A 70,856-nucleotide genomic window follows, 5' to 3' on the forward strand; every position below is an offset into this window, starting at 1 on the left:
GCCATATAATGTGAATCAATATTCAAGGGGATGTTCAAAACTGAACGAAATCAATAACTGAAAAAAAATGTATTTTTATTTGAAATTTTGAATTCAGTTTAATATTTTATTTCTAGTATCAAAATCAAACCACAACTTTAATCTAATAAAATTACTTCTTTGCTATCCCTGCATAAAATCTATTTTTTCCCTAACAATTGAATCAAGCCACCGACTTTGGCTACGTACGTGAGAGAATAATTCAACTGTACATAATTTTATATATATCATTAACATCACATGTAATTTTTTGTTGTCCAATTACTTATGATTAATTAAATGTAATTTTTAAGGACTAACTAGAACTTAACTGGTTGTTAGATTTTTTATTATATCAATTTGTTTTATAATTTATTGGTTATCAAATTAAAAATAAATTCAAGTCATAAGAAAAATAAAAATAATCAATCCAAAGTTCAATCTAATTTAATTACATTCAAGTCAAATTAAATTGAACTACATATTACTTTCATTAGAAATGGTAAGAATTTTTTTATTTTTTTTTGTGTAAGAACCGAATCAAAACTAACCCCTGACACCTCTAATACCTAAATGGATATGATACAAATATGTCTCTAATTTTGAAGTATCCGTGTATCATATTGTATAGGAACTCAGATCGGAGTAGTCTTGTCAAGCACACAAACCCCACTTGGTGAAACACATTTAAGAAACTCAGGCAGGTTATAGTCATGATGAAAAGTATCGTGTAAGAAATTCTGTACATATATTTTACAGAAATTGAGAGGCAATGCTGAAAAAAACAATTAGACTCCTTATAATTCCTATTTCTATATCCTCGATTGTATTCCAGAGTCCTACCTTTTGCTGCTATGGTTAGGAAACAAAAATGCTGAACCTCCTTACTCCAATGCACAAAAGGTCTCTGATAAATTCTTTTAACTTTTCTTCATAATTTAATTTAATGTACCTAGTAAAATAACCAAACAATTATTATTGTCTCAGTTGTCTGTACAATCAACAACAACATAGGCAAGTGTTGCATAAGCTCTAACGGAATGTACAAAAGGCAATATGAGAAAGACATCTCACACCTGTTTGGAATTTAGTTATCAAGCATGATCCAAGAAGGATGTATTAGATGAAAATTGACGGTGTACATCACTTGTCGTGACAGCTAAGAAATTCAATTATACATGGATACACCTGCTCCACCGCCTGTGCTCAAAATAATCATAGAAAAGAGATCACAAAGAAAGCAGCAGTAGCAGTAGGGTAAAAAAAATATAGACTAATTATTTATGTCAAAACAAATTCTTGACACGAAAGAAACAAGCAATGCTTAAATAAGACAATTAAAAATGGAAAAAAATTAAGAACGAAGCAAAAGGGAGAAAAAACATGGTAAGGGTATATTAATTGGAGAAGAAACTAGAAAGGTCAGAATAGAACAGAAAGCTCTGAGAAAATTCGTGTGGGACAACCAACATGGCCATAACCAATTAATTACAATATAAAATTGAGCATGTTATTCTTTCCTTCTTGACAATTTCCTAATCTAAAATAACATGAACATCAACAACCAAAGGAATAAGTTCATACCAGCCTTCCTCCAACCAAATCATAATGAGCATAATGTGAGCCTCCAGGTTCTCCAAAAACTTTATAGGTAACCAGGTGCTCAGGAATTAGCTTAACGGTTTCTGTTCACAAAATACCTTTAAGAATATTCACTTCTTGAAATAGCAAAACAGGGAAATAAAACATCTATGCCTACGATCAAAAAATACCTTCCACAGCTTCAGGTGGGCAAATCAGATCCTGGTCTCCAGCAATAGCTAAGATAGGGGTATTGCTTTTGTGTAGATGATCCTTGTAAAAAAAGGTCCCATTCCTGTTACATAAACCACGCTCTCGAAATGCTGTTGTGAGCTGCAAGACAAGTTTTGCGGGTATGGTGCCTACCAGTTGTAATTGTATCATATGAAGGTCGGGTGTTAATAATATTGATTAGTCAATATATAATTTGCTTAACTAAAGAATAAAAATATGTGCACTGCACTTCCTGTAACAGTGTTATTCCAGACTATATAAGTTTTAACTACAAATATCCTACTTGTTAAGATTCTGTAAAATAATAATGTATAACACACAATTCTTAATATCTCTAAAATGGAGCCACCAGGATAGTTTATAAATACTGAAACAACTAAATAAGCATTAGAAAGAAGGCATGTCGAACAGCGGTTCTGTAAGAATCCAAAACATGAGAAACCAAACTGTTAAGTCCACAAAGAATGTATTCCACAAATTTGACACTTAAAATACACATTAGAAGAATGGATTGCTCTTTCACACTTTCTTAAGAGAATATGAAAGGCCAGGAATTATTCAATTTTTGCCTGATAGTATTAATCCAACAATGAAGCTGTTGACTCCACCATTATTTAAAATATCAACTGCACTTTGGAAATGAATTGAATTTCGCAATTACGGAAGATAAGAATCAATAGTTTGCAATTTAACAACAGAGTTGTGACATGACAACCCAGATATTGACTTATCACTACTGGTTCCAAAATGAAGTTTACTATCTGAAGGGCACTACCCAGCAGTTCAAAGAAACTATATCCCATGCTATGTCACAAATAATCCTAAGCACTAGCTCATTTCTCTTTGTACCAAAATTCAAAAGAATGGGGAAAAGAATCAAACTCCTTACCACTTGCTCAAAGCAGCTCTGATACCATGTTCACAACCAATCCTCCTAAAACCTTAAACTATTAGGTGTAGGCTCATGAATAATTTTAGATTTGTAATGGATAAAAATACTTACAAAAGTTATTCAAAACAAGTCTTTTTAATAAATCTGGATCCATCATGTCCTCAGCAGAAATCAAAGTATTTAACCATGAGAATACATATGGTGGACGAGAAGAAAGAGGATAAGCTGCTGCTAACATTGCCCCTAAAGGAACAACAGGAACATTCAGAGCCTGTGCAGGATCTGCCTGTTCAACAAGTGACTAAATTTAGTACCTTAACAGATATTAGGGCAAGTTAATCATTAAATCTACTTAGGAAGTAACCAGAAACAACTAAACAATTCACTTACTAGCGGTAAGAGTAACTTCAGAGTTGATTTGGATGATGTGTAGTCCAGAGATGAAGCCAGTGTAACTACTGCAGCCAAGTTGGATTCTTTTCCTTCAAAACCTTACATGAAATTAAAACAAATATTAAGTAAATAACTTACATATTTATTTTATACATGTCTAAGCAGATGAAAATACAGATGTGTCAGTATATGTAAAGAGGTGATGCCCTGCTTGTCCTAGATTTACACTTCTATGCTTACTAGTAACATGTGTTACTGTGTATTAGTTTTTTTAAGTAGCTACCAAAGTTGCAACACAAAAAATGTGTTATGGCAAAATAGAAGGGTAGAAGTGATTTTGGGAGTAAGATCATTCTATGTAAGAATCCATCAGCCAGCAGATATAATACAGATTGAATCCTACTTTCATTTATAAAAAAAAACATAAATTCATTTGTTTGACTTTTTTGTCACCTCTTATTCAGAAGACTAATCATGTATAAAGACTTTAATATGTAATCTATCTTTAATAGGATTATACTTGATCATATATTCAATCAATATAACGATGAAATTTCATAAAGTTCTAAGTTTGATCTTATTGTGATTTGTCAAGATTTATAGTTGATTCTGTTTCAAGTAAGTTAATAGCGAATGAGGAATATTCAAGTTGGGCTAAGAAATTGATATGGATTATTGTCAGTGACTCAATCAAAATTGAAAAAATAGATAGTAGGCTAATGATTTTCATAGACAAGTTGTTGCATAGAATTTTCCTCCCAAAGTAAAAACATTGACTGAAGATTGATTCAAAGTCTTGATATCTAATGATTAACCTAATATTTGGCCAATTCAACAGCAGAATAGAAGAAAGCTACCTTCCATAGATGAACATCATGATAATATAATATCAGGCTACAACAGGAATTTCCAAATCCAAATATTATACCTCCCCCCACCCCATTAAACAATGATTGGACATTGTAGTTTAGGCAATGACAAATGTCAAACAGACAAGAATAAGAATATAATAACAAATAAAGGCAAAATGGCTAATGATCAATCGATACTACCAAAAGCATAAAACTTACCAAACCGTGACAGCATGGAGTAAAGCAGGATACCACCCATGGAGTGTCCAATTGCAAGCAATTTTCCATCTTTAGGCATGCTTTGTTTCATTATGTATTCTATCTGTACAGGTAAAACAAAAAAAGTCTTATAAGGGATATGCAGCCAGAGAGTTTCCTGTAAATAACAAGTAAAAAAAAGGTATTGCGGATGATATGATTGTTAATTACTGTTAATAATATTAATAAGTGATTGATACAATAAGATGTCACCTCACCGCTGCAGGAACATCTTCTTCCAAGTAATGATCGAAGTCCCAATCATACTTCACCATCAAGTCAAGTTGCTTCTGAAAATCTTCGATTGTAGAAGTAAAGCGAGCTTGTAGATCAAATAATGGAGGAGAAACAGATAGCTGACCTTCCTCGATAATATTTACTAGTTTTTGACTCAGATCAGTTATTTGACTAGTAATACCAGTGTTTTGCTTTGTTTCGAACAAAGTTGAAAGCTTTCCCCTTACCTCATTGAATTGTTCATATAATGGAGAATCCACCAAAAGTTTTGAAATCTGATCTAGAAATTTGGTAAACATCACCCTTGATTGACTTTCACTCAGAAACCCAGAGACTCTTTCTGACAAAAACATTAAAGTCTCGGTCAATCTTGCCACCAACTTTGATTCATCCCAAACAGTACCTAACCTAGTTAGATCACCTTGGATTGCCACATTTTCAGTTTCTACTCCATTAGGGGCAGAAATCTCAGGTTCAGATACCGCACAAAAAGAGACGTTATTCAATTCTTTGTTTGAAGCCACTGCTCCATTGGTAGCAATAGCACTTTCTGAAGCAGCTTTCATCTTCTCAGACATTGCATTGGCAGACTGTTCAATATCCTTGGAATTTGAACCCTGAATACTCAACCCAGCTCCTCGTACTTCAAGAATCCAAGTTTCAAATCCCTGACCAGACATGTAACGTGCAAATGATGACTGCAGTACATACCATGTGTTAGTGGGAAGCCTGATACATAAAATCAGAAAAGAAAATACTACCGACAAACTATAATTAGGCAAACAAAATCATTAATTACTCAAACACAGGTTGATCACAAAGAATAATACAGAGGAAAAATGAAACTTAAACCAGAACAATATGGAGGAAATAATAATAATAATAATAATAATAATAATAATAATAATAATATAGAATCAAAAGAAGTAGCTTTGGTGCATTCTTTAAGGGAAGAGGCATTCAGAATTTTGCAATCAAACTGCAATTTACAAGAGTACATTAGTGTCAAAACTCAAAAGATTTTGTTTCACATATCCATATTCAATACATATCTAAAATTGATACTTTTGGATACTTCACTATTGTTATTTGTGAAGCATCAAAGCATTTTTAGGCAAAATAAGTTATGGAAATCTTATACAGCCAGATACAAGACATACATGCATGTATAAGAAATAAGCTTAGAAGCATTTTTGCTTGGTGAACTAGACATGAAGGCTATCGTCTTTATTGATGATTCTCAGGGAGGGAATGAGAATGGAATAGGTACTATTCTTGTTTGTAGACAATGGACTATGATTTATGATGTCAATGATTTATAATTTCTGTTTTGATTTTAGCATCGTCCAAGAAGTATCGCCTTAATTTAGATTAGTCTTATCACAGTGATATACTATGGATTTCAGTACCTTGAGGAATTAGTCACTACTACATCCAAATATGAATGCATAACCACGAAACTTCCTTGTGTAGAATCATCCAATTGCCCCACTAAATTTCATAACAAGTTTACTAGCACAAGTAAACCATATTCCGTCGATGATAAATATACAAGCATCGACAAAAAATTCCAAGAAGCGAAAATGAAAACCAAAGAAAACAAACAGAGCACACAACAAGTAGACTTAAAAGGCAAACTAAACAGAGAATAGAAACACACACAATTTGACAATTACGATGGAGGGATCTAAAATAAACTTGGGATACAAATAAAATCAAAAGAAAAATTATAAATTAAAAAAGGTAGAATACCTCAGGAGAAAGGTCATATCCAACGGCGTTAGTTCCCACTCCCGACAATAGCAACAGAGGATGATTCCTCGGAGGTGCCTACGAAACAAACATAGTATCCTAAGAAAATGTAACAAAATTATAAAGAGAGAACAGAAATAGGTGCGATTCGAATGAAGAAACAAAAACTAACGAGAGGCGAAGGGTGGTAGCGCCAGAGAGCGAGTTTCCAATCGGAATTGGAGAGGGAGACATAGTGGAGTTCGTCGGCGGTGCAGACGGAGGGCTTGTCGGCGAAGGCGGTGGAGAAAGCCCTGAGGCGGAAGGGAGCGGTGGCGCGTGGGAGGGAGCAGAAGGTGGAAGAGCCTTTGCACAGAGTAGAGAGCATGTCAGATTGGAAGGACAAGGACATGGACATAGACATAGACATGGTTGACATTTTGGGTAACATGACGCTTCGCTTCGCTTCTGTGATCTATCTATCTCATTACTTATTCTTTATGCGCTAATCCGTACCTAGTTTCTCGTTTCTGTCACTGGCGTTTTCAATCGGTGGGTTGTCTCAGTCAAATTGTTATGGGGGTTGACGCTTTATGCAAAATTATGATTTTTTTCTTTCTGCAAATTGGACAGCATGCTCGTCAGAGTCGCAGGACAGACCTATTCATCAACAAAATTCTCGTGTCGATACCGAAAATTGAACTCAAATTCTTGGAGATTTTATCAATCTTTATTGGCTCCAAACTTATGGCTTCTACGTTGAAAATTTGGAATTGTATCCACCACAAATATAAATTCATTTCAAGAACTAAACTAGTTCTTAGCTTTTACAATTTTGAAATTTCACATCAAAGAGGTGACTTTTTTCCTGGAAAATTGTGTATCCAATGTGCCAATTGAATTTAATAGTTTTCATGATTACTTAGTAAGAAAATTATTAATTTTTCTTTCTACGTGATTATTTTTTTATTTGGAATTGAAAAAATGTTAGAATGATTTAAGGATACTACTCTTTAAAAGAATATAAACTAACATATATACTTCTGTTATGTACTGTGCATTTTTTTAAACCAACCCCTTTATTTGTTTTAGTGTAAATAGCAACAAAGAAAATGAGAGAAATATGAACTTTTCACTATTATAGATATTAAGTTTTTCTTGTCCTACATATGAAAAAAATCTTTAAAGTGAGTGTGTTATATTATTATTTTTACATTTTATAATTAAAAATAATGAATAATTTTATATTAAAAATAATATATTAACATATTTAATTTGTTTAGTTGAATTTAATATTTTTAATTAGGATAAAAACTTCTGTATGTTTTATTTAACTGGCCTTCATTTTTTCTCTAAAAAAAATTTATAAGAGATCGCAAAAACGGTGTTATTATTGATCTCTATCATTCCTAAAAATTCTAAGATTATTCCTTCCAGAAAAACATTATAGCATCGTATTTCCGCTGCATACAAGGGAGCGGGAATGGAAAAAATACACAACAAAATCATAATCTCATTTTACAAGGGATTAAAACATGACAATGTTATGGAAGTGTGATTCCGTTGTACAACGTGCACAACGAAATCACACTTCCGTTTCGTATTTTTTTTTTGGAGAAAAAAACTAAACAGAAGTGTGATTCTGTTGTGCACAATGTATAATCGAATTGTGATCCTGATGTACAACGTGCACAATGGAATCACAATTTCGTTTAATATTTTTCCAGAATTTTTAAAAGTCTATGAAAATGACATGTATTGCATACAATTTCATATAAATGTCAACTACATATAGAGGTTCACATCCATAAAAATAATGGAATACACATCAAACATTTGCCACGAACAAAATGTCTACTACATATTTAAAGAAAGGTCTATTGCATATTTCAATCCTTAGAAAGGTTTACTACATATTGAGATCTTTTAACTTATTGCAATTGTATTGTGTTGAAATCTTGTATGCTTTGATTGTAAGGCCTATGCCATGAGTGGGCTTCTACAGTGCAGTAGTTTCTCCATTGTGGTACAACAGGAGGCAAGGGATAACGATCCTTTAAAAAAAGCTTCATTATCATACATACACAAGACAAAGTTAGTGAAAAAATCAATATTAGCTTATAAAGGTAAATCGTATGTTTAGTAGATATTATATACTGCACAAAGTAATTTTCATTGACAAGTCCAATGGAAATGAGACTGGGCTTTGTTGGCATGAGACGCCTAAGTAAAAAGAAGGTCTAACTCTGTAGTCTAGATAAGTGGACCAATACAATATTATACTGACTAGCAATGACATAACCTATGTCGGGAATGGTCATCCACTTCTCATAAGGCACTGAACCATGTTCGATATACAAAAATGTTATTAATTCCAACAGTCTCTCTTTTAAGCCAAATAATTGAACATAGACAAAGTGTCATGTTTTAAGTTTCTGAATCAAATCTTGGCAAACAAGAGATGAAGACTTTTGACCCTAGCCTAGCACAACTACAATTGTCAGGTAACCACAATTTCCATTCGCTTGGACATCAACAATGTTTTCAAAATGCATTCTTGCAATTCATCGGGAAATTCATCCATATAATTGTCCATTTTTTCTTCTTGTTGTCACGTTAACCCTTACGAGCGACAGTTGGAGTTCTTGAACTACCAATCATTGTGTTCATTTCATTGACATGCTCCCACATTGAAGGTTTACGCTTGATAGATTTCACAAACTTTGGGGTACCATTTGTTTTTATTTTTGTTGTAGGGGGACAGATCGAAGTGGTATTCCAAAAATTAGAACTACAGTGTTAACCCATTGCAACTCATGGAAAATCAAGTCTTGTGCTTCTCTTGATACAAAGTCGTGCAACTTATACACTGGGGTATTAAACTTGTGCTCGACCACATTTATGTTTTTCCGAAACGAAGCCTTAATTGTTGTATGCTGCAAGACAACCATGTTGTTCATTGCATCCCAACAATTATTCAAATCTCTCGTGCTATCACGAAGCAACCTCTTCAATCTACCATGTGCACCTTCAACCCTGTGAATAATTATCTTAATTTAATAAAATAAAACTTAAGCCAAAAAAATTAATGTCAAAAAATTTATATACCTATTTGTTGTTGTGTTTTCAAGATGCATGATCCGATCAACCCATGCTTATACAAATTTCTCCTTAAAAGGCATCAATTATGTTTGCTGGACATAGTCAACAAATGTTTTATAATGTGTGCACTGGGTTGTAAAGTTCTTAAAGTGTGCAATATATGATACTTCATCCAGAGACTGCAACAATAGTTTCCAAGCATCCATATATGTTGTCACTCTTCACCCTTATTCCTTTTGTATTGACATTCTTATTAATGTGAAACATACATAATAAGTTGGTTGAAGAAAGAAACATTGTCTCCAATGTATTCATGAAAGCAAGATTCCTATCACTGGCAATAACATGAGACAACACATTATTTTTCATAAACAATACTTTCACCTTGCGTAAAGCCCATTTGAAATTATTTGTTTTCTCAAAACTTAAATAAGCAAAGGCAACATCGAAAGTCATGCTTGTTTAAGTGATACCAATAATTTCCAACAGCAAAAGACAATACTTGTTTGTCTTGTAAGTTGTATCACAAATCAACAAGATTGGAGATGAATTCAAGAGTTTGATGAAATTTGGGTGTGCTCACATTATATCTTTGACGACATCTTCATTTTCTAGCCGCCTAAACCAATAAACATACTGGTCGCATTCCATCAACTTTATCAGATGTTGTATTTATGTCCTTGAACCCCTTTCTTGGAGACGATGTCTCCAATGTTCATTGTATATAGTTTTGATGGCACTGAAATTTGTTTGATCTTGAACCTTGAATGTCAACAAATTTTGATTAGACTTCACCATGTTTTTTATCAATTGGTTAATCTTGGTTTTTTCTTTACTTATTAAACGACCAACATGTAAATGATCAAACAATATTCCCATCACTTTATGGTTATGGAAACCACATTCAACATTAAATATCCATCTAGAGTTCTCACAAATCTCCTCTTTTTCTTTTTTTATTCATTCTTTCAGTGTGGGACAAGAGCAATTTCATTGGGCTTAATAGTAACAACCTTGCAAATACACACTCGAAGTCCACTAGGTGGCCCAATGCTCTTTCTTCATTCCAACGATCGCGGCGCGTCGCCATTCTCGCCTGAGAATCGAAAATCCAAAGCTTTCGGCGCCTTTAAAGTTTTTCTCCCTCCGTGCACAGTGCGTGAGAATGCGTGAAGTCGAAGTGAAAAGGGTGTTTATTGGAGCGGGATGCAACAGAATAGTGAACAACGTTTCATGGGGTGCTTCTGGTTTGCTCTCTTTTGGAGCTCACAACGCCGTTGCTATTTTCTGCCCCAAGGTTCCCTTTTCACTTTTTTCTACTTTTACACTCTCCTTTTATCTTTGATTTTCTCATCTTTTTATTCTTTTTTTTGGGGTGTTCGCAGAGTGCTCAAATTTTGACTACTCTCCCGGGTCACAAGGCAGTTGTGAATTGCACTCACTGGCTCCCATCTAGCAGGTTTCTATTTAAAGGTACTATCTTTCTCCATCTCTTATCAACTTGAACTCTGCAAGTTCATTTTTTTTACTACCATAAAGTTTTACTGGGATATGGATCAAGGTTCAAAAAATATTATGAACTGTTAATATGCCTTTTCCCTTTGATGTGCAGCAAAACAATTGGAGCAGCACTATTTGCTATCTGGAGATGCAGATGGTGCTATTATTTTGTGGGAACTGTCCCTTGCTGATGGGAAGGTACAATTTCTTCCTTTTTTCTTCAATTTTTGTACAAATAAATTATGAGAGATACTTGTCAGTTGGGAACCTAGATGGAATTATAAATTATTGTTCCTTGCATTTTTTGTCTTCTGAATTGTTTGTAGTGGAGGCAAGTGTTACAGCTGCCACAATCACACAAGAAAGGTGTTACATGCATTAGTGGAATTATGGTTTCTCAAACTGAGGCAATGTTTGCATCTACTTCTTCAGATGGCACTGCTTGTGTATGGGAACTTGCATTTCCAATGACAGGAAGCGGTAAGCCATATTTCCCAATCCGTTTAGTACCATGTTAGTAATTTTATAATCTACATCGATTGAGACTTGCTTCATCATTTTAGGTGACTGTAAATTATCGTGCCTGGATTCTTTCTCTGTTGGTTCTAAATCTATGGTAACCCTATCGTTAGCTGAATTGCCTGGAGATAGTGGGCAAATTGTCCTTGCAATGGGAGGATTAGATAACAAGATTCACCTCTATTGTGGTGGAAGGTCAGGAAAGGTATCTTTATCCGCTAAGTTGTATATTATTAACTTGAACTTTTGGTTTCTTATAGTTTTATCTGGCGGCTTGTGTTTGAAGTTATTTTACTTTTCTTTTACATATGAACCCAGTTTGTACATGCATGTGAGCTAAAAGGGCATACAGATTGGATCCGGAGTTTGGACTTCTCATTACCTATAAGCATCAATGGGGAAGTAAACAATATTTTTCTGGTTAGTTCATCTCAGGATAAAGGCATACGAATTTGGAAGATGGCATTACGTAGCTCTATGTCCAATGGACACGGCATAGACAGGAAAGGAGAAATAAGCTTATCATCCTATATAGAAGGTCCCGTGCTTGTGGCTGGTTCATCTTCTTTTCAGGTATCCTTAGAATCTCTTTTAATTGGACATGAGGATTGGGTATATTCAGTAATGTGGCAACCCCCTTTGGTTGCACCCATGGAAGAGGATGCCTATTATCAACCCCAAAGTATCTTATCTGCATCTATGGACAAGACTATGATGATCTGGCAACCTGAAAAGACTTCTGGTGTCTGGATGAATGTGGTCACTGTTGGGGAACTAAGCCACTGTGCTCTGGGGTTCTATGGTGGCCATTGGAGCCCAAATGGAGATTCAATTTTAGCACATGGATATGGTGGATCTTTCCATCTTTGGAAAAATGTTGGTAATGATAATTGGCTGCCACAAAAGGTCCCCTCTGGTCATTTTGCATCAGTGACTGATATTGCATGGGCTAGATCTGGTGATTATATCATGTCCGTCAGTCATGACCAGGTATTTATTTAAAACACATTCTGTTCACAAAGGCTATATACTATTGATCAATCATGTCTATTATTTTATCTATTATGATTTCATATGGACTTGAATTTCAAAAATAGCTTGCACTCCGTTGTCTACTTTATTAATTAGTATATGAGCACTGGCTATGTGAATTTTGTGTTTTTGAAGAGTAGAATAATGAAATTCTAGCTGCTTGTGTAATTGTTTCAGTTTCTGCTATTGGTATTTCAAATAATAACTCCGAATATTTTTCTTGAATTTGTATTGGCTCTGAAAATTGTTGTTGCTATGCGAAACTTTGCAGACAACTAGAATTTATGCTCCGTGGAAAGTTGAGGCTTCTCTCCAAGATGGAGAATTTTGGCATGAAATAGCTCGCCCTCAAGTTCATGGACATGATATAAATTGTATGGCAGTTATTCATAGTAAGGGGAATCATCGTTTTCTCTGTGGAGCTGAAGAAAAAGTTGCCAGAGTGTTTGAAGCCCCGTTATCATTTTTGAAGACATTAAATAATGCCACTTTGCAGAAGTCCTGTTCTTCCGATGATATCATGGGAGATGTTCAGATTTTGGGTGCAAATATGTCAGCTCTTGGACTATCACAGAAACCTATTTATGCTCAAGGTTAGTCATTTCATTGAAAGTTGAAATTGATAATGTGATGCGTAACAAACAGATTCAGAGATGATAATCATATTGTCAAATTTTGGTGCTCTTTCAGCCTTTCTCATCACTATCTACTGTTGTTAACTTTTATAGCGACGACATCTGGTTCTAATTGCTTAAACAGATAGAGTCAATGGTGGAAGCTAAACAAAAGGATGCAATTAGTTAAGGAAAAAAATTATAAACAGGTGGTTTATTAGTCTTGATACATGATAGTCAGGTAAAATTGCACCCAAACTAAGCTAATTCATACTTCAATGTAATTTACATGTTAACTTTTTTAATCTTTAAAGATTAACTTAGATGTAGCTACTAAAATCCAAATATTTTGTGTTTTATGTCTCTTAAACCCATACCATATTAGCTACACATTTGCTCGTCCATCTCTCATTGAGGATATGGGTCCAACCCAAGAGTTGACTGATATCATAGAATGGGAAACTAGTATACTAAAAGTCTAAAACCCCTTGTTTCATTTTCCTATGCGAAACTTAATTTTTGAAACAGTTATAAATGTTATTTGGCATGCTTGTCTTTCAAAAATTAATAATTTTGATGGCAATTCTACATTGCAGCTGTGCATGAGGCCCCTAAAAGAAGTGGGATCGATGGTCTTGACACCATTGAAACTATTCCTGATGCAGTTCCAACTGTGTTCACTGAACCACCTATTGAAGATCAACTGGCTTGGCATACACTTTGGCCTGAATCACACAAACTCTATGGTCATGGAAACGAACTATTTTCTTTATGTTGTGATCATAAGGGTGAGCTTGTTGCTTCTTCATGTAAGGTGAGTGGTGTTAGTCTTAGCTGTGCACACCTGTATTATTGTTGTTAGACAGAAGATTTAGTTCCTACTTGTATGGAAATCCTTGTTGCTTGCATATCTCATAACTTGATGGATAGACACTGTTTATTGTGTTGATCTTCATTCAACCAAGCTGCTTTAGATTGTTGTTAGTTAGTCTCTAGTTCTCTACCTTGTTCACTTTTCTGCTTTATCACTGATATTGCTATTGCACATACGTTTTATGCATTGCAGGCTCAATCTGCAGCAGTTGCAGAGGTATGGCTTTGGCAGGTGGGTTCATGGAAAGCAGTCGGCCGCCTGCAATCCCACAGCTTAACAGTGACACAGATGGAGTTCTCACATGATGACAACTTTCTTTTGACTGTCTCGAGGGATCGCCAGTTCTCTGTTTTTTCAATCACAAGAACAGGTAGATGTGTCATCATTGTTTAGGCATATGAGTTTGCACCTTTCCATTATTATTATTATTTGGTAATTTTCCTTGGTTGACACCTGACAGTGTTTGAGATGGAATGTCCAAGTCTCAAACCTGCAGAAAACTAATGAAACTGATCTAACCGTTATCTAACTGGTTGGCATCCCTTTTTAGCAATATAATTGCTGAATGAGTAAAAGTAATTTTGACACAGTTATTAACTGGAATTAACTGGACTGTTTTAGTACTGTAATAGTTGCAAGAGTTTCTTATTGGCTACTGCAACTCAGCATATATCCTAATCACGCAGTTGTGGTTTACAGGCACCGGTGAAATCAGTTATAGTCTTCTTGTGAGACAGGAGGGGCACAAACGGATTATCTGGTCATGTTCTTGGAATCCACATGGTCACGAATTTGCGACAGGTTCAAGGGATAAGACAGTGAAAATCTGGGCCATAGAGAGGGAGTCTGTCAAGCAGCTTATGTCTTTACCTCAATTTACGAGTAGTGTAACAGCATTATCTTGGGTTGGTCTCCATCATCGGAAGAATAATGGACTTCTAGCTGTTGGAATGGAAAATGGCCAAATAGAGTTGTGGAATCTGTCTTATAACAGAGCAGATGATGGGAGCATAGCAGCACCAGGTTTGGCTGCTTCTCTTGCTGTACGTATAGATCCTTTTATATGCCATGCGTCTACCGTAAACCGTCTAGCATGGAAGAAAAATGAGGATGATCAAACGAGTATGCAACTTGCTTCATGTGGAGCTGATAATTGTGTAAGAGTGTTTGATGTATCTGTTGAGTAATTATTGTACCCCTTTTTTTAGTTATATCTGTAGAATGATTTTTTTTATCCTCATAGCTATGGCTAAGAAAATTTGTCCCTGCTTGCATTGTTCTTCTCCAGAAATGCGAATTATTATTATTATTATTGTTAGCAATGTCTTTTTTTGGCTAAATAAGCAGAGTTTCTTTTGAGTTTCTTGTGGTGTTTTAAAAAGGAGGGTATTTTAATATTAAAAGTTAAAAGTTGTAAGGTCCATTTTTGTAACAATAATTCGGTGTCACATAATTATTGAAACAACTTTTATCATTTTTTTTTTATGTAGAGTGCGATATTATCTTCATTATTAAATTTATAGTGCAGCAAAGGCATCCGAATGGTCCCCTTAAAAACCGGTTTATAAGGGGGTGGTCTACCCAGCTATATAAGCACTTATCATGTTCATGAATTACCCGATGTGGGACTATTCTTAACACGTCCCCTCGAGCCAGGGCTGGCGGCACCCACCGGACAGAAGCAAAATATGACTCTGATACCATATTAAATTTATAGTGCAGCAAAGACATCCGAATGATCCCCTTAAAAACCGGTTCATAAGGGGGTGGTCTACCTAGCTATATAAGCACTTATCATGTTCATGAATTACCCGATGTGCGACTATTCTTAACATTCATTATCCAAAATTGTTTATCCGTAGTCACGAGACATGTAACATCATTAACATGTGAATTGTGATTGTAATCATACCCTCCAAAAATTTCTCCAATAACGGTCATCAGTTTATCACTTGTCACTGTCTCGTGAAATTAGGGTGAGGGTGAAAATCACTGTCTCGTGAAATTAGGGTGAGGGTGAAAATCAAAAGCTTGTAAGTGATTTAAGTGAACAGTACTCCAAAAATATTGTTTTTTGTGTATAAATAGGCAAAGCCGAGCATATGCTTGCCAACCTGCATCAACTAGAAGTTGTTCATTGAGTCGGATGTGGATTCAAGCCGATATGTTATTCGATTGATTGGAATAAAGTTTGGGGAAATATAGGATGATTATATCACATGTTGTTCTTTATGAATGTAAGAAAAAGATACACATACAGATATACTAAAAAGAGGAAAAGATTTGTAGAGTTGCAATCTTTATTCTCTCTTCTAGTATTACACGGTTGTTATGAATTAATAAATATTCTGTTCATCCTTTCCCACTACTAAACAAAGGCAAAGGCTTTCAAATATTCCAGTAAGAACACGTAAACGTGGTGTGTTCATTATGACAGAAATATTGTTCACGCGGATGACTCTTATCTATTATAGGCCTAGCTTCTCTTTTCGTTTAAAAATTGTGGAGCCCTGAGAAGCTCAATGTTTTTGGTGATTAGAATTTAAGAGAAATAAACACCGTTGTTAGGGACTTTATGATCATCTTAAGTGGGGCCCTTGATAGACAGCTTTTTACTTGGTACCTTTGACACTCCACCTCCAATCCATTAAAATCTTCGGAGGCAGAGAATCAAATTTTGAGCAAATGGCTCATTGATTCCCTTTCCATCATTAAGGAATTCAGTTCTTGGAAGCAAAGGGTAAGGTAATATGCATTGAAATATTGCATTAATTTCGGTGGGGTGCACATACACACTGTTCTTCCATGCTTTTCTCATAGTTATATGGGTTTCCATGACCTGCCCAACTTCCCACTTTGGGCTATGGCTGCCTCAGACCTCGGTCGGCAATAGTGCACCAATTTTGTGCATTGAATCGGTAGCATTTTTCTATGTAAAAACCAGTTTATGGGATGGTGAGGGACCCTGACCTACGTTGACATTGAACAGATAGGGACCATAAGTCATTTGACAATTGTTAGCAACATCATTAATGTGGATGATAATGTTAATAATACATCACAAGTATGCAATATAGTTGTTTGAAGCAGAGTCAGCATCAACCACTAGTCCCCAGGCTTTAATTTAAAGACACGGATGACAACATTTGAGTGTAGGCAGCGGCTTAATCGTGCAAGCGTATAGTTGGATATTGAGACATAAGCATAGTTTTGTTTGTTCTGAATCGTACATTATTTCTATTTGGTTCGAGACTAGCAAAATTGTACTCCTAAGCATGTAACCAGCTCAATCTTACGCCTAATCCTAACTTTTAAACCTCGTACAGTTAAATTATTCTTATATCGACCACTAACTAGTACTTAGTGCTTACTTTAATACATTAAAACATCGAATTTTATATGTACCTTGCCACTAAAGTCACATGAAATTCAGCAAAATCAACATATGTAACGTGCACTCTGTTGTGAGGGTTTTTTTTATTAATCTTCAAATCCACTATACGTTAAAATTTCACATCAATCGAACACTTTGGCTTAAAATTGTTGTCATCATACATTTGTGTCTTGCTCAAGAAATTGTTCTGTTCCAGAGTGCCAGCCTTTTACATAGTAGCTCTCGTAAGCATACTGAGCATTTGAATTCAGATCCTGAAGTTATCTTGAAAGAGAGATTTGCTTGAGACAGTATTCTTGCATAACATGATAAGTAAGCCATTAGGCCAAAGCAGGATACAAGTACAGAGTGTTGTCAAGCGTCGTCAATTTTTATAGGACTACCTAATCTCTGTATAAAGTCATACTATGCAGCTAGAAACGATCATAAAGAATCCCACTTGATAATCCAGTAGAAAAAGGGGCAGTATTTTTCTTTTTGTTATTGCATTTAAAAGCTGACATGTAAATGATAATTCAAGGCGTAGTTTTCATGAAGGAGAATCAAATTCAAACTAAAACTCGCAAGGGCATTATTGTTGGGTCATGCACAGCAAAACCTGAAGTCAATCAGCAGAAACGTGATTTTCCTATATACATAAAAATGAACAAGAGGATTGAAAATGCGGCCAGACTGACGTATGATTTATGACTACACGCACAAGTGCAAACTTGTGGTCCTTCATGCATGGCTTTGGTCATATAAGGGACCGAGGACAAACTGCTAGTAGTCCAAAATGGCCACATCCATTGCACTTATCAACAGAAATGAATAGTGTATCATGAACCATGGATCACAAGACCAGAGCAAGAAAGAATACCCACTATTTTTAGTAGTTTATGACAATAATTTCAGGAATTGATATTTGAACTTCACAATACAATGTTTCAGACTTGACCTTTTACAGTATAACCTTGGACCAATTTCATTTCCTATATAAATTATAAATTATGACATAGAAGAAAAAGTACAAGATGATCACAGTTTCTTTTTTTTTTTTTTTCTATCCAAATACACATACCACAAACAGTTTATCAAACATGACGATAGGAACTGCATATAAAAACTTAAAGGGAAACCAAACCCATTTTTTTCAAAATTGTTTTTTTTTAAGGAATGGTTTATAATGGTTGTGAGGTTCTTATCTGCTGCTGCTGCTTCACGCTGTCTGAGGGATGCTGAGCTGAACCTTCCTGCATCATCACAGCAGCAGCAGTCATAGTCTGGTACTGTGAAGGAATTGTGGGTGCCATAGGTTGAGAGTAGTATATTTGAGCATGAGCAGGATCCGCATAATCAAAAGCATAATTCGCAGGGGCAGCAGAATTGGGAGCCATGGACTGAGAAGGATGGTGAATCTGTGAGTAGGTGACATATTGCTGCTGATGTTGGCTTGTAGGAACTTGAACTAGTTGAGGGTTGCCTGCAGTTGCAGCTCTGTAAGCATTCATTTCAGTTTTAGGCATGGGAGCATTTCTAATAGGGTTGTAAGTAGCAGGCTGTTGAACCAATGTAGAAGGATTTGGTGGAGTTTGTGGCCGGCTAGAAGCGATGTTCCCTGCAGACTCGCCCATATTAGCCTGCTGCAGAGGCAGGTTGTAAGCCTGCGCCTGTCTCGCGGTCACATAGTAAACCTGGGGATGCTGGGGATGTTGCTGGGAAGGATATACAGGATAATATGCAGGAATAGCAGGGTTATGGTGAATAAAGTGTGCGCCATGAATAAACTGTTGCTGCTGTTGCGGCAGTGTCTGTTGGTGTTGGTGTTGGTGCTGTTCAAATTGATGTTGCGGTTGTGATTGCAGCTGCTGGTGCTGTTCAAATTGCTGTTGCTGTTGTGATTGCAGCTGCTGGTGCTGTTCAAATTGCTGTTGCAACAAATATCCGGGGTCATGTACATGTTGCTGCATCTGGATCCGACCATGCAGATCAGACACATTAAGCTTCGGATCCACAGGGTTACTAGGAACCCTTGTAGTGCCAGGTTGAATCTGAGCTTGTTCTTGATATACAGCAGCTTTTGAACGCGAGATTGCATTCGCAAGGCTACTATCACTGCAGGATCAAAGCAAAACACCAAAAACCTAATTCAAGCAGTGCCAATTGAAACCATCGCCAAGAACCAAATCCCTTACTAACCCTATACACTCATAACCAGACCCGATAAGTAATAACATGATTCAACATACTAATGAAATAAACAATCCAATCTTAACATTAAAATTTACAATCAGAACAATTCAAAGACAAAACCAGATAGAGAAATTGAAATCGAGAATACCTAGAAACTGAATCAGGAGAAGGCAAATCAACAACGGCGCCACCAGCAGTTGACTTCTGATGAAATTGAGGAGCAAGTGTTTGCGTTTGTGCCTGTGACTGTGCTTGTGTCTGTGACTGAACCTGTGGTTGAGGAGTGGGTGGTTTTCTATACCCAACAGGAACCCCATGGTCCGATCTCTCATCATCGGAGACAACGCGGTTATGATGCTCCCCAGCAACCACCGTGGCGGGCCCAATCGGCACACCCACCGCGGCGAGAGTCGCGGGAACCGGCGGCGGAGGCGGCGAAGAGAGCAAAACAAAACCCTCATCCGGCTGCTGCTTCGGCCCCACACCAACCCCTATCTGCGCGAACTGATCCTCAATCCCCAACACCCTCTGATCCTCCACGACATGAACCCTAATCGGCGGCAAGTTCGCGAGCGAAGGCGACGAGGAAGTGGACCCAAACGACGACGTCGTTTCGAGCATGGGCGAATCAGGAACGGAGTGAACATCCTGCTTCAAATTCTTCCCGTTCCCGAAAGATCCACCCTGCGAAGCACCACCACCGCCAACACCACCATCCACACCGTCCTTCGAACCGGGTTCGAGGTTGTTCCCGGCAACCTCGTCGTCAAGTCCAAGAAGGCAATTAACAGAGGCAGAGTCCGAAAACCCGCGGTTAAGCAATCCGGCGCCGTTTAAAGCATTCAAAAACCAATCGTCCGATTTGGCTGACGTGTCGAGAATTTGGGCAGGGATAGAGTGAGTGGATTCGGGTTTGGTGGGGAAGAGGAAGAGGCGGATGCGAGAGGGTTTGACGGCGGAGGTGGCGGCGGCGGCGGTGCGGTCATACTCGTCGATCATGTTCTCGAGGTCCTCGTCGGTGGTGACGGAGATGAGGGAATCGAGGTCCTCGTTGGGGAGCTGGTACTTGAGCGTGAAGGGTCTTCCATTCAGGAATGTTTTCGAGAGGCGCGTGGAGAGGTCCGCGAGTGAGGTGGCGCGTTCGGAGACGATGATGCGCGTGTCGCCGCCGACGTAGCAGAGGGACTTGTCGTGGGGGCGGGGGACGATATGGCCGCCGTAGCTGCACATGAGGCGGAGCTTCGTCGACGCCGGCGCGAAGGGCTCGTCCCAGGAGTCGGTGTTGCGGGAGCGTGGCGAGGATTCCACGGAGTCGGGGTAGCTGAGGTGCTGCGGCGGAGGCGGCGGGGCGGTCGAGGGGGTTGGCGGTTGCGCCTCCATGGTGAGAGTGAGAGAGAAAGGAGGGAGCAACGCGCTTGAGGAGATGGTCTTATACTAACTTAACTTGCTCTCCCTTTTTTTTTAATTGATATTTTAATTTGAGTGACTTTTTTAATCAAATATAAATATTTTTGTTTGTTGATATTTCTCCCTCCCTCTCTCTGTGCGGGTGGGTTCTTGGAAAAAGCGAAGTTGGGGATGGAATACTGTGGGAAAGGAGTGGAAGCGGAAAAAGGGAAAAAAAAAACTGTGCTGATGTTGAGGGAGACTATGAGTTTGACACCTAGTTTATACTCATTGGACCCTGTTGCTTTTCATTTATTGTGTCCCCGTCAACATTCACTAATCACTGGACCACGCAAATCAATTTAAATTTAAATCAATTTTAAAATAAAATCAATTTTTACTAATATAAATTTTAATTAAAAAATAAATAAAATCGAATAAAAAATCATTTCTCTCAATAGTTAAACTTGTGCTTGTGGGTTAAAATCTTTACACTAATAAAAATTTAATAATTAATAATTAAATTTGTCGACAGAAAATTATGTCATTTCAAAATTTAAAATATTATTTTTTGAATTTTTTATAAGACTCCATTAGTTAATTTATAAGAATTAATAGTATTAAATTCATTTTAATTTGTATTTTTTAGATTACTTTTAACATTAATAAAATATACTATTTTATTCTTTTTTCAGATGTACTATTTTATCATTTATTGGTTTTATTAATTAATTTTTGTCATTAATTATTCTTAAAAATGATCATTAAAAGAAATATTTTTTTTCCCAAAAATTAACATTTAACGACAATTTGATTGCGGTCAAATATGTGAGGAGGGGAAGAAAGGCACATAAGGGAGGAGAAGTTCACACATTGTGGGATCCACGTATTTTTTTTTTTTTTATCCTCTCCCAATGAGCGAATCGGAGAAAAAATTCAGATTGTTCATGAAACTTACCGGTGATGCCCTTTTCACACTCCTTATGAGTTATGATGGAATAGAAAGCTTTAAGAAAGGATCAAAATATATTTTTATTTAATATTGATTGTTTATTCTAGTTTTTCTTATACCTATTAAATTACCTTAATTTAAATATTTGTCTTTATTTTTTTCAACCAAATAACTTATTTTTTAAGATGTTATAAACGGTTTAAGATGTTATAACTGAATACAAAAACAAATTTTATAAATATGGCTAAATAGAATGAATACGGTTAAATGTTAATAGCATAAATTAGACATAAATAGTTAGCATATTTGGGTCGTTTTTATCGTACGCCCTTACCTTTCTGCACTGGAACCTTAAACCATAATTAAACAAATTTGGTACGTAGCCGCAAGTGGGGGTGGTAACTAGAACAAAAAGTATCGAGCTGACGTAACGTAACAACCTAACACCGTTTTTATGTTAAAACGGATATGATATGATACGATACGAAATAACGGAAAGATAACAAATATACGAGGATGAGATGAGAGTAACGCGGTTACGGCGTTACGGCCATAAGTATCTTCCACGCGCATCAACGCGTGGCTGTTTGTTCCTTAGCATAGAAGGCGCGTGGGGGTAAGGGATGAATGAAGCGGGGTAAACGCGCCAATATGCTGCAAAGCTGTAAATTGACACTGACAACTGCCACATTAACGTTTTCACCTGACGCCTGACTAGGATTGGGTGTGCTTGCATTCCCTGCCAAAAACACAAAAATCTTTTTACTATTTTTTCATAAAACAAGAAAAACATTTAACAAAATGAAAGATAAACCGTCAAATTGGTTCTGATGATGTGATGACACGATTAGTCTTTATTGTTAAATTTGTTACACTAATTTAATAATAAATTATGTTTTTAAGATCAATTTATTGTTTATTGTTTAATAATCTGATTTGTTATATTTTTTCCATATTTATAAATTAAATTTAAATTTTATGGGTTGGTTACACTTTCCAGAAATGAATTTAATTATATATTCTCATCGACTCGTTTATTATATTAAAGATAAGATGATATCCAACTTGTGCATGAGATTATCTTTACAAATATTCACTCACAAGAAAAACTTATTATCCAACCCTTAGACAAGAATAGATATAATTAGGTGTGTAAATAAATTAATCACAGTGATATTTTAATCAATACGACTTATAATTTTTAAAATTTTATGCAACTAGATTTTATTATAAATAAATATTTTAATATATAAATTATACTATTATTCGTGTTATTAATAAATAAATATTATTGATCGTAAAAAATTGTTTATTTAATAAGCAAACACTCCATTGATTAAAACACAGATGAGTTTCGCGGTGATGCTATGGCTTTTTTGTGTTCATGGAGGAAGAAGGAGAGGATGGTGCAAGTGAGAGAGCGAGAAATAAGGAATAAATGAGAGAGAGAGAAATTATTTATTTATTTATTTTCAATGATGGGTAAACTTTTGATTGAATGTGTCTAAATATAATGTGTTAGATATGTGTCTATTGAAGACTTTCTCGTTTATACCTTAAACAATTCTTTTACTCCCTAAAAAAACAATTATGCGACTCTTATACCCTCTCTTATAACCTAATAATGGATGGATTTAAGCAACTTTGCTTAGAAACAAGGTATATTCAATAAATATGCTATTAAATTCCTTGGAAACTTACTAACTTATCCAGCACAAAAATTAAATCGTTATCTCGTACTAATTAAGTGGTTTTATCCCATTCGAGCATAATTATTTTCAGTAAAAAAAATAATAATCTATTAAAAAAAATACTTAAATGATCACTTGCTAGCTTAAAAACATAACTACTAAACATTTTTTTCACTGCAACGTAAATACTAAACGCAATTACCGGTTATTTAGCCATGAAAATTTTTTAATAAACATTTTTTGTCATTGAGATATAAAAGATTTTAATAAACATTTATAAAAGAAGGAAATAATTTATAAGATAAAATCAATTTATATATCTTAATTTTTGGAGAAATTAGATAATAGGATTTTTATAAGGTCAAAGTGCATAAAGTAATTAACTTGTAAAAAGAAGTTTAATTATTTTAACTTTTTTTTTTGTTTTCTAATGAATACACATTGAGAAGATTATTCAAACAATACATTAAAACTAACGAAGTTATAAGGTTTAGTGGACGAGGCTAATCCTAAAAAATATAGGGAACCAAAGTTTAAATTTTCGTTGAAAGGGGATTTTGTATTCAATGCTTAACATGATCTTGGGTGTAAGTTTAAATTAATATGAATGAATAATTCTCAAGCAGGAGTTTATAGTAACAAAAACGTGGAACAAAAAATCTGAAAAAATTGAATTAACTTAGAGAAAGGAATTAATTTAAATTTGTATGAAAATAATTATTGATCAAATTTTATTTATCTTCTGATCTAATTTTAGATTAATCTCTTTTCCCAAGGGACTGGATGGTTAAAACAAAAAGAATTAGGATAATTATTGTATTAAATAAAAAAAAATACTTAAATTTATCACATTTAACATTTGTAATTAGGATCAAACTACATACTAGTCGTATTTTCCTATGTGAATTAAAGGATTAAAAAATACTTATTGTACAAATAAAAACAAAAAAAATAATTATATTTATTGCATTTGACACATATAATTAGGGTTAGACTACAAATTAGTAATGATTTATTTCTCTCGAAGAATTGGAAGATTAAAAAATATCAGGATACTTATTTATCAAATAAAAACAAAAAAAATAGTTAAATTTATTGTATTTGACACATGAAAGGAGAAAAAAATTGCACTTGTATTATTACATTTGAAATGTAGCATATATAAATAATGATATGAAATTGTTTTATGTTTGTTCTATATCTATTTATAATTTTGTATTTGTAGTTTTTGAATTGAAATATATTGAAAGAGGTGTAATGTAGCTGCATTGCTTTTTTTTTAAAAAAAAAAAAAAGAAGAAAAAATAGACTACTGCATTGGTTGTTTCTACAAGTGATGTAAAAAATGGAATTTTATATTTATCATTTAGTACATTCATTGTATCGTCCATTGACGCAGAAAATGAACTTTTATATACAAGTTGTAACCTCAATTTATTGTGAAAAGTAAAGTTTTCATATTGGTTTTACATCTACTCATGAAAGCAATCTAAAATATCAAAACTCATAGATGTTAAATATCTTTTATGTATTAGTGTTAGTGGCTATTTCGATTGATTCGAAACCAACACCAACATTAGCTAAAATACTCAAGATGTCAATTTAATTTCATAGTTATTAATTTTTTGTGAAATACTAATTATTCTAATTTTTATTGGTAGAAAAAAAATGAAATGAATGTTATGCATTTTAAAGAAGTAGAATCGCTAATTTCATGCTATGTGTTGTTGTACATGTCTTTTTGTTTATCTTACAATTTGATATTAGTTTTGACAAACTGGATTAAGCATTTGTTAACACAAGTTTATTACTATATCATGGATTTGTTAACATGAGTTGAAATTTAGAAGAAAAAAAACATATTAAAATAGATGTGATATACATACAACCATTCATAATAATTTATGTAACATTATTTTATGTCTCTACTCTTCACCTTCTTATTTTACATTTCAATTTTTAACTTCTTTTACAACATTCTTTATTCTTTTAATTATTAAATAAATGTATTATTTGCTATATATATATATATATATAATTATTTTGAAATTTATAGTTAAAATAATTTATAATGAATTAATAATTTAATTTTTTTACACCAATAATACAGGAAAATATAACTCTTTAAAAATTATAACAATAATTTTACTTTTCAAATAACTACGCATTGTTAACGTCGAAATACTGCTTCACACAGCTTTTTAAATGTACAGTATGTCTACCAATAATTTAAAACTCTTTTACAACATTTTTTTCACTAATTATTTTATTTTATTTATATAATAAATTTATAATAAATTTAATTTTTTTAATATAATAAATATGTTTACCTTTTTTAACTTATTACTTTTTTATATATATATAGAAATAGAAATATTTATAAAAAAGAGAGAGAATATAACATTTTTCATATTCTAAATTAAATATTTCAAATATGTTTTGAGGAATTATTAGTCATTACTAATTAATATATAAAGTAAATTAAGACCAATAGGGTTGTTGGGTTAGTTTAGTGATAAGGGATTTGAATAGTATTTATGCACGAAGTCTTGAATTTGACTTTTATTGTTATTTGTACATAAAAATTAATTAATATATTCAATTTTCTATCTTTAAAATATAATAATTCTAGCTCCAAATTATTTTTATTGATGTCTAAATTTATTACACATAAATTAAGGAGATTTTAATGAATATAAATATGATTATATGTGAACTATTTTTTTTATTAAATATCTGATTACCTGTGATAAAATGATTTTATAACATTTGTTAAATAAATTTATTGCCTTATAAATGAAGCAAGTTTAAATTTATTTTAATTTATTGTATAGAAATGTTTTTTTATATATAAAAAAACGAGTTTATTTAATAATTATTTTCTCGAAAGATGACAGTGGTGTATGACCCACCTCCAGCCAATTTCCTAAGATGCCGTTGCCAACTCATGTATGACCCCACCTCCTTTGACCCCAAAAAACAAACTATGGCTCACCTCACTTTGAACTTTGAAGCATCACAGGAAGAACGAGGAAGAATTGCCAACGCCTTGCACATTGGGGAATCGCAAAATGATGCAGAAACTAAAACTAAAAGTACTTATTTAAATGGAGGGTAACCTTATGATCTAGCCTAATTTTAGTACTTCAACAAGCTCAAGAGGGTGATAATGCTAGCTATACTAGAACATAGGTGATACATGTGAAGACAAACTAACATTTTAGTTAGTATATGAATTAACAGAGTAATATTACGTGAAAAGAGATTCTATTTAGTAGTACTGTATGAGTCTATGATACGCATTTTTATTTTTGTTGATAAGACTTAGGCTTAGATTTGAGTGGTTTATAACTTATAATTCTATCATCCGAATATAGTCGTGAAATGGCGTGAGTGGGTACACCAATCGTTAGAGTACAACAATTCTTGAATATAAAAACATTTGCATGGAAGGTATCAGTCAAACATGTATTTTTATTTTTTCAAAATTATTTTCATTTTTAAAAAATTAGATTTCTAAAAATATGTTTTATTTAATTTCTTGTTTTCTATTTTCAGGAAATAAAAACACTAAAAATTTATGATATATTGACTTCTTGATTTAATTAAAATTATATTCATTTTTATTGAAAATATTTTAAAAAATCTAACCAAACACATTTTTATCATCAATTTTTATTTTCAGTAAAAATGAAAATAGAAAATAGTCAAACCAAACATCTTCTTAAATTCTTTAATATGAAAGTAACTAGTGCAAATTTCAAATAAAACTATATCAGAATTGTCACATTAAAACTCTTTAAAATAGACCTATATTAATTGTTTTGAAATCACCAGTCTTATATTATATCTCTTCTCATTAACTAGATATTCAATTTTAATGAAACAGCCATTCAATAAAAAAAAGAAAAACTTTTTGTATTTAATTCAATAGCCTATGATAGAAAATATGATTAATTACACGTAGTTTAACGGATAATAATAAGTAAACTGATAGTTTTGTTTTAAAGCAAGTAAAATATTAGTTAATATGGTGGGTATTTGATTAATAAAAAAAGGGTAGTATAAAATGAAGAATACGCATTGAGCATTATTCTAAAACAGAGCACACGTTTTTCAGTTGCATTTCAATGGATATAGATGTCAAACATATAAGCTCGTGATCGATAAGGTAATATTGGATTTGTTTTCAAAATAAAAAATTAAGTGAAATACATTTTTTAAAAGTTCTTAAAAAATAACTTAATTTTCATAAGGAAAAAGAAAAATACGTAATTTTTTAAAAAGAATCAAGTAAAAGTACTTTTTAGAAGAAAATTGTTTTTCTTCTCTCTCCCTCTCCTCTCCACCCTCTTGTTCTCTTGTTGTTCTGCCTTTTTCTAAATTAGTTTTAGCCTCCATTATTACAAGTTACAATATCCCCTTTTTCAAGTGATTTCAATGGTATATTGTTGCCAGCCGCATTTAAAGAAATAAGTATAATCGAGTTTGTAAAGAAAAATAATTTTTATAATTAAACGTGTAAAGACTGCATAACAACAGCGTTTGTAGTCCAACGGTTAGGATAATTGCCTTCCAAGCAATAGACCCGGGTTCGACTCCCGGCAAACGCAATTTCATTTTAATTTTAATCTATGTCTAGAAAATGAATTAGAATTAGAACCAAAATTTAAAAAGGATATATCAATGTAAATTCAAATAATAGTGTTTCTTTTTTTTTTTTTAATCCAAGCCCTTAATCGAAATAATAAACCACTTAAATATTACATTCGATTTTTTACGACAAAATTAATATTGCTTATTCCCGTTTATTTTTTAGTCGAATTAAAAACCCTATATTAAGAATTCAAGTAAAATTACAAAAATTAAATGAACACATCAATTCTCAAAAGAAATTTCACTCACAACAAAACAATATAAGATTCAACAAAGTAGGGCTAATTTTTTGTTTTTGGTTTTGGACAAGTACGGTTACTGCTCACATTGTCCAACTCTCAAAAAGTAATACTTTTACTTGGAAAAATCATATATATATATATATATTTGGTTTGGCATATAAAGATACCAGAAAATAATACAAGAAAAACAAACAAGTAAAACATTAATTTGGTACTCAAAATTTATACAACTAATCAATGTAATTACTGACATTACAGAAATACAATAACTAGGTCTTGAAATTAGCCAGCACTTTTAGTTAATTTAATGTTTCATAGTTATTATTACATAAATAAACAAATAAACTTGATTCATGAATTGAGTAAAAGTCAACTTCATAGTGGTGTGCATTTGTCAATTTAATCTCTAACATGTGAATGAAAGGCCAAATTGATTCATAAATTATTCAAACTTACGAATAGAGTTTGTTTTATTCCTAATTTTAAGGATTAAATTATCTACTAGTATCGTTTCATGGATAAAATTAATAATTGAATGTTGTAGTTAAAAATTATTATTTTTATAATATTAGAAACTAAACAAATTAATTAATGGTAATAATTTTAAGTTCAAGTTAATATTTTACTCAAAACAAAACAGCATCTTGAGGAGGGTAAAAGCCTAGTCTGGCTTAAAGACAAACTAATTGGAAACTATGTCTTTACTTGGGGATACGATCAATCTTGAACAATATAATATAATATTAGCGACAAAATGTAAAAGAAGAAAGTATGGTTTACCATCATTGAAGGGTTGTAGTCAAGATTTAAATCATGGTAATGATCTTATATTATAGCCAAAATAGAGAAAGATATGGATTGAATCTGTAGTGTGATGTGTGATGAGGCTACTAAAGCCTACTAAAATTGAATATTCGCCCTATTAATGCCGCTCTAAAACAAACACTAGTCTTTTCATAAAAGGAGGATGAAATAGCCCCACTATCCCAACTTGGTATGGAATTTCTGTTCAACTAGCATGAAAAATGAGGTGGGTCTGAAATATTTCTCTGGGTCCATTATGACTAATCTACTATTTTTTTTAAGGCTTAATATAGTGCCTAATCTACTATATGGTGTATGTGTAGGTGGTCAATGATGACACCACTACTATATTCTTCTTGCTTCTGTGTAAAATTTTATAAGAAGCACTTCAATAACTTGAAGGGATGATTAGGACAGAAAATGAATAACTGCTAATTTATGGGCGAATTAGCACACCGTAATATAATGTTTGGGGTTCTTATTTTATTACGACTGTATAAATTTTAAACTTTTTTAATATTATATAGTATAAAATATTTATTAATTTTATCGCTTTGTAAAAAAGTTTAATTAACAATATTTAAAACAGACAAAACATTACTTGAGAAACACATTCATAATCATTTATAATTATAAATTAACTTATAATGAAAAGTTAAAGAGATGTTAATTTTATAGAATCTTTTTATATTTCTAATAATATAATATGAGAATATTATTTCTAGATTTTTTTTAAAAAAAAACATGTTTGATTATATTTTAATATTCACTGAAATAGTTTTTTAAAATTTAAAATAATTTAAATAAAAAAATAAATGAAAGAAGAATTTATAATTTTTTATTGACAAATATTAGTGGTTAATTATTAGTATTTTGTTTGCAGGAAAAATTAAGTTAACCACCTTTTTCTCCTTTCCTTCTTCTTTTACCATCAAACTAATTTTATAACTTTAAAATAAAAACTTACATTTATGTTATTAGACAATGAATTCTCACATTCTGCTGAGAATATCACTTCTTCATCCCCTCCTCATGAGAATAGAAATGTAGGAAAATATGATAAAAAAATTATAACATTTATAGGAATCAATAATATCCATAGATATTTTTAAAAAACACTAACAAACATAGGAATATTACATTTCCATATATACATTCCTGAAAATGGGAGCAATTTAATCTTGAATTTATAATATATTCTTTTAAACAAAAGCCTCCTAAATTATAACTCGTATTTTTTTATATATATAGAAGGAAACTATATTTTTAAATATTAAAAGAGATCAATTTAAACTTTTTTTTTAAAATGGGAGCAATTTAATCTTGAATTTATAATATAGGAATTGAGTGTAGTATGACTCTTACAATCAATTCACAACATACTATAATTAGTTTATTTAAAGCTAAAACTGATGATTTATTGAAATTTACAAATGTTTATAAAAATAATCTAATAACAAAAAGGTCCTGTACCCAATTGAGCCTTCAATGTTGGTGTTTCAAGAAGGGTACTGAGAACATTAAGGTAAGAGTGCAATGTGCCCAAAGCATTAGAAGACAGAGTGTGTGCTCTTTAAGGAACAGCCATCAAGTTTTAGGATGGATTGGGCTCACTTTACTAAGCACACAATCCAACCTTAGGGAGCCCCCGCTTTCGTTTTTACCTTTTTAAGAGCCCCAGGTTGTCGCCAACTAATCATCAACCGTTACATTACAGATGCTCCAATAAATCTTAAATTCTTAAAATAAATAAGATAAGATAAAATACAATAGTTAAGACAAAATAATATAAGATGATTATTTTTTCATCATTCAGAAAATTAAAACACAACTATGCCAACTGCCAAGAGCATCAGCCAACAACGATAAGATAAATATTCTTTTTATTTTTTATTTTAACGCATTGTTTAGTATATTGATATGTATTTAGTCAATAGATGCTACATCATCTGCAAGATCATGACCAGTGTACAATGGAATGGCCTTCAATTTTTCAAGCTGGCCTATCAAACCTTTTTACACTATGATTTGGATTTTCTAGTTCAACCAATTCTACGAATTACAAGGTCTTTGTCTGCTTCAAGCAGTTTGAAAAATAGGACCACAATTTTGGAAACAACTCTTAAAAATAAAGGTATTCTTTTTAATAAACCTAGGTGAAGGTCCAAAACATAAATTTTCTATAAAAAGTTAAAAACTAATTAGAAAGACTTCTACTTTTGAAAAGAAAAACCCATAAAAACTAGACCAAAGTAAATCTAAATAATAAAGAAAAAACTATCAAACAGAAATCCAGGTCGGATCTGTTCACAACCCATCATTCATATTTATTATTTAAAAAGAGTAAAAAGAAAAGGAAAAAACTGAATTCAAATAGCAGTTGGTTCTTGTCCCCTGTTTTGTTTTCGTCTTGCTTGTCTCTTCGGTTTTCAGTCTTGCCAATTGTAATTCAGCAAATGTCGTTTCTATTTTTTTTTTATTTTTATTTCTACGTTAACAGAAAAAGAAAAGAATCATATCGCAATGGTGTCCAAGTCCACAAAAAAAAAAAAAAATGCTACTCACCCAATCCACTGAAGTTGCTAAATTTTAATCCATAACTTTTTTGGGCTTGTAGCTCATAATCTATAGGGAGCTACTATTTACGCTATCAATTTTTTTCACTATCCACGTGGGTAGTTTTTACTAATTTTCAAAAATATCTTTCCCACGAAAATATAATTTTGTTATTCATTTATACAACAAAATCTTGTTTTTGTTTAGTAAAAAGGGATGAAACTATTATTTCCAAACAAATATATGCAATTGAACTCATATATTACCTATGTTGTTGGTAGAATCTGATTTTGAGAACTCATATCAACAAGTGGAAATAACTTACAATTAAAAGAAGAAAAAAAATGATACTTACCCAATCCACTGAAGTTGCTAAATTTTAATCCATATTCCATAACTTATTTGGGGTTGTAGCTCATAAGTATATTTAGTAAAGCCCAATTGCAGAATTTAGCAGTGAACGTAGCTATCGACGTAAAGAAAGAAATGGAAGCCCAAATGTCGCCAGATAAAAAAAAAAAAATATTATCCGTTTAATCTTTGCCATAGAAAAAACTGTTAATAATTTGTTAGGCCACATCAATAAAATCTTACATTTTCAATTTCGTTAAAAACTTAATCAGTTAATTTTGATTCGTACCAATTTAATTTTTTGAGAATATAAGTAAAATCAGTTTTTCAAACCTTTTTTTTCCCTAGTTGTAAAAATACATTTAAGGGAGGATTTTACTTTGGGTTAAGACCTTCGGTAGCAGATTACAGGACTAATTCTCATTTCGTCCTTAATTTTATTTTCACTACAAAATTCTTCAAAAGATTTATAGCGTGTTTGAACACGCGTTAACAGTTACATTTAACATGATTTCAAAATCCAAATTGAAAGGATTCATTATACCTTTGACATCACAGCTTTCTTACGGTTCAATCGCATTTTTAAACACGCCACTAGTGAGTTTGAACACTCACATCAGAAGTAAACACTAGCTAGTTAATTATTTTTTAATTACATTATTAATGACTTACAAGTTGATAATTGAATGATGTAATGAAAACCAATTACTGTGAGCAATTATTGGCAACTAGAACTAAATGGATATACGGTAAACCACTAAACCATGATCGGTTATAGAGAAAAATGCCACAAGATATAGACAGCTCTCATAATAAACTTGCCTTAAAGTGTGTTTGATAGTGGGGGAACTGAGAAAGAAAAAAATAGAGAATAAATAATGCGAAGTCTGATGTGAATCTCATACTTTTTATACTTTATTTTAATTTAAAAATATATTTTTAATTTTCATCTTCTAAATCAAATACAATCTTAAAGCCAAAAAAATCTTAGGGCGAGGCTAATCTAGAACAAGTGGACGGCAGAGAAGAAGGGTCACCACTAAGCTTCCATTTTGTGACGAGGAAGCTGTCATTTCAAACTTGTTGACCGTTTCCTGCACATTTTAGTCTCCATTGAATTGGCCCAATTGCTGCTGATTTTGGTATTAGGTGAAACCATTCATATTAGTAGGCATGGAATAATGTGTGAGTGTGTGTAACATTTTTCTTCTGAGGGCGTTTCAGAAGCGTGTAAGCCATTTCAAAGCTCCACCCTCTGCTATAATTACATGACTAGATTATTTGACCCGCTGCTATTGCCTATTCTTTGGATTCTTTCGATTGCTGCTCTTTCTCTCTTTACGTGGATTCTTTAAAAAAACGTTGTACTTCAGTCACAAAGTCTTATTAGCATTTTTACCAAAAGAAAAAAATATCTTATTTGCATAGTTTTTTTTTTTTATATATAAATAGTATAGTATTGATATATATTTCTGGGTTCGACTGACGGTATAATTTGTGACGCGTTATTCTTAGAAATATTATATATACAGCATTACATTCAAGTGTAAGTATTTGAAATGTTAATATTGTATTAGTATCATATTTGAATAATGGAGAGACACGTAAGTTATATTTCATTGACTAATTAAAAAAAACACACACACACCGAAACCCTTTAAAATTAAAAGATACTATAACAATCGCCACCAAACATTTTTTACTTTGAAAAATAAGTGGGTAAGGCAACTCATCTAAATAATAAAAATACAAATATACTGAAAAATAAGTGGGGTAATATATGTACGTATATACTAGTATATTGATTTAAAAAGGTAAATGAGACCAGATGTAAATGTATGAATAGGAAAAAGGATATGTGAATAATAAAATTTGGAATTGGATTAAGTTTGAGATTAGGGAATATAAAAAAAAAGAAAAAAAAAAAGGACGAATCAACCTAACTTGCATGTGAAATACGCAAAAATAATAGGTCAGCATACATAATTTAACATATACTATTTCCGTCTCGATTATAAGATGAAGTAAATTTTAAAAAAACTAACTAAACATTATTACAAGTATATAATCAAATAATTCTAAGTGTAAGTTTTTTTTTTACACAATCATGATCTCGAAATCAAACTATTCTTGTTCATATTTAAATTTTATTCAAAGAGGGGGACATAGCTGCATAAAAAGAAATTGTGTATGCATAAATCCTTATGACTGATATTATTTTGATTTTGTCATGTACTCTTAAAGTTAAAATTAATGCATATGCAACACTTGGTCCCATATGGAAAGGTTGTGCGACCTTTAAATTTAATAGCCAGATTAACTTGGACTGACCCCGTCTTGCAAATGGGTGATGTGGACGTCTTATCTACCATATATAATCTAGAATTCGAATCATTTGATGAATAAATTAAATCAAAATCTCTTGATCAGGAGTAGAAATTAAAGTTACTTTAATTTTTCCAACTATAATGTATTGCACTTGAACAGATAACCAAATAATCGGCATCACCACATCATTCTGACTGTTCCATAAGAATACACTGAATAAATTAATTTAATTGTTTCTTTTTTGAAATTTTAGATAACGCCTTTCTATTGCAATTTATCATAACTAAAATTGCACCATGTTCCATTATTTAATTCGTTGAATTTGTTTAAAAAGAAGAAGAAGAAGAAGCTATTATTCTGTTCAAGTGGAATGATTACCAATAGTCTATTTTTAAAAGGTTTGTGTGTCTATTTTTCCTGATAAATCGGATAATTAAAATAAAAGAATGGTTATGAGTTAGATTGAGTTTAACTATAAAAAAAACTTGCAACATGTAGTAGTGTAAGTATAACAGTGATGTTATTCATTATTTTAACATTAAATAGTTACTATTTGATATTTAAATAATTATTTTTAATTGTGTTTAAAACATTGTTTTAATAGTGTTATTTTGACACTTCTCTTTAAGTTTCTCCGGTGTATGGGGAAAAAAGACATTTTTTCACACATAAAACAATTTTTTTACACATGAATATAATTTCAGATTTTACAATGCTAAAAATATTTTATCATTATATTAGATATTAACTTTTAAAGTAATTATTCTAAAAAAATAAATATTGGCTTTATAATAGTAGTTTTAAAAATACATTTAATATAATTTGGAATAAATTGATAATACAAATAAGTCAATAATACAAATATAACATGAATTGGATGGTCAAGCAAGAAAAAAAAGAAAAAGAAATATTTGTTTATCTTCTCTACTAATAAAACTACTATTCTAATAAATTACAATTGTTGATAAAAAAACAAATAAGTCAATAGTATTAACTGTTACCATATATTCGATGTAACTTTTCCGTGAGAATCTTAGGTTAGGAATCTTAGTTTCTTCTTATATTTTTATCTATTTTTAAAAAATAACATTATTGTATGAAAACATATTTTTCAGTAATATTTTTTACAAAAATTTTCTAGAAATGAAAATCTTATTTTCTCGAGATAATTTTTCTTTTAGTATAATAAAAAAATATCATATTACTATTATTAAATCAAGATAACTAATAAAAATATGACGTAATCATTTGATTTAAAAAACTTATCTAAATATTCCGACTAATCAACTCAACGTATTATATTAATTTCCAAAATTTATGATTCCAGCTTAAAAAAAAAACTCTCCCTGACAAACCCTCCTTACTGTGTACACACAAGACAAAAAGTAGAATAAAAGTGTATTTTTTTTATATATATTGAAGTGTAAAAAATATTATAGTCAGTATTTTTAATTAAATTTATTAAAATGTTCATATATATATATTTTTTAGAGAAAAGGAATAGGAGTTGGTTAACGGATCTAGAATTTGTTGAAGCAGGAACCGCTCCATCTCGCCCCGCGCCAAACCATTTGATTTCAAAGCGGAGAGTTGAGTTGATTCTGTTTTCTTCTCCACAATCACAACAGTTTTATTATCGTATAATTATTTCTGATAAAATCTTGAACATCTTTTTCTCTCATTCTAAGAATTGGAGACTTTTCAAAAGGTAACAGCACAACAGACAGAGGAAGTTGATATTTCTCCACTTGCACACTCCCATTTATATTTTATTTTCCCCGTTTCTGTTTGGGATAAGACTTCTCATTTTCTCTATATCCATCCTCTCACCATTATTGCCTCAATTTCATACTTTCTTTCATGATCACAGTTTAGGGACTGCAAATTCTCTGCTTCTCTACACATGGAGCCGGTGTCGCGTGCTAATTTCTTTTCATTCCAAAGATTTTGGCTACCGTTTCAGGTACTTCTTAATTTAACTTCTCTCCGATTCCGCTTTCTATCGTTTCCTTTTCTCCTATGCAGTGGTAGTAGTAGCACTCTGTTTATTTTTCATCCACAAATTTCTGATAACAAAAAAGATATTAGTCTATTAGTAAAATCGAATGAGATGAGTTCGGCAGAGCATACTCTCAAAATCAAATAAAATGGTCCACAGAAGAATAAAATTCAGAATTTCATCATTCTTTTTGTCAATTTTATAAATTCTTCATCTCACACGGTAGCATTTCATTTTTTTTAATAAAAATTCTGGTAAATTTTGTGTTGCATTACTCATTTTCAATCTATTAATACATTTACCAGATTTTTTGTTTCGCAAAGCCATTTGAAAATTTGTTTTTTTGCAAGGTCTATGTTGACTTCAAAAACCTTGATAGACAAATTATAGACAAATGAATTGCAATTTCAAAAAACCTTATCGTTGTAGTGGTCATAATTTAAAACCATGATTTTTGCCAGCCAGATTTGTACTCTCCCTGTTGGGGTCCCCATATGATAAGTTTGAAAAAACCAAACATGTGGTGTGGCTGGAAATGTTTCAATTCCAAGTGGTAATTATTTACTCTTGCCTTGTCAATTAGAGTATATGTACAGAGTTATAAGGTGAGTTGAATGATTAAAGAATGAGAAAATGGGAAAAAGTCACAATTTAAATTCTTTTGTTATCAAAGCTAATATTTTTAACAATTATTATTATTATTATTATATACGAGTGCAAAAAAGGTATTCTTTGTCTAACTTGGAAGTTAGTTATATATATAATTTGGTGTAACTTGTTTTTAAAGATGTAAATGCTCTTGAAAGTTAGAATAAATTATATAGTAATTTACAATAGTTGAAGGTAAAAATGACCTGAAGAAAAATGACACTAAATAAGATTGTTCTTGTTTTTTTAAAGCTGTAACTACTCTTGTAGTAGTTTATAATAATTGAAAGTAAAACTAAGCAGAAGAAAAATGATACAAAATGAGATAAATATTATATATTATAGATATATCGTGCCAATTTCGTTCTGAATTTTACCCTCTGAATTTAGACATTTAGTTAGACGTTTTCTTGATTGTTTATTACGGCAGGGACAGGGAGGGATGAGGCAGCAAGTTGATCCCTCGGCTCACACAATCAAGTCCCATGGAGCATCACTTGCAAGAAAACACGCTCGTGATTGGCTTATATTGCTGCTTCTCATAGTGATAGAGATTGTCCTTTTTGTCATTCATCCATTTAAACGCTTTGTGGGAAGGGACATGATGGAGGACCTTAGATATCCTATGAAAGAAAACACGGTGCCTGTATGGGCTGTTCCTGTAAGTGTTGTTATTCTTTTTTTTACTGCATAACTCTAATTTAAAGTTCTCTAGGTTGCTTCCTAGTCTTAGGGGTCTTTTTGTTTGCTTCTGGTATCATTTTTTATACCTGCTCAACATTCAATTATTTAATTGTATGATTATAAATTTGTCATGTTCTTGGGAAATTTGTTCAAATATATGATAGAAAATATTGAGAGGGGCTTACTTTGTTTGCTTCTCGCACGTCTTCTTTATGAGCCAACGGCTTGTTTTTTATTTGATGCTAGTAATTGTAATTATTTTTTTCTTCTTTTTGTTCTAATGATCAGTTATATGCGGTTCTGTTGCCAATGGCCGTTTTCCTTCTCTTCTATATGCGCAGGAGAGATGTTTATGATTTGCACCACAGTGTTCTAGGTAACATTTTGCCTTTGGCACATGTATCATCTTTGTATATGTGAAGAGTATTTTAGTCATTTAAATATTAGGCCAACATTTGATTGTTAATTTTTTTTATCTAATTTTTTAAATAAACTTATTCAATAGAGAAAATGAATAGTGTAAAAAGTTGATTTTAAGGAAGAAAATGAATATTTGAATTTGCGTTAATGAAGGAAACAAACAGAGTTCATATTTTGAATTTGATAATCTTAAATTATTAAAGAAAACTATTAGAGTTCATATTATTGGAGTAAAGCTATTTCATTAAGATAGATTTTGGTAGTTTTGTTGAAAATAAAAACATATAACTTGCTAAAACGTGAAATTCTGAAGGTTAATAAACGCATGTGCATGAATATTTAGTTGAGAAATTGGTGAATTGGTGTTAATGTGCTTCATTGCTAGCAGGTTTGTTATTTGCTGTTCTGATAACTGGGGTCTTCACCGATGCAATAAAAAATGCAGTTGGCCGGCCTCGCCCAGACTTCTATTGGCGTTGCTTCCCCGATGGGGTAGAGGTAGGAAAATTAAGTGCCACTGTATAGTTTATGTCAATATACACTACACTACAGGTTCTTGTTATGTGTTGTTTTGGTAAAAACAAAGTTTTTATTGAAAATTACGATAAAAATATATTAATAACATTAAATATTTTATTTCTTTATTAAAATATTTTAAATTGTTTAATCAAGAAAAAATATTCTGTTAACATTTCACACAACAATCAAGTATTCATTGCTGTTTTTATGACTCTCCTCAGTGTCTGTTTGTATGTCTCTTGAAACAGAGTTTGTTAAAAAGGCAAAAGTGTGTTTGTTTTAATGTTAGATAAGGACTTTGTTATTTCTCCGTTAATGTAGCTTTGAAATTTGTATAGATAGATGAACAAACGCGTATTTTATAACTTTTTTTATTATGTATTTTATAACTTTCGATAAATGACTGAGGTTTTAATAAATATTGATTAAAGAACTAATAAGTATTTTTTTATATTAAAATTTACAATAATGATGCGCTAAAAGTCATGATAAAAAACCAAAAATTAGTGGCGTAAATGGTTTAGTAATTTGTTTAATGAATGCTTGAGAATTGATTTTTGACTTAGGAATGAAGTAATAAGTATTTTTTTATATTATAAGTTACAATAATGATGCGCTAAAAATCATAATAAAAATATAAAAAATTAGTGGCATAAGTGGTTTAGTACTAATTTTTAATGAGTGATTGAGACTTTATTCTCGGCTAGAATGAAATTGTGATTAAACATACTATTGTATCACCAAATGGACCGATCTAGTAAGAGAAAGATTAATGAGTATCAATAAAACTCCTTATACTTCCCTGTCCAAAACAGCACATACTGTGACCTGGACTTGGAGTATGTACTCTATAATGGTCTTAATTTCTCCTCGCTCCATCTTATCTTATCCTTTGTTGGGACATGTTTAATACTCAGAAATATTGGTAGCTTTTTTTTCCCAACTTTATCCTTCGTTCTTTATACATTCGTCAAAGCATTTGATATTAGTTTTGGGAAAATAGATTATCTTTTCCTTTTTAAGAGAAAAGTATTACAAATACCTACTTCCGAGAAAAGAATATTCAATCTCATGGTTAATTTTCTATCTATTTTTTTAAAAATTAAATCCAGTACAAAACTACTTCACTTCAGTAGTACTTTTAGACACGTGTGAAATAGTACTATCCAAAATGTTTTTGTTTTTACTCTTGGAACTGAATAAGGAATTTGCAGTTATAAAAAAAAATGCACCGATGATAAACATTGAAAATCAACTTTATTTTAAAATGAAAAAATGTTTTAACAATTTTGGACCCTTGGATTTATAACTGCACAACTCAAAAACCAATAGCAGGGGATTCGGTTTTTGTTCCTTCAGCTGCTTGTGCTATACTGCTAAGTTATGTATACGGGTTCCACAAGAGCTATAATAAGACCCTTGGATTAAAATATTCTAGATCCACTTTTGTGTTTCTTCAATTATTCTTGATTTTTCTTTTTCTTATTGTCATAACACGATGGTTTTGTCTGCGATGTGGATAAGAGTTGTCAGATGTTTCTAGAAAAGTATACCTGTCATTTTATACAGATGGATAAATGCTCATTATTAATCGTTTTCTCTTTGATTAACCTTACAGAATTATGATAGTTGGGGAGGTGTGGTATGTCATGGCAATGCTAGCGATATAAAAGAAGGACACAAGAGTTTCCCAAGCGGCCATACATCATGTGAGCAACAATTATAGTATATACAGAACTTAAAAATTCAATAGCTTGATTTATTTTAGTTAAAAGTTAAAACTTTACTTTGACAATTCACATACTAAAAGCCAATATTGAAAGACAATGCCGGTTTTCGAGATAAAAATCTACTAATTTTGATTACAGAATAACATCAAGCATCTACCTGAGTGTACCCAAGTTTTCTCTATCTATTTCTGTTGCTGTGGTTCCCTTCTTTTCATGTTTGCTTTAGTGGGAGCCTTTATCAGATACTGAAATGAATTGTTTCCAAGTTTAATGCTAAATTTTATTGCGGTGAAATGTGAAAATCTAATGCGGATTTGATATATGTAACGCTATATATATTAATTTATTCATCCTTATACTAGCTCATTTGTACAGAAAATTGTTTATGGATAGACCTTTGTCTGATAAATTTTGTTCTGTAGGGTCCTTTGCAGGTCTAGGTTTTCTGTCTCTGTACCTATCGGGGAAGATTAAAGCTTTTGATCGCAAAGGGCACGTGGCAAAATTATGCATTGTGTTTCTTCCTCTACTTGTTGCTTGCCTAGTTGCAATCTCTCGAGTGGATGACTATTGGCACCATTGGCAAGATGTGTTTGCCGGAGGCATTCTAGGTTTGTTTTTATTTACTTCAAAATGTAGTAAAAGGATCCGGCCCACAGCCGAGCACTATCAAAACTAATTTTGCAAAAAATAAATAAAAGTTAAACTCATCTTATACTGTATGTTTCTTCCAGGGCTTGTTGTGGCAACCTTTTGTTATATGCAGTTCTTCCCTGCGCCCTATAATGATGAAGGTAACACCCTTGTCTCTTTTATTACTATCACCAGCAGCATGCGAAATGTTTATATCTTGATTTATCCAAGGTTTTGATTTTGCAAAACAATCATTGATGGAATGGAATATTAATGTTTTGATTTCTTCCGAGGCTCTACCTATATATAACATATATGACTATTTACATAATAAATTTAAATGTGCCCTCATATGTGTACTTCATTGTTCATATTGATTCCTTTATGGCCTGATTTGTTTTTTTTTTTTTTTACTTACTTAAAATTCAGTTTTATATTAATAAATCCAAAACACATCTTTAAATAGTCTAATGGACTTAATATTATGATAGAGATGTAATAAACCAGTTTAAGCATCCTTAGATTAAGTTGGGTTACATCTGCATCATGTTATGTATATATACCAGTTGGGTAAAATTTAGCCTTTAATTAACTTAATAGTTATATAATTTTAAAATATTATAGGAAAATAATACATGTCACATGTTTATGGTAAAGGGTATTTGACTATGATATCAATATCTAGTTTCTCATAAACTCAAATTCTGTAATTATGTACCATTGTGTCTAAGAGAAGTATTAGTTATATGTATATTCTTTATTGTTAGTTGAATTTTATTAAATTATGAAATAATGTAAATTTTATTCTTAATGTAGTTAGTATCACCCATAATTTTATATATTCTAATATAAATTTCATTTAATAATTAAAAATCTAATAAAAAGAATATATTGAAAAATATGTTACTAATTCTCTTTTTACCACCAAATTATTATTTCATTTGAGAACAAGAGCAGATTTTACTGGACAAAAAGCCAGGTCAGGTGGAAATTGGTTGTATTGGAACAGTTTAATTAAATTGGTTGTATTGGAGCAGTTTAATTAATTTTGGCATATAACTCCTTTTCCTATGTATGACACTCAGAAAATATTTAAGGTGGATTTGGTTGGTAATGATAGGTGGGCCACCAGAAATTCTTTCATATTTATTTATGAATTTATGTCGTCCAAAAATAATTCATATAGTACATTGCATCATATATATTTTTCTATATGAAGTATATTTCTTTGAGTCTCACCCTTGGAAGTGGCATAAGGTTTTACTGTATGTAATTTTTTTTTGGATTAATGGCATTCACCTACAGTGAGTAGAATTATGCTCTGATGCAATGAGTTTAGAGCTGCACTTTTTAATTAATTAATTCCTTTTTCAGGATGGGGTCCATATGCATATTTCCGGGCAATGGAGGAATCACGAGCGAATGCAAATATTAATCGGGAATTACCAGTTGGGCAGGCCATGGAGGATCGGGTAACGAATCAAGAACCAAGGAGAAATGGTGATACCACCTTTACCCCTTACTCTTACCGTAGCCCAACCTTGGAAGCCATGGAAATGGGACAGAAGTAATAGTCTTCTATAGCACTAATCTTCTCCCTAGCTACCTAGTTCCTTACTTTTGTGTATACTTATGAGCTTCTCTACACGGCAACCACTAGATTTAGCTAATTGTGCAGCTTCTGTTTCTTCTTGCATTATTATTATTATTGGCACTGCCACTGTAAAAAATGAAAAATGACGGCTTCTTTCCGCTGAATTAGATTATGTTGATAGATGGTACGTTAATGGGATCCCATTTTGACCTTATAATGGGGATTGCCTACTCCTGTCTGGCTAGCATTCCTTTAATTATAAAAAAATAAGTATTAAATTAGTTTTTTTTTAAATTAATTAATTTAGAGGCTGAATGAGAAATACAGTGATGAGCTAATATTTTAAACAAATTATTTTAAAACTTATTCTTTAAAATATTGTTATCCTAACTTATCTACCTGAGACTAGAAATGACAATAGATCACGTTCTTTGATTTAACCAAAAAATATATCATGATTCTTATTTGCTATAAGATATGTTTTGTCAGATATTTTTAAATAAAATTTTAATTTAATTATTATTATATTTTTAATCAATAATATTATTTATTTATCAAATTTTCTTATTAATTAAAGTGAGTAATGAGCATTGATATTTAGGTAGCTAAAAGGAAGAACATGGTATTAATATTAATTATTGGATTGGACTTAGAGGGTAAAAGTGCACCCATCAAAACCTTTCATTATATTCAACGGTTCAAATCTTTTCACTTCAAAATTAGTATTATAAAAAAAATAAAAAGATGTCATTAAACTAAACAAGAAAAAACAATAAAGTATTCCATGAATGAAAGCATTGCACGAGTGTTGTCTATGTTAATCACATCTAAAAACAAACACATGAAATCACATAATTACAGGCCCAATATATATATATATATATATATATAATACTACTGTGAAAATATGTACTATAATACTCAATCTCTACATGACACGCACACGCTAAGGGGCACAGATAAACTCTCAAGAAATTAAGGATATGTTCGATTTAGAAGATAAGAATAAAAAATAAAATTTAAAATTAAAATAAAGAATGAAAAATATGAATTCCAAAAAAATATAATTTTTTTTAATATTATTTTTCTCCTTTCTATCAAACAAACCATAAAAGTAAAATAATGAATGCTGAATAAGACACGCTTAGGCATGTTTTGATGGTCTGGGGAAGGCATGATATAGCGCGATCGTATATGCCGACTTCACGTTTCTTCCAGTTGGCGCCAACTTCTTTGGCACGTTTAACGTTTTTATATATATATGGCTGTGTCGTCTGTGGGTCACGAATCTGTAATTATGAACAAAATAATTAAACGCGAAGAAGATTCAAGTCATTTGTTTATTGTCAAACCAGTGCACATATGATTCAAGTCATTAGTAGTTTTAGCGATATTATGTGATTCTGTCAGTAAGATGAAAGTGAAATTGGACAAAAGAAGTAACTAGAGATTTAATTTAAAGAATCTAAAGCTAGATTAAAATAATTAAGGTTAAATTAAAGTGTAAATTTTATGAGGACTAAAATTGAAAGTTGAGAATATTTCAAACATTGAAAGCACACCTTGTCACATTTGATGCTATATTAGATTAATAGTTCATATGCTAAAACACGTACAATTCACTTCACAAAGGAACTAAAAGCGTTGACAGATTTTTTAAGATCTATAACCAATTAACATATTTTTAGAACTAAATTTATTTTTAAAAAATAAGGAAAAAAACATATTTGATTTAAAAAATTATCTTTTCCTTCTTTTTTTTTTCCTATTTGGAGTAAGAGATTTCTACAACCGACAAATCATAAGACTAATAGTCAAAATATAAAGATCATTAATTTTTTTTTCCAATAAAGTCTTTATTTTCATAAGACTAATTGTTAAAAGACGAACTTGTTTAAACTAAAAAAATAATTTTAAAATAAATATTTTTTATAAAGTGTTTTCTTAAGAAAAAAATAATATTTTTTTTTAAAAAAAACAGAAAATTGATTATTTTAAATAAAAAATTTAGATAAACACTTAAGAAATTATAAAATTACTTGTTTTATTTAAGAAAAATATTTTTTCTAAAAAATAAAATTAAAAAAACTGGTCCAATATTTCACACCAAATAATTTGAAATTTACTAAATTTCTCATAATTTTCTTTCTATGTAATTCCTTTTTTTATTTTCTCTTTTTAATTTTTTCAAACCAAACAAAATGTGAATATTTTCGTAAACATACTTGTGTCTAATAACTTTTGGATCAAAACTAATAATTAGATAAAATCCGATTGAAAGTGATAACTTCACATTCAAATGGAAATAAACGTCGAAATATTTTCACTGCAACTAACGCTATCCGCAACCAGATTCCATTGGCAGTTCTCTCCAAACACGCCAAGTATAGGAATAGAATAACAGCATCGATCATTTCATGAGATGTAATCGACGACACCGAATTACCAATAAATAATATCATTGGAGGGAACCTGAGAAACTTAACTTTAGAAGGAATCAAATAATAATTAAATAGTTGAATTAATAATAATAAAAAAAACATTAAAGTTTTGGATGCTCATGCTCATTCACCCTTTCAATTTCTGAAACCTTGAATCTCTTTCCCGCTACATTGTCTCTTTGCTTGCATAAAAAAGCTCAAAGTAACATATGGTGTTTAAGCTGTCGGAAAGTATTGCCTCCATCTTAAGTGTTAACGAAGTGACAGTTCCAATGTCTCATTTTATTATACCCCTAAAGGGTGACCACAAAGCAATCTTTTGCTCCTTTTCAACATCAATAAGCTCAGTCTTTTGCCCTTTTTGTTTTTATTATAAGCTTAGTTAACATGTACTTTTCATGATCATATTTGGCTATATGTTAAAACAAAAAAATCAGGAATTATCGGGGGAAAAGAGGGTCTCTTTCTAACTATGAAAAGTGAGGTAAAAATTTAAGAAAAATAGTCATTTTACCAAAAAAACATTCTACCGTATGAAATTAATGAGAAATGCAGAAATAGAAGAAGAAAAAGTATATGAAACTTGCATACGAATTTTTCTCTCTTCAATGGAACGAAGAAAATCACGAGTAGAGGACTCATTATAATAAAAAATGAACAATGTACTGATAAAAGAAAGATGAATGAGAAAAAAGTGATTTTCTTTGTTTTTCATTTTCAAACGCGTTAGGACAAAATTATTGGCAACCGGTTTCTAATCCTAATACCAAGTAGCTGAACTAATAAACACCCACTGACATAGAAAAAAGAAGAAGTAATTAACTGTGTATAAGTGTATAATTTACATTCAGGCGTTCCTCTTCAAAAAATAAAAAGGTCCATTTAGGTGTTGAAAAATTCAAAATAAATAAAATGAGTGTTGGCTTGGTTAGGACCTCAGACCGTGACCCTGCAATGTGACAAGCTTACACAATAACTTCTAATGTATTATGAATGGGGAGACATTAATGCAATTTTGAATGAGTAGTCAAAAGGAAGAAAAGCAAAAGCGAAAGAAAAAAAAAAGAAGAAGCCTGTGAATGGAAAATAAGTGTTGATAAAACAAAAGACTGGTATTTATTTTATCAAAGATAGTTTTAACGACAAAATAATAAATAAATGCTAATAATGTTCAGATTTTAATGGTTCGCTTACCTTTAACAGTAAAGAAATCATTGGTTTATTTATGCATGCAGATTGCAGGGTGGCGGTTTGTCACCACCCGCTGTTTTTAGAGTTTACTCGTGTTTTTTTTACTCCTCCATAGTACGGAGTCAATAATTGAGAAAACAAAAGAACAAATTACCAACTCCATGTTGTGGAAAGAGAATCACTATAACTAGAAGGTTAACCAACTTTATTTTTAACAATACTATTATATTAAAATTATTATTTTAAGATTTAACTACCCATATCAATCAAAAGTTTAACCTTGTATACGGTATATTAAAAAGTTTGTTGGTTTAGCTGTTTAAGTTATAAAAGTTGATATTTGTAAAATAAATTTTAGGTTTAAGTTTTATAAACATAAAGTTAGACAATATTTTTCCTTAATTGGATCTATTATTTTTTTTATTTTAAATCACCGATCATTTTAATCATTTTAAAATATTCATAACTGCAGAATATAAAAAGTACTACTTTTTTAAGAAAACCTTTATTTGTCGCTAAATCCTATGTGCTTTAAAAAGTTATACTATCTGTTTTTTAATAAATGTAAAATAAGTTCCACTCAATTAATATCAATCAAGATGGATAAACATACAAATCCATGGTTATGATTTCATATTAAATTTAATAGATCAGCAAGTATAATTTCACTTTATTAAACATGATAATAAATTATTATAAATATCTATATGTATTTTAATTCTTATAAATAAAAAAATATTAAATTTAATATAGAAGTATATATTCTTTCTAAAACACTAAACTAGTACTTAATTCATAATTGTACACTAAATGTTTCCATAAACATCTCAATAAAAAAAATTAATATAAACAACAATACTCTTTAAATGTGTTTTTTTATTCTTCAAAAAGACAAATAGTTTGAGTCAAAGATTAATAATAACTAGTAAGAATATAAAAATAATAGAAATAAATAAGGTTGCTGAAAGGGAGAAAAAGGTAATAAACTGCTTTCCCTTTAATAATCCCACGCGCCTTCTCCTTTTTGTGATTTTGAAATTGGCCTTAACAGACACGAATCCTGATTCCATTTACATTCCGCCTTCTTTCTCCTTCCGCTACCTCGAATCTCGTGCACGTGCCGTTGCAGGTGCGTTCATTCCTCTTTCTCTCTCTACCACCTCGCATTGTTCTTCTTCTTTCTTAACGGGTTTCACTCTCTCTGCGTCTTTCTCTACTATCCTTCGCATTTTCTATTTCTTTCTTTGTTTTCTGTTCCAAGTCAAAACCATGATGGATTGAGTTTCCGGAGTTCGAAAATCCGTTTAATTTTTGAAACGACGGCGTGTGACAAAAAAAAAAAAAAAGAAGTTACTAGTCACCGTCTTCAATCAACGATTTAATTATCCCAGTTCGATTTGATTTTGTTAAAGTTTGAAGTAATAATTGTGGCCGTAGTATGAGAAGTGCTTGATTTTCCGTCTATGTAATTTTTTGAAGAAAAAAAAAGGAAGAGGAAGAAACCCTTGCCAGAGATGCAACTATATGTTTGTTACTGCGAGAATTGTGAAGTGTTTTTAATTTTTAATTTTTTGGCTTCAGTATTGATATTTTGTTGCTTTGACCTAACTAACACTTCCAAGTTCTTTCGGTGATGAAGAGCGTGTAGCCCTTTTTCTAAGAAATAAGAAATGAAAATGTGGTAGGACAGAGTGAACTTTATTACTTACTTAAATGTGTGTTGTTCAGATATTTGTGGGATTTTATATGAGGATGAGAGATATTTGAGGAGCTAAGAATTTATGCATACATATCTTGTGTGGCAAATAATCTAATAGATCAGATTTGTCGAGCTGTTACCCTTCAGGAGGTTTAAAATAACTAGATATGTATGAACCTCTTACATTTTTTTTGTGGTATGTCAAGGATGGATTGTATATTTAGCTTTAAGGCTATATAACTCAAGGCTCATAGGAATAGGATTGAATCCAGTTTTATATCCAACCTGTTGGAACGTTAGACAGAGTACAGACTCGTACTTTATTCTTGTGGGAAACAAACCACAAATAAGCTACCGAAACATGCATGATCAAATCGCCTCCATTAATTTAAAACTGAAATCTCTGATAAAATAGTACATTACTGAAACAGGACACGTAGTAAGATCCTAGGACATAATAATAAAGGCAATAGCCGGGATGCATTATTACGGTTGAGGATTCTCTTTAGAGAGAGAGAACAAAAATTGTCAACCTTTAACTTTTTTTCCTTTTAATTTTTACATATTAATAATTTTTTTTTATCTGTGAGAATAGAGGATAATATCATATGATTTATAATCATTCACACACCTTGCTAAACCAACACAATTAGTTTCCTTTTTGACACATTAATAAACATAAGAAAAAAATTTCAGCCACTGGATAACTACTGCAAGATTAACTGTGTCAAAACTGACTGCACAGGCAATCCCTGTCCCGTGATTTCTTATTTGTCACACGTTATGGAAAGATAGACCAATACCTTCACTACACATCATAATCATCCCTGGTTGCACAGACACTCAAAAGAAATTGTCACTCCGAAATTGAGATGTCCTGCGACCTTCAGCAGACATGACTTAGTCTTAAAAAAATGGGGCCCAATGGGGCGAGCATTTTAGAAAAAATCTTCAGCCTCTAAATTATATAGCTTTGCAGATTGCAGAGTATTTGGGTTGAGAGTTTTGTTTCGTCTTGGGCCAAGGCACAACCGCATGAAAGCAATAAAATATCAGGAAAATAGATCAGATAGAAGGTACCTAGAAGCATAGGCAGACCGAGAAAGAAAAACTATATATATTTTTCAGTTGTCACTGTGACATGGTTTTTTGTTTTGTACTCGTGTTTTTTCGCTTGCTGTCCTTCCTTTTGGTACTTTAATTTTAACATAAGTCCTGCTAACCTTCCTATGTGTTGTTTACAGCAAAAAAAATGCCAGAAATTCAGTTGGGTATGCATACTATCAGATCACATGGAACTAGAGTGGCAAGGACACATATGCACGACTGGTTGATTCTTTTGCTTCTTGTGATCATCGATGCTGTCTTGAATTTAATACAGCCATTTCACCGTTTTGTTGGAGAGGGGATGATGACAGACCTTAGATACCCATTGAAAGCTAATACAATTCCCTTTTGGGCTGTTCCGGTATATTTAGCTTCCTTGGATTGTGTCCGCAAAGAAATTTATTCCATTACTGAGATTATATGTTATGTTTATCCTTGACTTTGTTAATATTCAAGATATAAATTTTTGTACTACTATTCCTGAACAGATAATAGCAATATTGTTACCACTGGCTGTTTTTCTCGTTTACTATTTCATTCGTAAGGATGTCTATGACCTCCACCATGCTATAATGGGTACATTTCTGAACCTTGGAATGTTTTCTCTGTCCTTCTTATCACATTGGAATACTGAAACCTATTGCTAAATGCACCAGGCCTTCTATTTTCTGTACTCATTACTGCGGTGATGACTGATGCTATCAAGGATGCTGTTGGACGGCCAAGGCCAGACTTCTTCTGGCGTTGTTTCCCTGATGGAAAAGGGGTGAGTTTTCAATTTTATGGACTGCCAAGATATCTTGTTAATATCTTTACCATGTGATACGTACTGCTTTTATGTAGTTAACTGCTCAATAAACGCCCCATTGGTGCATGACATGTTTAGGTGTTTGATCCAGTAACAAGTAATGTTCTGTGTACTGGAGATAAGGGTGTTATTAAGGAAGGGCACAAAAGTTTCCCCAGTGGACATACCTCTTGTAAGTACTCTTTTACAATCTCAGGGTCTGTGACATTCCTTTGGGTGGTCTTGTTGATTCCAGATATCTGTGTAAGTGACAACTGACAATCTTACACTTACAGTATGTACAGGATGAAATTCTTCTAGAATATAATTATAATAGAATTACAAGCTCAGAAATTGTTTTTGATGACTGATGTTAGTTTCAAATAAAGCAAAAATAAATTATGAATTTTCTAAGGACATGTCTATTCTTACTACTTTCAAAAGGTTGAGGTATTTGGTGTGTTTTGAAATGTTTAGGTGGTGTTTGGTTTCATTTTTGTAGTTGCTTTCAGAAAATGACTACAAAATTACTACTTTGTTAAAGAAAATAAACCAAGAATTCTACTGTTATAGTTCAATTAAACATTTTTGTTTTCATTTATATTGCAAAAAGTGCTACTTTGTTTTCAAATAGTTTCTTGTTTCCAAGATGTTGGAAAGGAAATGGTGAAAAGGTTTTGTTGTTTTTCAGTTTTTCACCATTTCCTTTGCAATTTCTTGTAAACAGGAAATAAAGTAAAAATGTGACGTTTTTATAATTATTAGTAAAATATATCAAATGAAACTGAAAACAAAAAATAAACCAATTACCACCTTAGTTTCTCAACCTTTTGAATTTGCTTTCTTTCATTCCAAAAATATGCTTGGGGTAGCATATGCATTTTTTGAGTCATCAGTGTCTTGGTTGAATGATCTGTTTCTTGTCTTTTTCTCATTTTGTAATTTACCACAAGCTAAATTACCACAATATAAGCTCAGAAAGATTCAATTATTTTGTATCCAGGGTCCTTTGCTGGTCTTGTTTATCTTGCTTGGTATCTATCTGGAAAACTTAGGGCATTTGACCGCAGGGGGCATGTTGCAAAGCTCTGTCTTGTTTTCTTACCAATCCTCGTGGCAGCTATGATTGCTGTCTCTCGTGTTGATGATTACTGGCATCATTGGCAAGATGTGTTTGCTGGAGCTCTTATAGGTTTGTTTCCCGAAGCCAGATTGATTATATATTTCAATAAACCCTTTTGAAAAGTTTCTGATACGAATGTCTTTTACCAGGGATGATAATTGCTTCATTTTGTTACTTACAATTCTTTCCACCTCCATATGACGTAGATGGTATGACCATGAATTTTTCCGTCAATCATTTCTTTTTAGTATGTGTTGATATTATTGATGTGATAATTTGCTTTGAATCCCGTCGAAGTCCATATCAGCCTAGCTGCATCTGAAATCTGAGGCCACACCCATTTTCGACATTTAGCCAGGCTCAGGCTTAATCAAAATATCTGGGTCTAATCTAAATCTAGAATGCACGTATATTTTACTTGTAATACTCTAAATTTACTGAACTTTTCAATATGCAACAAACCGCTCCTACAAATTTGCCATGTTTAGTGCATGTTTAGATTAAAGTTTGCAAATTTAAGTTTAATCTTAAGCTTGAAAAAATAACCCAAGTCTTATTTCTTCAAACTGAGTTTCAAGGAACAATTTTGATGTGCAAAGGTACTTTTGAGAGTAACCAAACATAAACATAGTCTTGGTGTTTCAATTTTAAAATATTTTTTAAACCTAAAATAGTTACAATTTTTAATTTTAAAGTTTAGTTTATATTTATTGCTTTGGGCTTAATTCCAAACTCAGGCCCAAATTCAAAATAAATTTGAGCTGGACACAATCCTGTGGACTGTGAATTGTCAACAGAAAGCCCAGGTTGAGTTCTTGTACGGGGACATTCCACTTCTCTTTCCAAATTGTATCGGTTTTGAAAGTTAATTGCAGAACTTTCTTCTGTATCAGGTTTTGACTGACTGTGCTATACATTGATATATTTGTGCCCTATGCTTCCCTGTCATCTCTTAGCACATTAAGTTGTTTTTGGGTTTTTAAAATTACGGTTTCTAGTTCCGATTTTGATGAAAATATCCAATCATAACTTTTGTATGTGTGAATATGTAGGTTGGGGACCTCATGCATATTTCCAGATGTTGGCTGAATCTCGTAATGGTGCTCAGCCCTCTACTGTCAATAATGAGATTCATCATGTGCAATCTGCTGAGCTTCAGGCTGTATCTTTGTATATCCCACCTCAACATGATGCAGATACACGAGGCAATAGCTGGGATTCAAGCCCCATGTTAGGTGCATCCCAAAATGTAAGAACACACTGACGACATAGGAAAGATCACCAACATGTCCATAATCTGTAAAAATTATAGGAGGGATTCGTTGCAGATAAACCACTTTAGCATTGTTGGTGGTTTAAAATGCGGATATCAATCAATTTCTTTGCTTGTTGGATTGGAAATTTGGGATGCCATGTTAGTTGTCTTTAATTTTCCGGCCAGCTTATATTTGTTAGTTGTCAAAGCACTGTTTCTATACAGAGAATGATTTAATCGGCTCAACAGGATTCAAGCATACAATATTTTGCAACTCGAGGAAAAGGGGGGAATAAATGAATTTCTTGAACTCCTATATAAAATGGCTTAGTTTAGATTTTTTTTTTCTTTAAAAAACTCACTTCACTTTTTTGAGTGTGCATCTATCATTTCTCCGAGGGAAAGTTATCTTACATTTTATAGATCATTTTTCTTACATTATTCATACACTTGGGACAATTTATACTTTAGTTTTCTGTTGTATTATACAATGACAGTTTATCTTTTTGTGTAGATAGTAATCTCAGAATATTAAAATTAAAATTGTCATTAAATAATAATTTTCAACTAAACAATGAGAGTAAATGAAACTTTGGATATTAGAAGGAGATGATAATGTGAAGTACAAGAATACTATTTATCCATTTTTTATGGGAAAAAATGAAGAAATAATTTTTTCTTTTGAAAAAAAAAGATTTTTTTTCACACTAGAATGAGACATGTTAGATATAATAAATGACTTGATGAGAAAGTGAGAAAAAGATAAAAGAGTGTGAGCTAAATATAAAAATTAGAGTTTGAAAAAATTGAACTTTAGTGTATGAATATTGTAAAAAAATGAGTAAATATTTTTCAAAACATTCATTAGTTAAATATCAAATAATAGTGAATCTGAAAATTACCGTTTTGCATATGTAAGAATAACTAATAAGACTGGGTACAAGGGATTCTTCTAATACACTTTTTTTACTTTATATGTAACTGTCTTTATATGTTTTTGTAAAAAAAAAAAAATCTCTTAAAATTAAAATATAACAATAATCGTTCTATTTTAATTTTATTTACATTACATTTTTTAAGAGGATCCTTTTATTTATAATACTATTTGTCTATCGTTGAACTTGGAATATTCAAATGCTCACGTCAAAAGGCAGAAATAGTCGCTATTTCTTTTATATGTATGAAATAGTTGTTAGCTATTTGTTTTAAGAATCTGCCTTTAATCCATATAAAAACCAAAAGGTAAATGTCATGTAGCTTGAAACATGAGATGCCTATTAAGAAATAGGAGTATTATTTATTTTGGGTTATTATTTTTTCTTTAATTAATTATTTCTTACTTTTACTTCTTTTTCTTCCATCTGCATCCTACTCACGGTGTAATTAACACAGACAACGAGAAGAAATATATTTAAGGAATATGATCGATCCCAACTAAGGTAGTACGAGAATATTCAAAGCAAGGAAAATGAATTAAATTCAATTACAATTTAAATCTCTCACTTAATTACTTTATTTGATACTCTAGATTTTTTTAAAAAAATAAATTTGATACTCAAGATATGAACACCATGATAAAAACATTTCGTCCGAATAATAGTTAGCTAATTAAAGTCAATAGGATTGTAGCATTTTTATTATTCTAATATGTTTTAAACATTTATAACTTGTTAGTAAACTCTCAAGCATTTACTACAGGAAATCAATCATTATCAGAAGTTTGAAACTCATCCTTATGCAGCATATATAAATATCCAACGAAAAAACAAAAGAAAAATAATTAAATTATCGTATACGTATGACTTTAATTTTAATGGCATTGATATCATTACGTCAATATTTCTGTTGGAGACTAATTTATCTCTCTATAAAAAACGTAAGGCTATCTTAGGATGCATTAATAATATCTGATTGTCTTGAGAGCTGGAGGTGGCAGCCATGACCGACTTTGGCGTTGACAAAAGAAGTGGAGAAAACAGCTAGCAACATAATTCATGTTGAGCTAACACTTGGCAAAAACCAACACGTACGCTTTACTTCTGTGTTTCTTTACTTGAAGATCATGGATTCTGCAGCTACTGAAAACATGATATCCCCATCACATGTGGTTGCAATTACAAATGGTGATGCTTCTTCTTCACTTGATTCTGGTCATGCCCGTCTTCTTGAACTTGGTTACAAACAACAACTCAAGCGTGATCTTTCGTAAGGTTCTCTAGTTTAATTCTTAATTTCCTTCATTTTGTGTAAATTTGTTGGTTTTTCATTTCTAATTATTTGCAACTTGCAGAGCCATTTCAAATTTCTCCCTCTCGTTTTCCGTTTTATCAGTGCTGACTGGTATCACCACCCTATACAACACTGGGTTGAACTACGGTGGCCCCGTTTCAATGCAATATGGTTGGTTTATAGCTTCTGGTTTCACCATGCTTGTTGCACTCTCAATGGCTGAAATTTGTTCATCTTATCCAACTTCTGGGGGTCTCTATTATTGGAGTGCCAAACTTGCTGGCCCTACATGGGCACCCTTTGCTTCCTGGATTACTGGCTGGTATTTTAACCTTTATTGCCTCCCCATTTTCATATTTTAACTGTCTTCTGATCACGTACCCTGTCTTTGTATTTGATATGGAATACGCATGTCCTACTAATATGATAGGTGAACACGACTAAGAGAAATGCTAGTCACATTTTTTCTGATACTGTTTTTGTATTTGGTTGGAATTGATTGGAAATCACCAATTTTGATGAACCACCAATCATAGAAAGAGTTTGCTAACATTTCTCGTGAGATTAAATATGTTTTTAACACTTTGGAAATAGGGTAAATGCGAACCTGGTGCAACAGAATGTTTTACACCTTAGAAAGGAAGAGGAAGGGGAAATAGGATAATGTTAGATTTCATCTTAAAACCAATTCACATTAGATAAAGATGTCCAACAAATATAAGTAACACACCTCCTCAGGCACAGTACTCTTTTTGGGCTTATTGTGTGAACAATAAATGGTGGGTGATCGCAGTGAAAACGAAAACAAAGTTCGAGGAAAAGAGTCTGACTACCATATTACTTAAAATCAATTGGCATTATTTTTAGACGATGTGAGACTTGAATATTTCTCCCCAGATAATAGTGAAATTAATATATAATATCATAAAAGGGTTTTATTTTGGACTTTAGGATGGCAAAAGAAGAATCACCATCTGATCTTTTAGATTAAGAGGAGACATTTGATAATTGTAATAGGTACCAACCCTGCACAGCAGACAGGTCAGTCTGCTTGCAGTCGATATTAATTGATAGTTGAATCTATGATAGAAAGTTAATCATCAGTTCCTTATTCCCTTAAGTCGTCCATTAGCAATTCAAGCTGAGCATAATTGTAAGTCAAAAAGCCACATCATGGATATACTCATTACATTTTTGAGTAAAAAATTGGACGATAATTAACAGATTTAATTATTCAGTAGTATATCTCATAAAACAGGTAAAATGTGGAATTTATGCTAAATTCACTTAAAATTGGCAGTGATAATTAATGGCACACCACCTTCAAACGATTTGTTTCCCTTTTTTTCTTTACTACTCAATTATATAATGTACAATGTTCAAACAGGTTTTTGAAGATGCTCTTAACCTAGCTCTCCCTAATGGCTTTAAAATATATAAATTATGTAGCTCTCCCTAATAGCCTAATGAAAGTCTAATCACAAAATAAATTGGCATTCTCTGACGCATGTTGCATGGTTTCTCTATTTTTGCAGGTTCAATATTATTGGTCAGGTATTCTTGAGAAGTCACATATTCTAGAATAGCATCCTCCACTCTTTACTATGTGGTCAAACTTGTGTAAGATGTAGAATTCTAATGATCCATTTGAATCGCTAATTTCTAACTCCTTTTCATTTGCAGTGGGCAGGATCAACAAGCGTAAATTTTTCACTTGCACAACTAATTCAGGTTATCATTCTCCTTAGCACTGGTGGCAAAAATGGTGGTGGATATGAGGCATCCAAATATGTAGTCATTGCTTTTCATGGGGGAATATTGTTCCTACTCGGTATTATTAACAGTCTTCCTATCTCAGTGATATCATTCTTAGGACAGCTGGGAGCTATCTGGAATGCTTTAGGTATGAAAAAAAACATTTCCTATTTTATTTTTCTTTCTTCCAAGTTCTGTTCTCTAGGAAAGCCTTATTGAATATCTAATTTGAATGGGGAAACTTTTAGGCGTTTTTCTGCTTATGATTCTCATTCCATCTGTTGCAACCGAAAGGGCTAGTGTCAAGTTTGTTTTCACTCATTTCAATGATAAAAATGACAATGGAATCAACAGCAGACCATACATATTTCTCTTGGGACTTCTAATGAGTCAGTATACCCTTAGTGGGTATGATGCTTCAGCTCATTTGGTACAGCTTTTCTACTCTTTTTCTTTCTTTCCTTTTACTTTCCACTTTGTAAATTTTGTGCTTTTATTTCCATTGATAGAGATGTTATTAAATGACCAGTTTAATTTTTATGCATTGTCCATGTAAAAATCGTACACTGTCAATCAGAAATTTTCATTGATATGTCTGTATATGCTTATTACAAACTTGCATTTTCAGACAGAGGAAACAAAGGGTGCTGATAGAAATGGTCCAAAAGGAATTATCAGCTCTGTTGGGATATCTATTATAGTTGGATGGGGTTACATACTAGGCATTGCCTTTGCAGTTACTGATATCCCTTACCTTTTGAGTGAAAGTAATGATGCTGGTGGGTATGCCATTGCTGAAATATTTTATCTGGCTTTCAAGAGAAGATATGGCAACGGAATTGGGGGTATTATTTGCTTGATGATTGTTGCTGTTTCCATATTTTTCTGTGGTATGACTTTAGTCACTAGCAATTCAAGGTAATGATGATATACCCTGATCGCATTGCACTTTCCATGTGAGAGAGATTGAATTTATCTAGTTACTTATGAATACAATATGATGCTTAAAACTTGTCCAGGATGGCTTATGCATTCTCTAGAGATGGGGCAATGCCGTTGTCATCATTATGGCACAAAGTTAACAAGCAGGAGGTCCCTATATATGCAGTTTGGCTTTCCGTTTTCATATCATTTTGTATGGCACTAACGGTATGTATTTAAATTTGAGATATTGTATCGGTTTAAATATGTTTTGATATTTAAAAAATATCTGATTTTTTGTTTATTTTTAAATAAAATTTTTGTTTTGCATTGAATTTATGTTAAAATAATTTTATTTTTTATCCTTGATATTTTTTTAATTTCTGATAAATTAATAAATTTTTTTGTTTACTTTTAATTTTTTTTTCATTTGTTATTAGTGTGGACTAAAAAAAATTCACTAATTTATCAAGGAGCAAATAAAAAATTCTCTAATTTATTATGGACTAAAACATAATATCAAGAATGAAAAACAAAATTGTTTTATTTAAAACTTAACACAAAATAAAAATTTATTAGAAACAAATATAAAAATTGAGTATTTATTAAGGATAAAAAATATTTAAGTCTATTGTATATATACAACTTTTTTATCCAACAAAGAGAGATATAAGAAAAGAAGATAATTAATGTAACAGAAAAATAGCATTAGAAAAGTTTTAAAAAAAATATATTATATGAATAATGTGATTCTTTAAATTTTACTATATTATTGAATTTTTTAAAGTGCTGCAAATTTTATTATTTCTTTCCATTCTTGTCACTTCTGATAATTCAATTCCAACTCTACTGCAGTCTCTGGGAAGCATAGTGGCATTCGAAGCAATGGTGTCTATAGCGGTGATTGTCCTGTATATTGCCTATGCCCTACCAATTATCTTTAGGGTAACCTTGGCCCAAAAGCACTTTGTCCCTGGGCCTTTCAACTTGGGCCGTTACGGAATCATTATTGGCTGGGTTTCAGTTCTCTGGGTGGTGTTCATCTCCATACTCTTCTCATTGCCTGTTTCCTACCCAATTACCATTCAGACACTTAACTACACTCCTGTTGCCCTTGGATGTTTGATTATTCTTGTTGTCTCCTACTGGATACTCAGTGCTCGGCACTGGTTCAAAGGCCCTATAACCAATGTAAAACACTGAACTTTTGTGCATGATTTGGTGAATTGAGGAGCCACATGTTCGGTTTTTTTAACCAATAGGAGTGCTTTTTTTTTAAAGAAAAAATATCAAATGGATACACATTTTGAATTAATTCTCAATCAAGAATATGTTGTCAGAAAACAAATGCACAAAACTTCTACCTTCAGAATGTGCTCCCATTTTATAATTTTGAAAAAAAAAATAGCCTCTATTGGTAAAGAAAGCCCACATGTTCAATATGACTGCTTTGTAAAACTTCATTTGCAAATTACTTTGTCTATCAAATGTTGGATATCCATCTCTTATATTATGTATAAATATATGATGAAGCAACCCACAGATTACATTTAGAGGTTAATTTTTTCATCCACAGATAAATTAAAGATCAATCAATTCAAAATTATTCTAGAAATGACTTTTAAATTAATTATTACAAAAATGAACAATTTTACCTTGCATGATAATGTATAATTGAACTATTCACAAAGGAGGCGTTGTTTAGTTACTCTTCTACTAAGCAAACCTTCCTCAGCTCAACAGTAACACAGTTTAGCGTCTATTTTCGTAAACCTTTTTTTGACGCTTCTTATATGAACTTCTTTTGTACAGTGACGACTGTTGTTTCCTTTTATAAGTTTGTTACTTGCATTTCTTTCCACCCCTATGACATTAGCCTGATAGATGGCATGCCCATGAATTGTTAACTTTTTCATTCTTTTTAGTATGAAAAAGAAAGTTTATATTAAACTCGAGGCTAACTTTAAACTGAGTCAATTTTTATTATGTCGTGTTAGGCTGCGTTCGACTCGACTTATTTTTCATCCTACTTAAACTTAAAAAACAAAAATATGGGTTAGGTGCATTTAACTTTTCCTACCCATTTTAAACTGGACCTTGTTGCCTAGTGATTGTGATTGCCAATTACCATGGTTTTCAAAGCTTGTAATTGCCTATTACCGTATAAGGGACTGACAAATTTGGTGAATATTAATTTTTTCGTAGAATATATTCTTAAAGTTAAATGATGCTGTAGATTTTGCGTCTGTATTTTATATAGTCAATCGTTTGGCATGACATGCCACGTTGGTTAAACAATTCAATCAACTTAACGGTAAAGTTTATATTTGAACAAAAAAAACAACAACTAGAAGGTTTAATAATGCTGCTTTAATTTTTAGTTTTCATAAGATATTTTTAGGCTGCTATAGAATTTGGTGTTTATAGTAATATGCTTGGCTGCTATATCTTCTGATCATTAGCTTGCTTGTCCAGTTTAAAAATTATTTGTCTATTGATAGTTCAAATTTTGAAGGAAGAATAATGTCAACTTAAAAAAGGTAGAGAATTTGCAAATCCACAGGGAGAGTCTCGTCTTCGCATTTTCGATGAGATGTTCGTAGTTTTGGTTCTTTATTGTGTCTCTCATGCAAGTAGCTAGGGATACCCGACACATCCGCCAGCTTTTCAGCCATTTAGTAGCCTTAAGTTGACATAAGAGAGCGAAGGTGAAAGTCTCACTCTCTAAATTATGTGAGTTTTAATTTATATTATAAGAGTAGATATATATATATATTTATTTTGAAAATTGTTTTTTCTGCTTCTTCAAAAGAAAGAATGAAAAAATTATAGATCTCATAAATGATGAGAAAGCGAGAAAAAAGATAAAATAAAAAAAAGTGCACGATAAATGAAAAATTAAGATTGTAAAAAAATAAATTTAGTGTATTAATGTTGTAAAATATATGAACTGAGAGCATATGTCTCAAAACATTCATTACTTGCTAATAGGGTTGACACGTTTAGTTAACTTTTCCGCTCACTACATGTGATTTGAGTTCAATTATTAAATTTCTTGTTAATATAATAGAAGACATGTAAATTCTATTATAAATTTTCATTGAGGTTGGTGATCTTTCCTGTCCTTACAATGGGACATATCTTCTCCTGTTATTTTTTTCTTTTTAAAAAAATACTACTTAATTAAATATAAAAAAATTGATATTGTATGTATTTTTCTTTATCTTTGAAGCATTTTTTATGTTAAAAAATTATCCAAATATTAAAAATAATGATAATTGTTTCATTTTAATGGTAAAAAAAAATTATATATAAAATTATTAGGCTAGGTTGAACTTGGAATATTCTGATGGTCATATGAGGTAAGGTTGTACTAATTGTTGATTATTTGATGGGTAAATAGACACTTTTATTCATGTGTAATTCACTTATAAATACATCCTTAAAAGATAAAAATATAAAATTTAGTCTCCAAAAGTACAATAAAATAGTTTATGTGACACAGAAGGACGGAATTGTCGCTGAAATTATTGACAACGTAATCATTTCTAATTGTCAGCATAGAGACATATTTATCATATAATATTTTTTTGACTTTTCGCCTTTTCACACTTCGCTCGTACAAATGTGTCATTGAAATGCGTCATTGAAAGATGAAAATACAAAATTTAATCCTGAAAAGTGTAAAAAATGTGACAAATATATCCAAACGTTAATAGTAGATTATGACTAATTATTATAATTTGAAAAAATTTATAATGATTGTAACAAATTTTTTTTAACAAACTCATAAATTAAATTGAGTTTAAAAGAAAAAAAATACTCGTATTATAAACTAGTAAAAAAATATTTATTGTAAAGTATTATAGTTAAATTAAATTCATGAATAATTTTTAGGAAAAATTGTAATTACAATAACACTTTTAATTTGTAATAAACACTTATCTCCTTTGGAATGAATTTTTTTTAAGTTTATGATTTTTTAAATGATCAGTCAATAAAAAATAATTATGTATAGTTTAAAAAAATTAAAAATCAATAAACTTTTATTATAATTTGTAATTTGATGTCATTGCATATACTAATAGACATTTATATTTTATTATGAAAATTTATAAAAATAATAATTAAATAATTAGTGTTTGATTAAACATAAATAATAATATTCTCATCATTTTACAGCAATTTTTTTTTGTGTTCATAGCATTTATTCAAGAGTTAACATTTAAAAGATTGATTTTTTTTTTGTAGTTGAAAAAAAGTAAAAAAAATTTGCCAAAATAATAAAAATTCACTTCCATAGATATTTACCGATGTGATATAACTCTTCTAAAATTTTGTCGCAATAATTATAATTTTTTTTTAAATTATAATAATTAATCACAATCTATTACTAATCTCCAGATATGTTTAAGCTAGCTGACTCGGATCATGAATATTTAGGGTTCTAGAATTTGAATTATTTTGTAAATATAAAAAATGTGATTAAAAAAATAGAGTTACTAAATATAGTCATTTAAGTTTTACCATAAAAATTAATCATTAATAAACTAACAAATATTTTTCACAACGATTACAAAAAAATAAAATTTAAAAAGTATTCCATCTGAATAAGAGTTAATTTAATCAATTCAATACGATTGTAGCACTTTTATTTTTCTAATTTAATCTGTTTGCAAACATTTATTATTTGTTAGTAAACTCTCAAACATTTACTATAAGAAAACAACCTTCAGAAGTTTGAATTTCATCCAATACATTTTTAATCTTTGCTTCTGTGTTTCTTTACTGCAACAAAATCATGGGTTCTGCTACTGAAAACATGACACTCCCGTCTCATGTGGTCCCAGTTACAAATGGTGATGCTTCTCCACTTGATTCTGGACATGCCCGTCTTCTTGAACTTGGTTACAAACAAGAACTCAAGCGTGATCTTTCGTATAGAGTTCTCTCCTTTCTTTCCTCCATTTTGTGTTTGTTGGTTTTTCATTTTCAATTCTTATTCCGTAATTTCTTTATGTGTGACTTGCAGGGTTATTTCAAATTTCTCCCTCTCGTTTTCTGTCATATATAGTAACTAGTAATTGCCTTAAGTCACTGAATAACTTAGTGAATATCTTTCACAGAATGTATTATTAAACTTAAATGAGTTTGGCACCTGTATTTATATGGTCAATCGTTTGGTATGACATGCCACGTTGGTTAAACAATTCAATCAACTTAACGGAAAAGCTTAATCTTTGACTAAAATAACAACTAGAAAGTTTAATAAGATTTCTTTAGGCTTCCCGAGAACATGCTTGCTTAACCTTTTGGTGTCTATACTACAACTATGCTTCAGTGTCATTTTCTGATCATGCACGTTAGCTTGCTTGTGCGGTTTTAATTAAAATCATTAGTTTAATGATAGTTGAAATTTTGAAGGAAGAATATGTCCACTCACAATTATTTTTTTACGTGTAAATATATATGAGCATACGTGGGGTGGGGACCAAACCAAATGCAAAATCGCATATGTTGGGTGAATCGATTCAATCAAGTAATGGTGGTCACCTTACTTCTGCCAACCATGACAGTCTCAGACTATGATTATATGGTTATATGGGGTTGAATTGAAGATTTAAAGGTTCATGTTGGATGGCTTACTTCACTGAATGCAAGGGTGCAATAGAAAAAACAAGGGAAGCATTAGACAACGTATTTTTTAAAAGCTTTTCCTCAAATGGCTCAAATTCTCCCTTTTTAAGAAAAGAAGAAACCAAAATTAATCACAGCACGGCTTTGGTTTTTATAAATGCAATACAAAGGAGAGAATCGGAGGGAAGAGAAGACAATATGTGACAAGAGAAAAAAAATAAAAATAACGGTGATTTGATGCAAGAAAAATAAAGGAAAAAAGAAGAGAAATATTTGAATTAAAGTGATTTGATAAGTAAGAGAATAAGAGAATAAGAGAAGAGAAATTAATATTAAATAAAATTATATTATTATTATAACATATTTTTATTATTTATTTTTAATAATATTATTTATTGTTATTTATTTATTATTATTATATTAGAAAAATGTGAGAAGGAGGCAAAAAAAAAGGACCGATCGAGATTCCAATTTCTGCACAATTAATCACTCAAAAATAACTATCAATTGTTTGTAAATTGTGTAATAATATGAAAAAAATTGTAAAATTTAAAAAAAAAATATTTTGCGTTTATAAATTGTATGTAAAAATCATTATGTAACGAGAAAAGAGAGGAAATATAAAAGTATATTTATAAAAACTTATATAATCAATCGATTTAGAAAATCAGTTCAGCCACCATTTTATTCACTCACGTGTCATTTGATGGTACAATAACAGTGAGATTCATCTTTTTTTTCTTTCTTTCAATTACTTTATTTTATTTTTCTCTCCTTTATGGGATCACCCTGTAGTTTCATTAATAACCAGATAAGGAATACAAGAAAAAATATGAGAAGTATTCAAATTTATAACATAAGATAAGAGGAGGTGAGTCAAAATATCAAGAAATAATTATTTAGGAAAAAGGTTTTCTTTTTATAAAAAAATCTAAAACAAACGGATTTTGTTTCTAATTAGTTTTTATATAAGAATTGTTTTATAATGTAGCTTTTATATACCGACAGGCGCATTGTGTAGATTATGAGAAACGGTGTGTTGATAAATAATATATATATATATATATATATATATATATATATATATATATATATATATATATATATATATATATAAAAACACATAATTTAATTGTACTTCTTGCTATAAAACTATCATGTCCAGGGTCTCAATTTTGTTTTATGATTTTCTTATAAGAATCGTGCTTATATACTTTATTTTATATATTTATCCAACCAAACAAGATTACAAAAATCAGATAAACAATTCTAAATTATTAGTTTTCATTTTCTTTTCTTTTACGGGTGGATTATTGTGTAAATAATTTTTTTATATTTAATACGATTGAAACTGAGCTTAGATTACTTAAGTGAATTCTCAAGTTTAAACATTCTTGATGAAAGATTTTAGTTATGGAGTATAATGATGATCAATCTTCTCTCTCGAAAAAAGAAAAAGATGATAAATAAAAAATTTCAATAAAAATTAATCATAAATAAAATTTATTAAATACTCTGTAGTAGTATCACATTGACATAATTAAATAAAATAGTTTTCGTATTCTCCACCAATTTAAGAGGCTGCTGGGTAAATATGAACCACACATATATTGGCATCCGACAGTGCTCACAGATCGATAGATAATAATTTTGCAGAATCGAATCCACGTTTTTAAGTTTTAGTAACGCAAGCTTCCGTGATTATCTATGAAACTCAATTAATGCTCAGGAAATAATATACAACGTTTTTAGATATATATATATATATATATATATATATATATATATATATATATATATATATTAAAGAGTATATTTAATTTTTTTTTTTATTTTAATTGATCGATATGCTTTGAGATGCGATTTTAATATTTTGAATAAGGTTAAATTAATCCATATAACACTTTATTAGTAAATATTATATATCTAAATCTAAAGACGTTTAAAACATTAAAAAAAATATTGCAAGTTGAGTATGCTACCATTATGTTTCATAATTAAAATTATGTTTTACATTTTGATTTTAATTATAAAATTCAATTATATATTTGAACTCAAGAAGCTAAATAAAGGTAAAAAGAAAATTGGATAGAAACAATATATTTATAATATTCGGTGAGTCATTTTTTTCTTCCGTTAAGAATATTGAATGTAAGTCCTAAGATGTAGAAAAATACTCTTGTGTTTTTCATTTGAATTCAATAGTAAAACTTTACCTTTTTTTTCTTTATCTATGGAGAGACTTATGATAAATTTTACGTAGAAAAAGGTCAAACGAGGAAATGACAAAGAGATAAAACATATTAGTAGAGATTAAATCATTAAAGTCGTATACTTATAATGTATCTTACAGTTTAATATTCAGAAATTTTTATTTTTTTTATTTTCCTTTACACATTTATATATGCGTACTCTCCATATTTAGCAATTAAGATAGCATGTGTGAGCCAAAACAATTTGTTTTAAAGCTTTTTTTTATTTGTAAGAATTAAAAATAAATATGGATAGATTTACAATAACTCGGACGTTATGTTCAATTAATATATCTCTCGATTTTTAAAAGCTTTAATGTAAGGAATTGAGTTTGCTTATTGTTGTTTTGCTTTTAATTTAGTCGCGCGTGTGCATTAAAGTATTTTTGCAAATGTCAAATTATTCAATATCGACAAATAAGTATAACTTTGTAATGAAATATTTTTGTTAATATGTTTAAAGAATTTCATTATTTATTAACTACATGGACTTTATTAATATTGATATTTTTTATCGACAAATATTTCATTACATTGTCAAGAGTAATATAACATTTTTATATGATTAACTATGTTTTAAGAATTCAAAAGTTTATGAATTATGTTCAACTTTATTAATAGTATTGATATTCTTTTATTGGTAAATTGGTTTATTAAACATTATGAGCTTTTATTAAGGTAACTAAATAGAGAAAAAAATGTGCTTTTCTGTGAACTTTTTAAGCAAAAAGAAAAGACAAAAATAAAATCTGAAATTTGATTCTCCTAGTCACAAACCCATTTTAAGACTTCTCACGAATCCAGAGCTATGGAAAATCTATAATTTTTACCATCAATAGTAAATTAACACGACTCGCTCACGTCAGTGCACAGTGGCTATTTTAAAAGACTTAATTAACGATGAAATTAAACCAAGGCATCAACAACAATTTACTGGACTGAGATTTATATTTGCATGAAAGAAATGTTGGAATTTTAAGAAATATTTATAAAATATCAATAATTATTAATTATTAAGAACAGTTATTGATCAACAAAACACAATGAAATTTAGATAATCAGTAATATTAATATCTACTTATTTAAGTTCATATTATTTGATTTTGATTTAATTATTTAACAATTCATTTAATTTGATCACATAAAATAAAATTTATTAATAATAAGTAACTAATATATAATTATGTTATAATATTAACTCATTAATTATTAGAATAAAAGATTTCAACAAAAAATAATATCATCTTCAATATAATTCCCTTCAAATGAGGATATTTGTTGGGGGGAAGTTAATATAAAAAGAAAAGAAAATGAAGACGAAATTAAAAGAGATAAAAGAAAATACTCTCAATTAAGAAAAAAAATTCTAAAAATATAAGAATAATGACTCGTAAAGAAATAAAGTTTTTGGCTGCTACTTGACTGTTGTCTCCCTCAGTGTGATTGGTTCATCAATATTCATGGGATCTGGTAAAAGCAAAACAGTCTCATCTGACGTGGGATACGTTCCACTTGATTCTGGCCATGCCCGTCTTCGACAACTCGGTTACAAACAAGAACTCAATCGTCATCTTTCGTATGCTACGCTTCTATTCTCTCCTCTCTCTCTTGTTTGGTGGATTCATTGCACTTTTTCTTTTTTAATTTGTTTGTTTATAATATATGGCAGGGTGATTTCGAATTTCGCGTTTTCGTTTTCTATTATATCAGTGCTCACCGGAGTGACCACTCTTTACAACACTGGGTTGAACTATGGTGGCCCTGTTTCGTTCGTGTATGGTTGGTTCATAGCTTCTGGTTTCACCATGATCGTTGCACTCTCAATGGCTGAGATTTGTTCATCTTATCCAACTTCTGGTGGGCTTTACTATTGGAGCGCCAAGCTTGCTGGGCCCAGATGGGCACCTTTTGCTTCCTGGATTACTGGCTGGTACCCAACCCAATTCCTTTTAATTTTAGAACTGTTACTTTCCTTTTTAATTGTCTAATTTATCGAGATTAAAAAAATATTAATTTAGTTGACATTAATAAATTTATCTTCAATTTATAATTTTTTTCTAAAACTATCTTTGTCATAATATTTTTCTCTCGTCAATACATTTATATCTTCTTTTAATAAGGGGATATTTATAGTTTAAAAATAATTAATAAAAAATATTAAAGATTGAATTTTATAAAAAAGGATTAAATATCATTTTAAGCTTGCATCTTCCAAATAAGAAAGGAGTAATTAATATGAGAGAAAAAGTTTTTCTCAACTATCTGTTTGCCTTTTCATTTCATGTTTTCACTATTTGAATTATACAAGTAACAGAAGTACCACTTGTCTTCAAATATTTGTATAAAGAAACATTTAAAGCAAAAAAAAATCTGTTTCCTGTACAATTTTTTTCAACAGAAAATATTTTAATTAAAAAGTGAAAATAAAACATGAAAATTGAAAGCACGAGTAAATAAACAACTTGTGCTTTGATTTCTTGATTTTCTTTTCACTTTTTAATGACGTGTTGACCGTGTCTTAATTTTCTTGACTAGCAACTGCTACTGTTTACGAGCATGCAATATTAAAGTTTATATGAGAATCTTTTATGGACCAGATCGGATTTAAATTTTGTGAAGTGTCGTTCTCCCCTTTGTTCAGTGATCATAGAGATGAGCATGTCGTGCATTCTAATATAGAAACTCAAATTTGTGAACTTTGAGCAAATTAATATTTTGTAATTTAATGGTGAGGTGCACAGAACATTTGAAAAACAACCTGAACAAGAAGTCGGAGCTTAAGTTAAATTCAGTCGCAAAATTGACAGTTATAAGTAATGATATGGTGCATAATTCACTTTTTATGATATAAAATGTAACTAGCATTTGAGCCTTTTATTTTTATTTACTTCTCAATCTTAACTTTGCATATAATTTTGTAGCTCTCCTTAATGCCATACAAGTTTGTTGCTTAATCAGCCTGTCTGCCAAGTTTAATAACAAGGCAATATACAATATTTGCTTTACCACGGTTATTTCTCTGATGCGTGTTGGATGGTTTATCTGTTTTTACAGGTTCAATATTGTTGGCCAGGTATTCTTAAGAAGACGCATATTCTAGAATTTAAACATCCTTCACTTTTCACTTCAAGGACTAAACTTGTGTGGGATGTAGATTTCCCATTAATAATCCATTTGAAGCTCCAATTTTGGTTTCTTTTCATTTTCAGTGGGCAGTGACAACAAGTGTAGATTATTCACTTGCACAACTAATTCAGGTTATTATTCTACTTAGTACTGGTGGCAAAAATGGTGGTGGATATGAGGCATCTAAATATGTAGTTATTGCTTTCCATGGGGGAATTTTACTCCTACACGGTATAATAAACAGCCTTCCTATCTCATTGTTATCATTCTTGGGACAGCTGGCAGCTATTTGGAACGTTTTAGGTGTGAAGAAATTTCCTGTTTGATTGATTGTTTTCTGCATTCATTTCTCCATGGCAATCCTTTCTGAATTTTTTTTATTAAAATTGCAAATTTTTAGGTGTTTTTGTGCTTATGATTGTCATTCCATCTGTTGCAACGGAAAGGGCTAGTGCCAAGTTTGTTTTCACTTATTTCAATACTGAAAATGAGGATGGAATCAGCAGCAGACCCTATATATTTCTCTTGGGACTTCTAATGAGTCAGTATACCCTAACTGGGTTTGATGCATCCGCTCATATGGTATATCTTCTCTACTCTTTTTCTTCCTTTTCTCTAAATTTATTGCCTTGAAAAGCTTTCACAAATTTCCTTGTCCGATAAAACATATACTTCTTTTGCTTGATTCCTCCCTTTAGAGTGATTCTAAAAAAGAATCATGCATTGTTGATCTGTGATCTCTTGTTTTCAGCTTAACTGGCCTGTGCATTTTGCATAGCTCTGCAAGCCCGTTTTCAACCTACCATCCCAGGATTAGAATATTGCACATGAGTTAAGATTCTTGTATGTTATTAGCATATCATACAAGTATATTGAACCATGTTGTAAGATATAAGAAAAATGAACCAACAATAGTTGGCCCAAGGGCTTGTGTCCCTTATACAAGTGGTCCAAAGTTTAAATCCTGATTGGTCTTTGGGTATGGAATAGATCGTGTTGAGAGAGAAATATCCACCATGTGTGTGCATGCAGTCCCCGACAGATATTTGTCACCGCTTTCGGCGGAGGGAGTATATTTTACTAGCCAGGGGATCGTGAATTCAGAATCTGACCTTTTGATATGGTCTAGTTTAGCCGGGAGAAATTATTCTGTAGTGATTGACCAATACCATAAACACTTGTGGTCGGAAACTATCTAATAATTTCTCCTAGTTTAGATTCTTTTTGAGATTACAAACACTACCATTGTCCAAGATTGAAGGGCCCTTCTTATGAGCAGGTCTAGATTCATTAACATGAAAATTGGTGTTTCAGAATTGCTTTCTCTTATGAATGAATTCGTATGATCTCTGTCAATAACCTCAGTTCAATTTTTTTGAGTTACCAAGTTTCTCTTGCTTTTGAATTTTGAAAATTTTATGCTCTTGATTTCCATTGATGGTTGAAGTTACTAAATGATCTAGACTATGTGTGTGCTTGCTAATGTATTATCTACGCAGACAGAGGAAACCAGGGATGCTGACAGAAATGGACCAAAGGGAATTATCAGCGCTGTTGGGATATCTATTATAGCTGGATGGGGTTACATTCTAGGCATTAGCTTCGCAGTCACTGACATCCATTACCTTCTGAGTGAAGATAATGATACTGGTGGGTATGCTATTGCTGAAGTGTTCTATCAAGCATTCAAGAAAAGATATGGCCATGGAACCGGAGGCATTTTTTGCTTAGTAATTGTTGCTCTTGCCATATTTTTCTGTGGTATGAGTTCAGTAACCAGCAATTCAAGGTAAACGACGTGCTACCCCTTTGTGCATTTTGCATAAGAGAGGGATTGAATTTCTCTAGTTACTTATGAATATAATATGATGCTTAAAACATTGTCCAGGATGGCTTATGCTTTCTCTAGAGATGGGGCTATGCCATTGTCATCATTGTGGCACCAAGTTAACAACCAAGAAGTCCCCATATATGCAGTTTGGCTTTCTGTTTTTATATCATTTTGTATGGCACTAACGGTACGTGTTTTATTATAAGCTTTCATTTATAATAACCTGCAAATTTAGTTTTTATCATTTTATGTTTAGTCATAGCTCTTATCATTTTATTCTTGCCATGTCTCTAACTCAATATATTGCAGTCTCTTGGAAGCATAGTGGCATTTGAGGCTATGGTGTCCATAGCAACGATTGGCCTCTATATAGCTTATGCCTTACCTATATTCTTTAGGGTGACCTTGGCACAGAAGGATTTTGTGCATGGGCCTTTCAACTTGGGCCGTTACGGAGTCATTGTGGGCTGGGTTGCTGTTTTTTGGGTGGTTTTCATCTCCATACTCTTCTCATTGCCTGTTTCCTACCCAATAACCATTGAGACACTTAACTACACTCCTGTTGCTGTGGGATGTTTACTTATTCTTGTAGTTTCTTACTGGTTAATCAGTGGTCGCCGTTGGTTTAGAGGCCCTATAACCAATATATAAAAGGATATTGCTTCCTGCACTTCCTTTTTCCTTTCGGAATGTTCTTTCTGGAATGCACTTTCTTTTTAACTTTCGGAATAACCATTAAGGTTGAAAAACATTACGGAAAGAGTGCATGAAGAAGCATGGGAATGCCCGAAGCAATAGCCTGTATAAAAACTGAAAATCGAACTCGTTTTCATTATGATTATTTTTGGAATCCTTGATTAGAATTTATTTCTCTATTGTTTCAATGCACTTTTATTTTAATAAATCT

The 70,856-nt window shown here is 31.5% G+C and overlaps 7 protein-coding genes and 1 non-coding gene across 16 annotated transcripts; 6 read left to right on the forward strand and 2 right to left on the reverse strand.

Moving 5' to 3' along the window:
* Positions 1-704: 704 nt before the first annotated feature.
* Positions 705-7,068, reverse strand: LOC100793924 (uncharacterized). 4 transcript variants are annotated; one of them, XM_006605874.4, is made up of 10 exons: positions 6,389-7,068; positions 6,217-6,294; positions 4,446-5,162; positions 4,189-4,291; positions 3,116-3,216; positions 2,837-3,011; positions 1,791-1,961; positions 1,603-1,703; positions 1,095-1,218; positions 705-970 (listed from the first exon to the last, which is right to left on the reverse strand). In XM_006605874.4, the coding sequence occupies exons 1-9, from the start codon at positions 6,644-6,646 to the stop codon at positions 1,162-1,164; spliced, it is 1,761 nt and encodes a 586-aa protein (XP_006605937.1). In that variant the 5' UTR covers positions 6,647-7,068; the 3' UTR covers positions 705-970; positions 1,095-1,161. The 4 variants fall into 4 exon arrangements, with proteins under 4 accessions (XP_006605937.1, XP_014628363.1, XP_006605938.1 ...); XM_014772877.3 differs by lacking the exon at positions 705-970 and having other exon boundaries at positions 1,204-1,218; positions 1,603-1,718; XM_014772879.3 differs by lacking the exons at positions 705-970; positions 1,095-1,218; positions 1,603-1,703 and adding an exon at positions 2,723-2,767 and having other exon boundaries at positions 1,869-1,961.
* A 3,114-nt stretch (positions 7,069-10,182) lies between these two features.
* Positions 10,183-15,110, forward strand: LOC100783870 (elongator complex protein 2). The gene is made up of 10 exons (XM_003555874.5): positions 10,183-10,594; positions 10,683-10,770; positions 10,910-10,995; positions 11,124-11,277; positions 11,361-11,521; positions 11,635-12,306; positions 12,620-12,941; positions 13,559-13,776; positions 14,029-14,206; positions 14,536-15,110. The coding sequence occupies exons 1-10, from the start codon at positions 10,463-10,465 to the stop codon at positions 15,021-15,023; spliced, it is 2,499 nt and encodes an 832-aa protein (XP_003555922.1). The 5' UTR covers positions 10,183-10,462; the 3' UTR covers positions 15,024-15,110.
* A 2,999-nt stretch (positions 15,111-18,109) lies between these two features.
* Positions 18,110-21,037, reverse strand: LOC100784396 (neurogenic protein mastermind). Its single transcript, XM_003555875.5, has 2 exons — positions 19,551-21,037; positions 18,110-19,324 (listed from the first exon to the last, which is right to left on the reverse strand). Exons 1-2 carry the CDS (start codon positions 20,780-20,782, stop codon positions 18,391-18,393), a joined length of 2,166 nt encoding a protein of 721 aa, XP_003555923.1. The 5' UTR covers positions 20,783-21,037; the 3' UTR covers positions 18,110-18,390.
* Positions 21,038-27,972: 6,935 nt separating this feature from the next.
* Positions 27,973-28,044, forward strand: TRNAG-UCC (transfer RNA glycine (anticodon UCC)). Its single transcript has one exon. It is a non-coding gene; the product is annotated as a tRNA-Gly (tRNA).
* A 7,815-nt stretch (positions 28,045-35,859) lies between these two features.
* Positions 35,860-42,809, forward strand: LOC100784929 (lipid phosphate phosphatase 1-like). 3 transcript variants are annotated; one of them, XM_041013047.1, is made up of 9 exons: positions 35,860-35,957; positions 36,239-36,331; positions 37,446-37,676; positions 37,988-38,075; positions 38,508-38,617; positions 40,257-40,347; positions 40,791-40,979; positions 41,103-41,162; positions 42,376-42,809. In XM_041013047.1, exons 2-9 carry the CDS (start codon positions 36,272-36,274, stop codon positions 42,570-42,572), a joined length of 1,026 nt encoding a protein of 341 aa, XP_040868981.1. In that variant the 5' UTR covers positions 35,860-35,957; positions 36,239-36,271; the 3' UTR covers positions 42,573-42,809. The 3 variants fall into 3 exon arrangements, with proteins under 3 accessions (XP_040868981.1, XP_040868982.1, NP_001239809.1); XM_041013048.1 differs by having other exon boundaries at positions 35,869-36,076; NM_001252880.2 differs by lacking the exon at positions 35,860-35,957 and having other exon boundaries at positions 36,159-36,331; positions 42,376-42,806.
* A 4,446-nt stretch (positions 42,810-47,255) lies between these two features.
* On the forward strand, positions 47,256-52,444 carry LOC100785459 (lipid phosphate phosphatase 2-like). Of its 2 annotated transcripts, none has more exon segments than NM_001255149.2 (8): positions 47,256-47,356; positions 49,171-49,394; positions 49,522-49,609; positions 49,690-49,799; positions 49,920-50,013; positions 50,824-51,012; positions 51,093-51,152; positions 51,996-52,344. In NM_001255149.2, coding segments are annotated over 7 exon segments (969 nt in total). In that variant the 5' UTR covers positions 47,256-47,356; positions 49,171-49,178; the 3' UTR covers positions 52,208-52,344.
* A 1,630-nt stretch (positions 52,445-54,074) lies between these two features.
* On the forward strand, positions 54,075-58,561 carry LOC100794445 (amino-acid permease BAT1 homolog). 2 transcript variants are annotated; one of them, XM_003555208.5, is made up of 8 exons: positions 54,075-54,403; positions 54,489-54,749; positions 55,963-55,981; positions 56,111-56,330; positions 56,431-56,612; positions 56,811-57,100; positions 57,202-57,331; positions 57,959-58,561. In XM_003555208.5, the coding sequence occupies exons 1-8, from the start codon at positions 54,261-54,263 to the stop codon at positions 58,304-58,306; spliced, it is 1,593 nt and encodes a 530-aa protein (XP_003555256.1). In that variant the 5' UTR covers positions 54,075-54,260; the 3' UTR covers positions 58,307-58,561. The 2 variants fall into 2 exon arrangements, with proteins under 2 accessions (XP_003555256.1, XP_006605942.1); XM_006605879.3 differs by having other exon boundaries at positions 54,267-54,408.
* A 7,766-nt stretch (positions 58,562-66,327) lies between these two features.
* LOC100795501 (amino-acid permease BAT1 homolog) lies at positions 66,328-70,816 on the forward strand. Of its 2 annotated transcripts, none has more exons than XM_003555210.5 (8): positions 66,328-66,568; positions 66,662-66,922; positions 68,047-68,065; positions 68,202-68,421; positions 68,519-68,700; positions 69,618-69,907; positions 70,007-70,136; positions 70,259-70,816. In XM_003555210.5, exons 1-8 carry the CDS (start codon positions 66,453-66,455, stop codon positions 70,598-70,600), a joined length of 1,560 nt encoding a protein of 519 aa, XP_003555258.1. In that variant the 5' UTR covers positions 66,328-66,452; the 3' UTR covers positions 70,601-70,816. The 2 variants fall into 2 exon arrangements, with proteins under 2 accessions (XP_003555258.1, XP_040869189.1); XM_041013255.1 differs by having other exon boundaries at positions 70,348-70,816.
* The last annotated feature ends 40 nt before the right edge of the window (positions 70,817-70,856 follow it).

This window comes from Glycine max, chromosome 20, assembly GCF_000004515.6.
Source record: "Glycine max cultivar Williams 82 chromosome 20, Glycine_max_v4.0, whole genome shotgun sequence".
NCBI lineage: Eukaryota > Viridiplantae > Streptophyta > Magnoliopsida > Fabales > Fabaceae > Glycine > Glycine max.

Excerpts from the sequence above, each read along its gene's own strand:
- LOC100793924 (XM_006605874.4), bottom strand. The coding sequence starts at position 6,646 with ATGTTACCCAAAATGTCAACCATGTCTATGTCTATGTCCATGTCCTTG. Across the intron at positions 5,163-6,216 it reads GATATGACCTTTCTCCTGAG|TCATCATTTGCACGTTACAT; the intron begins GTATTCTACCTT and ends TATGTACTGCAG. Across the intron at positions 3,012-3,115 it reads TGAAGTTACTCTTACCGCTA|GCAGATCCTGCACAGGCTCT; the intron begins GTAAGTGAATTG and ends CTTGTTGAACAG.
- LOC100783870 (XM_003555874.5), top strand. The coding sequence starts at position 10,463 with ATGCGTGAAGTCGAAGTGAAAAGGGTGTTTATTGGAGCGGGATGCAAC. Across the intron at positions 10,771-10,909 it reads TAGCAGGTTTCTATTTAAAG|CAAAACAATTGGAGCAGCAC; the intron begins GTACTATCTTTC and ends TTTGATGTGCAG. Across the intron at positions 11,278-11,360 it reads ATTTCCAATGACAGGAAGCG|GTGACTGTAAATTATCGTGC; the intron begins GTAAGCCATATT and ends TCATCATTTTAG.
- LOC100784396 (XM_003555875.5), bottom strand. The coding sequence starts at position 20,782 with ATGGAGGCGCAACCGCCAACCCCCTCGACCGCCCCGCCGCCTCCGCCG. Across the intron at positions 19,325-19,550 it reads TCTCCTGATTCAGTTTCTAG|TGATAGTAGCCTTGCGAATG; the intron begins GTATTCTCGATT and ends TTGATCCTGCAG.
- LOC100784929 (XM_041013047.1), top strand. The coding sequence starts at position 36,272 with ATGGAGCCGGTGTCGCGTGCTAATTTCTTTTCATTCCAAAGATTTTGG. Across the intron at positions 38,076-38,507 it reads TTTGCACCACAGTGTTCTAG|GTTTGTTATTTGCTGTTCTG; the intron begins GTAACATTTTGC and ends CATTGCTAGCAG. Across the intron at positions 41,163-42,375 it reads TGCGCCCTATAATGATGAAG|GATGGGGTCCATATGCATAT; the intron begins GTAACACCCTTG and ends TTCCTTTTTCAG.
- LOC100785459 (XM_006605277.3), top strand. The coding sequence starts at position 49,179 with ATGCCAGAAATTCAGTTGGGTATGCATACTATCAGATCACATGGAACT. Across the intron at positions 49,800-49,919 it reads GTTTCCCTGATGGAAAAGGG|GTGTTTGATCCAGTAACAAG; the intron begins GTGAGTTTTCAA and ends TGACATGTTTAG. Across the intron at positions 51,013-51,092 it reads GTTTGCTGGAGCTCTTATAG|GGATGATAATTGCTTCATTT; the intron begins GTTTGTTTCCCG and ends GTCTTTTACCAG.
- LOC100794445 (XM_003555208.5), top strand. The coding sequence starts at position 54,261 with ATGGATTCTGCAGCTACTGAAAACATGATATCCCCATCACATGTGGTT. Across the intron at positions 56,613-56,810 it reads ATGATGCTTCAGCTCATTTG|ACAGAGGAAACAAAGGGTGC; the intron begins GTACAGCTTTTC and ends TTGCATTTTCAG. Across the intron at positions 57,332-57,958 it reads CATTTTGTATGGCACTAACG|TCTCTGGGAAGCATAGTGGC; the intron begins GTATGTATTTAA and ends ACTCTACTGCAG.
- LOC100795501 (XM_003555210.5), top strand. The coding sequence starts at position 66,453 with ATGGGATCTGGTAAAAGCAAAACAGTCTCATCTGACGTGGGATACGTT. Across the intron at positions 66,569-66,661 it reads GAACTCAATCGTCATCTTTC|GGTGATTTCGAATTTCGCGT; the intron begins GTATGCTACGCT and ends AATATATGGCAG. Across the intron at positions 69,908-70,006 it reads TCAGTAACCAGCAATTCAAG|GATGGCTTATGCTTTCTCTA; the intron begins GTAAACGACGTG and ends AACATTGTCCAG.